Source organism: Ostrea edulis, chromosome 5 (genome assembly GCF_947568905.1).
Source record: "Ostrea edulis chromosome 5, xbOstEdul1.1, whole genome shotgun sequence".
In the NCBI taxonomy this organism is placed as follows: domain Eukaryota; kingdom Metazoa; phylum Mollusca; class Bivalvia; order Ostreida; family Ostreidae; genus Ostrea; species Ostrea edulis.
The window spans coordinates 68,019,811-68,091,899 of NC_079168.1; the positions used below are offsets into that span (position 1 = coordinate 68,019,811).

Here is a 72,089-nt window from a genome sequence, read left to right on the forward strand (position 1 = left end):
AAAGGATCTCTGTTACCGGCGGAATAACCGTCCGACTGATGAAAGGTGAAGATAACGAATCAATACAGTTAGAATTAATCTCATGACTCCTATAAGCAATACAAAATAAATAGTTGGGCAAACACGGACCCCTGGACACACCAGAGGTGGGATCAGGTACCTAGGAGGAGTAAGCATCCCCTGTCGACCGGTCACACCCGCCGTGAACCCTATATCCTGATCAGGTAAACGGAGTTATCCGTAGTCAAAAGCAGTGTGCCAAGAACAGTGATACGTTGCACCAGGATTGGCTATACCACTGAGATGTCATCTTGGTCGGCGCATGCCTCTGGAGTGCGTTCAGGTACTTTGTCTTAAAAGATAACCAGAGTTAACCGCTGACCGCTACATATGTTATTATATTTAATTAACTGGTTTATCCTAGAGCATCTAATCATAAACTATAAAATGTTCGCCCCTATTCCTCCCAAGTCAATGATTAAAATAAACAGGACGCTATTGATTTTACATTCTTTGTCTGATGCTTCCTCCGGGTGCAATTTCGAGAAGCTGGCCATAAATCAATGGGCACTCAGTGAAAGTTATCCCACATGGTTAGACTGCTTAATCTCTCTGCATTATTTCTTACCTGGCGGTGTCGTTATGTAATCGGCACTCTTCGCGTAACCATCTGTTAATCTGGTCACGTGATACCGATAAAACGGGTATACCACCCGGTCTCAGAATTAACATAAAACCATCATATATATACACGCTGTCTGGAAATTTATTTCACTTTGACAAAAGAGAAATGCGTGTTTGTGAGACGATTTCCTTAGGATAGTTACTTGTGTTTCGTGACATAACGAAGATACATCGGCTACAAACTCTTATATAACACAATCTTTTGCCTGAACACTCGGAGTTTGTTTCGATACAGAGGATATAATTACGAGTAAACCATACTGGCTTTCGTCTTTACTCATTGTTGTGCAACATGCGTGTTGCTCTCTATTTAACGCAAGGCATATAATTGATTTCAGGTGAAACACCTGCGCGGTCCGTCCACCCAGGTTCGAGCTATCGATCCCCCTCCCATTCTCGTATCAATGAATCTTCTCTAAATTAAGTTCTGTTTTATTTGTATAGGACATTACGCTTGATACTTATAGACGGTCCTCAATGACCAGAACAAACTGTGTGTTTATCTTATTTATGGCAATAGACTTTAATTTTGTTTCTTGAGGCCAGTGAAATACCGATCTTGATTGACGGAGACCAAGATAATAGAATTCTCAATCACGGATTGTAAACAATAGGTTTGTGTTATGGAATATTAGCTACCGTCACCTCCCAGTGTAAGGAATGGAATATATTCAAAATATTTCAAAAGGTGTGTTAAGCTGTTTCGATTCTGCGTCACTGGATCTTTTTTCCTTTAATCAATAACTTTACGTTTTTGGTCCAATTCTGTAATCAAAGTAAAACAAAGAAGCGCTCGGCTGCAACTGGGAGAACGCTATATGTGTGTCAGTGAGGCGCAAGAAAGCGGCGCCAGGAGCCGAACTTAGTGTTTGTCGAGCACACGAAGAGTGGCCAGTCAACGGAGACTTGAAGCATTTACTTATTTCCCGGACAATGGATAGTACAAAACGCTGATTTCCTTCACAGGAACCGCCAAAGGATTTCGCACCTCTGCGTTTGTTTTCATCTACCTGTTTAAATGGAACGCATCCAATTTCAGCGGCTTTTGTGTGTGTCAAATACAAATATTTTATTGTGTTCAGATTTGTTGAGTAAAATTGGCTTTTTAATGCTTCGACATATGTCAGTTAGTATCCTTAATGGATGAATCGGTCCATTCATTAAATAAATATCGACTGTGGTTCCTGGTATAGACAAATAAAATTGTGTCAGTGATGTAAATGACAAAAGTAATTTTTACGAGTGGCGGATCGAATAATGATATTTTCTACACTGGACAAAAATACGTTTACTTCCTACCTACACAGTAACTGGTCATGCACCCAGCAACATGCCGAGCTTAATTAAAAAGCTGTCAAGAAGTGTACCCACCTTACCTAGGATCCCCGAACCGAGCGATTCCAGCGAGGATGACGCCATTCTTCAGAGGCTGGGTCCGGACCGAAACAGAATCGCTTGGTCTGGGGAAAACACCTTTAGTGCAATATCACCCCCGCAGAACGGAACATCGGAGAGTGATGGTGATATGCGTCCAAAGTCACCACCCAGGGGCATACTGCGCGGTCCAGCGACCAGGGACCAGGGTAGTGTAGAGAATAGGACAGTGAATGGGGGAGTTATTTCTAGAATTGGACAGTCTTCTACTCCCACTAGGCCACGATATAACAGAACACCAGTTCGAATGACCGTTGCAGGAGAGTGGGCGCTGAAAGAATGCGAAGTAAGTGAAATGACATTAAAATAATAAAAATTAGTCTAATGGGGGGGGGGGGGGGGATATAAACTTTGAAACATTTTCAGTCATTTAAAAAAAATCGACCGAATTACTGAAACAATAAGGCAAAGGGTGTGCCACTTTCTTTTGTTTTACATGTCATTTGTATGCTAATCAGATCAAAGAACGATACTCATTCCCCTGTGGGTCCGCATACCTATCACATAATATACTAAATTAGGTCATAACAATGTTAACAATGTTGGCGGGTGTCTAAGCTGTGTCCTGTTTACCGTTACGAGACCATTACATGATGGATATAAAAATAAAAACTTGAGGGATTGGAGGAATTTGTAAATTCTTACTAACTATTGATGCCAGCTAGGGGATTTAAAATATATGTATTCGTCAGAGAGTTACATAGCATTCATTGCTTTGATAGAGGTGACAAAACTAATTTTATTCCAGTTGATAAAGCGAGGTGAAAAAAGTATCAGATCAATAAAGGTGATGTGTGTTAGAGGCACCAAATACATAATATCAGTCGTTTAATATCCCAAGTCCTGAAACATTGGGTCATTTTCCAAAAGGCCGTACGAGTCGGGGGACGAGCCCCCCCCCCTCCCCAACCCCCAGACTTGTTATCAAACGATGTTTCAAATGCATGCTATCGGGGTGTGTGTGATTGTGTTTTTTTTACATGTACTTTAACGCTTCACACATATGTGCTCACACATACGCACACACACACACTCGCACACACACACTCACACTCGCACACACACACTCGCACACACACACACACACACACACACACACACACACACACACACACACACACACAGAGGGAGAGAGGGAGGGAGCTTTGATTGTCCTATTTCCTAAGAGATTCGGGAAGTGGGGTGGGAGTTACCACATCAGGGAGCTGCACTGTACTTGTTCGGGACCTTTTAGGTGGTTTCAGAGCCATTGGTAGGCACGCCCCTAACTCATTGTAGAAGTCACTACATATACGATCATCAAAAAGGAGACAGAATCAGTTTAAAGTATGGATGGGCTCATTTCGAACAAGAAATAAAAACCTCGTTAAAACGAATCTCCTCATTATTAAATAGTATCTCGTTAAGAGTTATCATTTCAATACAACGAGTTAGTATCTTGTCGTTACGAGTTTATTATTTCGTAATAATCGGTTAGTATATCCTGATAACGATTAAGCATTTCGTTAGAGTGGATTATTATCTTGTTAAAATTAGTTTGTTATCTCGTTATAACGAATTATTGTAATCGCGTTATACCGAATTATTGTTATCTCGTTATAACGAATTATTGTTATCTCGTTATAACGAATTATTGTTATCGCGTTATACCGAATTATTGTTATCTCGTTATAACGAGTTATAGTTATCTCGTTATAACGAGTTATACATGTAGTTATCTCGTTATAAAGAATTATAGTTATCTCGTTATAACGATTGATTGATTGAATATTGTTAACGTCCCTCTTGAGAATATTTCACTCATATGGAGACGTCACCATTGCCGGCGAAGGACTGCAAAATTTAGGCCTTGCTCAGCACTTACGGCCTTTGAGCAGGGAGGGATCTTCATCGTGCCACACTTGCTGTGACATGGGGCCTCGGTTAATGCGGTCTCATCCGAAGGAACGCCCCATTTAGTCGCCTTTAACGACAAGCAAGGGGTATCAAGGACCTATTCTAACCCGGATCCCCATGGGGCTCGTTATAACGAAATATAGATATCTCGTTATAATGAATTATAGTTATCTCGTTATAACGAATTATTGTTATCTCGTTATAGTTATCTCGTTATAATGAGTTATTTATATTGTTATAACGATTAAGCATCTATGGAAACGTTAAAGTGTCTATTGTTTCAAATTCAAAATAACGATGAGAAATTATTCAATTCACCAAAAGTGGAACTTCAATATAGACGATTATTTTACGATGACTATTATGTAAAAATATTAGCCGTCATAAACATGACAAGAAAAGAAAGTTCATCAAATTAATAAGTAGCGATTTTTGTATTGAACAATACGACTGAATTTCTGGTGTCAAGAATTATGCAATTTTTATCTATAGTTATATGATAACTAGTCGAATTGAACATCAATGGTTTATCAAAGTATTATAGCTAAATCGATATCTGAGAGTAAAATTCAGCCAGCCTAGATGCAATCCACCTACAAATGATGTGATATTCCAGGTAGCAGGTATTCTCTTTAGAGAAGTCGAAAGGCACATATAGCCTTCGTCGATGAAGGCTAAATGCCTCTCGACTTCTGGCCCTGTCACACTACATCACGACCATCACGACCTCACTACGTTATATAATTTTTTTTAGATCGTGGTGAGATCGTAGTGCGAACGGCATGAATTTGTAATTTTGTCTGTCTTCACGATGTTACTGCGTCCTCACTACGCTCTTATCACGACTCCACTACGATTAAACTACGGCCTTGTTACGATTTCACCACGTTCTCACTTTCTTACTACGCTCCCACTACGTCCATCACGTTCTAACTACGCTCTCACCACGACTCCCACGACTGCAACACGAGTTTCCTACACTTCTGCCACGATTGTACCACGCACAGGGGCTAAGCCCGTTTTGACCCGAAACTCATTGTAACCATAAATATCTATATATATGGTTACAATGAGTTTCGGGTCAAAACGGACTTAGCCCCTGTGGTACCACGATCTTACTATGATTCTACCACGACCTTACTACGGTTCTACCACGTTTCCGCGCCGCTGTCGCCACGCTTTGCAGCAGCTGAATCAGATCCAGATTCAGTATAAATACAGCTCAGAACCTTCTTGTCATCCATTTGTACCAATACTTCCATTGTAAAAGCATGCCGCCAAGGTCGTACCCAGCAATATCTACGCTGCCTTACGATTCTCCTCCTCCTCCTTCGCCTAAGTAACAATATAGCAGCTTGGTCGTTAAGTGCCATATACTGAATATGCATCAACATCTCCATCAATATTTCTTGGTTTGGCCTTTCCATGATTCCAAAGTTCAGTTTTTATACCAGTGTCACTGTGTGGGGGAGAACAGAACGTGATTCGGTGGTGGCTTGCGCGCAGTGAAATCGTAGTGAGGACGTATTAAGGACGGGATGAGCTTGGTAGAAAACGTACTACAGTCTTCAACAACATAGTATGGACGTGCCGTGATCGTGTAGTGAAAACGGGATGGTCGTTTAGAGAGCGTAGTGGAATCGCAGTGCAGTCGTTTTCTTCTGCATCACGATCCCATTACGATGCTACTACGACCATGTCGATCTAAATACGACCTTAGTACGTCCTTACTACGCTTCCACTACGATCAAATTTGACCACGACCGCACTACGTTTGTCTTGAGCATGTTCAAAGTTGCTCCACGACCATCACGACCACAAAGACCTTACTACGTTCTTACTACAACCTTACTACGACGTACCCGATCGCACTACGATCATCAATTTTTACATGGTCGTAGTGTGATGGGGGTATAAAGAGAATAGGTAGCAGGCAGATATCTGTCTGTCACAGAAAATTATTTCTACAAGTACTTCATCAATTAACTGGAAATGTGGGCCGACCAATCTTACGTACAGCAGCTTGATTTTATGCATAAAAAGTTCCATTTTTTTTCCACTGATGACTTCTTGATTGTACCGTATAGCTACAACTTGTTTTAAACCTAATATTATATTACATGAACTAGAGAATGCCCAGAAACGATTCCGAGAGTTAAATCGAATCTCGTGGTAACCAGCGAATTATCTCGTTATCTAACGAGTTAACTAATTTTTATATCGCGTTAGAGTAAGCTAATTATCTCGTTTTAACGATTTAATATCCCATTATAACAAGCTAATTATCTCGTTTTAACGATTTAATATCCCGTTATAACAAGCTAATTATCTCGTTTTAACGATTTAATATCCCGTTATAACAAGCTAATTATCTCGTTTTAACGATTTAATATCCCGTTATAACAAGCTAATTATCTCGTTTTAACGATTTAATATCCCGTTATAACAAGCTAATTATACCGTTTTAACGATTTAATATTCATGATTTCCCCCAAAATTTTGTTTTTTAATTTTTAATGATCAAAATCTACTGTCTAATGTGTTTTGAAAGATTTCACATGAAAATTAAGGTGTTACATTATCACAGAAGCTCATTTTATAGAGTTTATCATTTGTTTTGTAAACAAAGATTGTGGTATGCAATTGTTTACGAAATTTTCAAAAGAAATGGATATCGATCTAAGTTTATTATATCTTTCACATTTCAAGCATTGTTGGGGTAAAATGTGTTATCTGAAAGTTAAAATTTGTGACTATGCAAAATTAAGATGTACTATATTACAAAATCAATATTTCACTTGTTTGTTTGTTTACATAAAAAGACTCGAATCTTTGTTTACATAACACAGATTTAAGGCTAAAATATTGCTTTTATTCTTGCATTCAGAAGGTCAAAATTTTGGCTGTCAACATAAAATGAGTTATATTTTTAATGTTTAACATCAAAAATGAAAAATATTTTTATCAAAAATCGTGAACCAGTCCCTTTAAGCGAAATTTAGATATTCGATGTACAGTATTTGAAACTGAATATTCTGCCCCACCCCCCTCCCCCGGAATCGAATGGACCAAGGATACTTTTTAGAATTTTTGTACTTTATGGGACTGTACAAGCATATATATACTGTTGGACTATTGAATTAATACATGTAGTTGGCATGAATTGGGAGTAAAATCGGAACTGTCGAGACCACTTTCTGATTTTATGTCTATTGGTAATTGTTCCGGTTAACAGGAGATTGGACGTACTGAAACTTACTCACTTCGGTAACTCAGCAACAACTAAATCTTTTTTTGAAGTACAGATTACAATTTATTTTTCTATATAGGTTACAGATAAGTCAATAGTCAGAAAAAGGATTTTACTGGATACGATCCTCGTATCAAAAGTTGATAAACTTGTGTAGGCTGTATTCGATACTCGGTGCTCGTCAACCAATCTATGGTGATTATTTATTTAAAAAACCAAACAGAAGTAAATATATGAGGTGCAGTTTTGGTATTTATTGCCATATATATAGTTATATCATCCCTTCAAATTTTTCATATCTATCGGTATCAAAAAATCAAGGAAGAGTAATATGAACAGGGACGGATCCAGGAATTGAGGTGGAGGGGGGGGGGGGGGGGGCGGCAACTTTATGAGGCAGGGGAAACGCCTGGATTTTAAAGGGCTTGAAATATGTCTCTTATGTAGTCATTTTTACTATTTTCTATCATTTTTGATAAGGTGAAATTAATAAAATGATGCAAATTTCAAGGAGTTTTGGACAAAATGTGTGCATTCCCAATAAAATTAATTCAATAAATGAAAGATTTGGTGATTTATTTTTTCGAGAGTGGAAGAAATTATTGCTTCTTTTATCGTTTACATTTATCTAAACAAGAGACCACGGTTTACCTTAAATTTGAAAATTTTAGGGGGTGGGGGCAGGCTCCGGCTCCCCCCCCCCTTTAAATCCGCCACTGATAAATATATGAGGTGCAGTTTTGGTATTTATTGCCATTTATTCAATTATATCATCTCAGTGATCAGATGGTGACATCATCTACATGTATACAAATTGAATATGGTAATATCTATGGAGTGCTAAATTATTGAAAATGTCTTTAGTTATTGAAAGATATCATCAATTCATTTGATGCATGCAACAAATCATTTAAAGATCTCTTCAAGTAATTAACGATATTTTTAAATCTAAATTATTTCGCATATTGATTGAATTGTTGATAGCATTAATTATTCTGCTGAATTGATGTACACTATAATTCACTTGAAGAGAGCAATATGATTCAATTAATGTGCACATCAATTCAATTAATGCACACATGCATATCTGAATTATTGTTATCTTTGATTGAATTTTTGCATGCATGAATTCAGTGTGCAATAACATTCAATTAATGGACACAAGGCTTCAGTTATTGTCCTCTTCAACTGAATTAATGATATTAATTCAATTGATGTGCACAATAATTCTTTTAGAGAGAATAAATATTTTTGAAAAAAGAGATGTCTTCTATTCGACATATCCACTATTGAATTAAAGCTCTCTTTTAATTGAATTGTTGCTGGCAGTGAATACCAAAATGGTTCCTCATAGAAATAGCATGTCTCACCAGGTGCTAGACTTTCGCAAGTCTTGTAAAGTACATTTACATCTGTATATGTAGTGTTGAGTTTCAATTTAGTTCAAATCTTGTCCCCTGGGGTTAACGGAGTTGATCAACAGAAATATGCTAAATTTTTACAAAGGAATATGAATGAAAAATGTTAAAGATTTTTTTCTGAAGACGACATATGTATGCATCCTGCTGTTGTGTTCTTACTTGAAGTTTGTCGCAGTTCATCAAATCATGCAATCACATTGGTAATGTCAGTGGTTGGTTTCTTATGTACCTTCAAATCAGTTCCCGGGGTCAGGGTGGGACTGTAAAAGATTACATTAGAACACCAAGCTATAGGTAAAAATCTAAACTGTATAGTCCCCGGGGTCAGGGTGGGACTGTAAAAGATTACATTAGAACACCAAGCTATAGGTAAAAAACTAAAATGTGTTTTTACAAGAATAAGACTGCAATTGTTTGCATACATATATGTGTGAACATCTAGAATTAAACTTTATCTGCATGGCTAAATGGTAGACCTTACAGTTGTTGCTTATAGAAGAGTATTTGAAGAATTTGAAACTATTGAAAAGTTATAGTCAAAATATGACTAATCTTTCACTGTGCATTTATGTATGGGAACATGGTATGAAGTCCATACAAAAATCCTTTGATGTATGTTCCTGATAAAGAAATATTTTTGTTTTAGTCAAAACAAAAGCAAACGATCGCACGCAACCTGTAATATTCCCATATACAACAGAATGCAGAAACAGAGACCAATTATTCCTCTCAAACACTAAAATCGCAAATTCTTTTGTCCACCAAAATCAATAAGAACATAAGATGTCTGTGCTATTTTAATATACTTTTAAGAAACATTCAGCGTTTTTTGTGTGGAACTGTGAATTTGAGATGCTTGCTTGTATTGCCTTGGTAGATGGAATGATTAGTCAGGCTTTGATTTGAGGCAACTCACTAATTCAGGGTAATTCCAGACAATAGTGGTGTTGTATTCAGGTCCCTGCTTATAAATCAGTATTCATTTAAGTATTGGAACATATCCACAGCTATTTAAATCTGTCAAGCCATTTACATTAGGGTATGGTAGTGTTTGCAGTGCCTGACTGATGGGTCGTGTGTAGACACGCCACATATTTAAATCCATAATCGGTACACAGGAACTGTCTTCACTACACAGAAAAAGCTGCCACAGTCCGCCTTTGTCAAAGATTACTGTGTGTAAAGGGAAAGTGACAGCCAAGAGTCGGGTGAAATTAGTTTGGAAATTTTAGTGATATACATGTCATATGTGGATTCATTAATGTTTGATAATTTGTTGAGACGGCGATAATATTAGGGCTTTAGAACATACTTGGGATTTATTCTGATATATAGGTAGGTGTACACGGCATTGTGTTGGAATATAATGTGCTGATTGTTAACATCATCCGCAGTTGTTATTTCATATTTTAACTGAAAATTCATACCTTTAAAATGTAAACAAGGGTATCACATTTGTTAAATGATGCAGTAAAGCATTCAAAACATTGAAATTAATCTAACATCTACTTGTAGATCAGAAAATTAGTTGCATGTATACTTCAAAGTTGTGAAATATACTTTCTTCAGAATGTAGTCATTATATATTATATATCATTTATAAATTTAAGAGGGGCGACTCTAGAGGATATTAAGTTAATTTTCTGGACTGTTTAGTTTTCAGTGACTACATCTGATAGCAATATAAGCCTTTGAAGTTTGAATAAAAGTGTACACAAAGAAAATCAATAGTGGAACATTGAAATTCATTTCACTTTTCTAATCAGATTTTCCAGTGTCTGAAGAATGTACACACCTGTTTGATAGAGTAGTAATAAAAAATTTTGTTATTGAGATGAAATTGAAGAAAGTGAATCAGAGGACAGGATAATGTAACAGGGGGAGGTGAAGAGAACTCTGATTTCAGTTAGATATCTCTATCCATTATCTTGATGGAAAATCTGATTGTACAAGGCGGAGGTAAATAATAAACCACACTGTAAAGTGACATGCTGGTGTAATATTGACAATGAGAATCGATGTATTGTACAGAATAATGTGACATCATTCAGACAAATAAAGATTTATGTCAATTTTATTATAATCATTCACACCGGTGGGGTTTTCAATAGGAATTAAAACTCTCTTGACTTTTGGTTGTTATTTCATTTTGAGTCCAAACAACATGTTGGAGTGATTATATCCTTGAATTGTGTTGGTAGAGTAAAGAATGCAGGTGTGTAAAAACTCTTAGTCTCTTCACTAAGACTCTCTTAAACTCTTTGATTTGTCGTTTAAACAAAATCTCTTTGATATTACAAATAGATCTAAAAATGGAAAAACAACTATAAACCAAACCAACACATGATTTTTGGATTGCACTGGAAAATGTCCACTCTAACAGAATTCAACAAAGCGTGTATTGTATGTTAATAAACTCACTGCAAGCAGATAATGTTCTGTCTCCATGTTTATCCCAGTTTGGGGTTTTAGCCAAAAAACTTTATATCATGGAGAGAATTATTACTTAGGGCTGTTCCAGTAAAACATACATGGGACGGGGAGGGGGGGGGGGTGTTCACACTTGAAAATTAGGATGACCACCCATTGAAGTGATTTTGGTACACTCCAATCTACCCAATTAGAGGCAAATAATGAAGCTTTATAGGCGGCACCTATAGAAGCAAATTGATTTATTCGGAAAGTAGAATTTAATTTGAAATATTCCAAAATCAGATTTTCTCATCATACAGCACAAATAACTTTTTGATCTTGATATCAACTTTATTTCAGTATTCAATATATGCAGTTCTCTTTCAAGCATAATTTACAGAACGTCAAGATTGCCTCTGTCAATCGTATGTTCCTCTGATTATTTTCTCACACTCACAGATTATATGTTTTGGTAAAATAACCATGCATCCATATAGAAGCAATTTTTGTGCAAAAACCACCCACCATAGAATCAATATCTCACCAGTGTGAACCACCCATAGATTTGTTAAAAACTGCCTTCCCTGGGTACCCCATATGTTTCAATGGAACGACCCCTAGGATCCAGGGTACAGTGTCATGATCTTGAACCATTAAGGACGGTCAAGAATCACTCAAGACCAAAGGGATTGGGTCAATAAAATTCATGCCCTTGTGGTAGTTTTGTAATATAGGGGTTGCTCATACTTGACATAAAAGGGTGCTTTTAACGAGAAAGTGTGTCTTGACTCAGACTCAAGGTTATGTGTGAAGGTCACAGAGAGTGGCAGACCTTGATCTAGGTTGGCTATTCCTTTTCCACAAATAAAATGGGCACTCTCAGATTTTAACACATCGTCACAAACCACGCCCTATTGTCTCTGTTCTCGGTACAGGGCAGGTACTCCGGGGCTCGGTAAGGAAGGATTGTAGTGACACTGATTTTGACATTTCTTTCCACTTATTTTTTCATTACAAGGACTGTACATGTATGAGTATTTAAAAGTCTTTTAAAAAAAATTAATTTTCAAGACAGAAAGAATGAAAATTTGTGTGTAAAACGTTAACTTCAGAAGTTCAGATATGCAGCAATATATATTTTAGGTATGCTACATTTTGAGAGTCCTTAAATCCAGATGGGACCTTTTTAAACATTTTATTGTGCATTGATGCCCATATTTATAAATCATTAATGCCCTACATCTAAACTCAATAGAAGAACTCTGACAATTTTCTTAGATAAAAGGCTTGGTAGCACTAATAGTTCATCTATTATCTGGAAAACAGTCAATCTTCTCACTACAAAGAAGCTTTATCTTAATAGTATTTGAACTACAGTTATATATATTTTATGCAATGAATATTTATGTTGTAGACTCTGACAACATGGTTAAATAATATTCTGAAGGATTTGGGTTCTGAACCTGTGGTGGATCTAAGAAAATGTGTAGGGGATGGTGTCACACTAGTGAAACTAGCTGAAAAAACCTGTAAGTATAGCTGCATGGTACTCTTTTATTTTAACAAATGCAAATCTTTCAATTTTATTTTTATCTCTGACATTTTGTATGATATTTTATAGGTTTAGAGTTAATTTGTTTACAAATTAAATAGATATTTCGTTGGATGCTTTTCAGAAGTATAACAGTAAATTCTACAACAGTCTGTCATTATAAAATTTCCAATAAACCCCATGACATCACTAAACTATTGTTGTGTCAAAGAGTTTATTGGAGAATTTATACCTTGACATCATGTGGAATGACTGTACATCTCCTGAAAAGTAACTGTACTTCGTACTTGTTACAAACATCATTTTTATTAGCTCACCTGAGCCAAAGGCTCAAGTGAGCTTTTCACATTTCCATCTTCTTCTCCAGAACCACTGGGTTAATTTCAACCAAACTTGGCACAAAGCATCCTTGGGTGAAGGACTTTTAAGTTTGTTCAAATGAAGGGCCATATACCCCCTTCAAATGGGAGATAATCACAAAAATGCAAAATTAGGGTGGGTCATTTAAAAATATTCTTCTCAAGAACCACCAAGCCAGAGGAGCTGACATTTACATGAAAGCTTCCTGACATAGTGCAGATTCAAGTTTGTAAAAATCATGGCCTCCAGGGGTAGGTTGGGGCCACAATATGGACCAAGGTTTTACATGTAAATATATATGGAAAGTCTTCAGATATGGGCTAGAGTGACTCAGGTGAGCAATGTGGCCCATGGGCCTCTTGTTTGTCTAAGAATAGAAACAATCACTTTGTTGTCAGAATTGTTGAAGAATGAACGAATGACCCCACCCCCATTATTATTGGAAAATCTCTTGACCTCTAGGGGTTATTCTCCAACAAGTTTCTTGTATGCATCATACTGTTTCATATGGTTCCTCCCCTTCCCTGCTAACAATTTATTTAAGACATCAGTTCAATACATGAGTTCAAATTGCTTTTATGATAATAAGCAGTATCTGTAGTGTAACAGCACTAAAAGTTTGCTAAGTGTCTGACTGAGTGCCACCCAAGCTGTTCTGTGATAGATAACCCTGCATGGGTCTAGGCCTAAGGTTACTGGGAAAGTCTCTGTTAACTAATCTGCCAATTAGAACATTTTCTGGGAGTTTGAACCAAGCAAAAAAACACCCCTGAAATTTCCAAAAAAGGAGGCATTTACTTCAATTATTAGACATTTTGAAATTTAAAATTGAAAGGCAATTTGAACTCCGTGCTTGATAAATATCAGTAACCGATCTAGATAGATTGTATCGAGAAATATGATATATTGGGTTCGTGACAGGCTTCTGTCTTTTATGAAACATTTAAGTTTCTTGTAAGTGTTGACTCCCACAATGTTGCGTTTAGAGTGGCTGTAACCTTGTGAATGATTAACCTTTTCACCCTGTGGTCTCATGGATCAGGGAATTTTGGGGGGAAATGAAAAAACCTCCAGGTAGCTGGTGTATGAGGTGACACACGGTTCTTCTTTATCCTCATCCAAACCACGGAGACCTTGTTCTCTGATAAACACACCTGTGTAAGACAAAAGCAGGAACAAACTGCTTACAACAACAACAAAAAATCACAGGTGTTCCAAGTATTCTGTATTGATAATTAATTAATGATGCCTGGTCAGCAAAATTTAATTACTAGCAATATCTACTGAAGGGAAAAATAATAACTGCATGGAGCAGACTTGGGTAATTCCCAGCTAGACTATAAATTAGTAATGACAAGTTGTTGTATTAAATGAGACAGTTGATAGATGTAGAGAATGGATATATGCCTCGGTCAGACAGGAGAGTTATAAGACGTGGAGACACCAAGTAATGAAAGTATTAATCAAGGTTATATGTTGTGCACTGTGGTAATTTAAGTGATTGCTGCAAACTTTAAAAGTGTCTCTGTGGACTGGATATTTGTCGACTTTTAATTGAAATTGATCATGGTACTTACCCATGGAATGCTTTTTATTTTATATTGATATTTTGTTTAAAATGTAGAATACTGCATAGAAAAATTAGCCTTGGGCTGATAAAAAATTTGAATGAAATTCCATCATACATTAGATTGAGAAATTGTATCATTCCAATATTTGATTATTAAATATTTTCTTTTAAAATTTTATCTGCTGGGATAAGAAATGAGACATTTATTGAGAAGAGGGAAATAATTTCATGAGATATATTAATTTGTGGCTGTTTAGAGTTAAATTATCCATCACTGTAACATTTTTTAACATTGAAGTTTTGTGCATACATTTAATTTCAAAAGTCAACAAAGCTGGCTGTAATCGCAGCATTTAGAGTGCAGTGTTTGCTGACTGTTTGTCAGTTTATCGGTTGTTTGTAGTAGAGTATTTTCAAATCATTTCTATATTTTGATAATGTATGGGCCCATGGTGTAAAAGCATTTACAGTGTTATGTCAATATAATGACAATTTCAGCCATATTCATTGTGTAGGGATCCAGGATTTTATTGTTGAAGATATTCACTATTTTTAGTCTTGTACATTGTAAAATCAGACAGCCCTGATAATCACACCTGGGGCATGCAGGAGGCTTTTGTTCTAGGGAATGGTAGTCTTACTTAAATTCAGGTGACTTTTAAACATTGCTGTTTTGATTTCAGAAGGATTATCTCTATTGATCATTGATCTTAACCTGTGTGCCAAAATTTAAGGAAAACGTCTTTGTTTTCGAAGCTCACCTAGTTCAGTTGTTGCTTTCAGGTGGCAAATTCTCAGAGGAGGTTGACACAGACATAAACTCGAGGCAGGACCGAGTCGACAACTTACAAGTCTGCCTGAGTCACCTCAAGTCATCTGGAGTCGACCTTACTGCCATTGATGCTGAAGGTAAATACATTGCATATAGATATTTTTATCAGGTTCTTTTAGTCTAAGACCGTAAATTAATCTGTTACTAATACATGTGCATATACATGTAATAGATTTATTATGTTCTTTCCCTTGATGCTTTAAAATATTGAACAAAAATTTGTTGGAATGTAATTTACTTAGTAACATTTACATAAATTATGTGATTTTAAAGCCTTTTGTATATTGATGAATGTTAATACATGTATAAGCACATGTACTTATAAAGATAAAATGGATAGATTCTTCTGTTCTGGTTCACTAGCTAAAGTGTAACGAACATATTGTGGCATTTAAAATGACATTTTCCAATAACAAATTATCAGTATTTTGTAAATGCTTGCCAAATATTTGTGTTCTGTAAAATTCTATGTGTCAAACTGATGTCAATGTTGCTTCAGTGACTCAGCTATGGGTTCAGTAACATTGGTTGCACATGAATAAAATGTACTAAATATTTACTTTGATATTTATATTTCAGATATTGCTGATGGAAATTTGAAGTCTACTCTGCTCCTCATTGGAAATATCAAGAGAAAAGTTGAGGTAATTGTATTTGGTTGCTTAGAAACGGTCACTCTACTGGCAGATGATGCCAGATACAAATTGGCCGATTTGGATGAACAGGTTTATTGACTGAAGGGAAGCTAATTATATACACAAATTTTTAATAAAAAATGCAACTGCTATTAAGCATTTTTTTTAAAAAGTTTTTAAAAATGCATGATTTGGAGGCTGTATTATTGGGATAAAATGTTGAATGATTTTTGTCAAAGATAGCTCACTGATTGTATTGAGATGGGGCAATTATCTATGTAACATTATATCCTTTGTATACCTGTATTGATTTTCGTTCTTCCGAGGCATGCATCCTTTTGGGTGTAATAATGTTGAGGGTTTTTCATTTTTAGTCGGACAAGGAAAGCAAAACGAAGACAAGTACAGTGTCAAGGGGAAGTAAAAATGTAGCAGCCCCCAAAATGCCAGGGGCAATAACTCTTCCAGGTGGAATGAGGGAGCCCCCTCTGGGAGTCAGTGGTAAGATATTTTACAGAGAAGATTAATGCTATCTTATGTCAAAGAATTCTTCTGCTTATGCATTCCTCACAAATCGTGAACAAAGTAAAAAATGCAAAAGTTTAAATGTCTTTCCTGATCTTGTTTTTGAGGATGAAGTAGATTTTGTTCTATTGACAAGGCCATGGCTGTTGTTCTTGTTCACAGATTACCCAATGACTTCTCAGAGGAGAACCTCTACCCATCCATCTGATGACCTCATCCCAGGAATCCTCAGGAAGGAGGAAACAGTTCCACGTCCTCAGTCTGTTCCTCCCCAGCCATTAATTGTGAGTTATCCCCCATAGATGGAGACTTTCCATTTATTAGCCGAGTTGCAATGAAGTTGAACTCGGGTATTGGTTTGGTGATGCGGGCGGGTTGGCGGGTGGGTGGTTTGGCGTCAACAATTGGTTTCCGGATGATAACTAAAAAAGTTTACAATCTAATCAAATGAAACTTTGATATATTGTTGGGTACCAGGTAAGAAAGACCCCTATTGATTTTGGAGAAAAAGGTCAAAGTTCAAGGTCACAGTGACCGAATATAGAATGAAAATTTCAGAAAAATTTGGTTTCCGGATGATAACTCAGAAAGTTTAAATCCGAATCAAATGAAACTCTGATATATTGTTGGGTACCAGGTAAGGAAGACCCTTATTGATTTTGGAGAAAAAAGGTCAAAGGTCAAGGTCACAGTGACCGAATATAGAATGAAAATTTCAGAAAAATTTGGTTTCCGGATGATAATTCAGAAAGTTTAAATCCGAATTAAATCATACTTAAAGATATTGTTATGTACCAGGTAAAGAAGACCCCTATTGATTTTGGAGAAAACAGGTCAAAGGTCAAATTCCATACCTGTACATTCTCAGTCCAACTCGTATATTGTAAGTAGATACTGCACACTCGAGGAGAATTCTAAGTAAATTAGTGGATATATTGTTGGATACCAGGAAAGCAAGGCCCATATTGATTTTGGAGAAAAAAGGTCAAGGTCACAGTGACCGAATATAGAATGAAAATTTCAGAAATATTTGGTTTTCGGATGATAATTCAGAAAGTTTAAATCCGAATTAAATCATACTTAAAGATATTGTTATGTACCAGGTAAAGAAGACCCCTATAAATTTTGGAGAAAATAGGTCAAAGGTCAAGGTCACAGTGACCGAAAATAAATTTAAAAATCCCCAAAATTTTGGTTTCCGGAGGATAACTCGAAATTTTTTAATTTGAATCAAATGAAACTTGGATATATTGTTGGATACCAGCAAAGCAAGGCCCATATTGATTTTGGAGAAAAAAGAAAAAAGGTCAAGGTCACAGTGACCGAAAATAGATTGAAAACTTCAGACAAATATGGTTTCTGGACGTAACTCGAAAAGTTTAAAACTGAAATTAGTTCTTCACAATTATAAATATTCCACATCATTCCTGACTTTACAATGTATCCCATGCAACTCGGCTCATGCACCCCTGGGTGCATACATTGATTTTTATAAATGTTTTAAATTTTAAATTGTAAGATTAATGAAAGACAGAATGATCATTTTCTGTTTTGGTAACAGTCGATGACTGAGCTGAGTTCTGCCGGAGTTTTCCAGCGTGGAGCTGAAGAGAGGAGACAGTTGTACTCTCATAATAACTACAGTGCTCAGTTGTCACGGGGAGCAGGCCCTCGGCAGCAGACGACAGTCAAACCTAGTGTTCCCACCAGTAAACCTCTGTCCAATGCCTGGTCCAACGAATCACAAAAACCACAGGTAGGTACACCAGACACAAGAAAACAGAGAATGGAATTGTAAGTTACAGTTAAATTCATAATTCCAGTAAATATACTGCATTCTGATGTAAATGTTTCATAAGGACTAGATTTATATAATAAAAACATGCAATACTACATTGAGATATTTTCATTCACATAAAATGTGTACCGTGTAATATTAATGCACAATACCCACAAAACTTTGCACCTTTGAATTGATTGTTTGTGATCAGTTAGTGAGTATTTTGTCTGCCTGGTTTGTAGCCGGGACCATCCGTTGTAACGTCTGTGGAGGAACGATTGAGATCATTGATCTCGAGCCCTCCCTCTGAGCGGGAGAACCCAGTAAGTCCGTGTGCCAGCCATAGACTATATACCTGCTTGCTGTGATTCACATCTTAAATATTCTCTTAAAATAAGTGGACTAATCTATATTTCTCTTTGGGTTTTAATTTTCATTCTAAGTATTGTCAGTTAAACTATCGTTTGAAGTTTTTGGTGTATATTTAAGCTGTATGGTTTTTTCCCTACTCTTTCTAAGTGTTCATCTATTTGGGGGGAAATATTTATTATTTTTTCTAGCAAAGATATTCTATCCAAGTGCACCGCACATGCTATCTAACTTGGCTAAATGTACCCTGATAATGCACATTTATAAACTTTCCATTTCTTTTGCACAAATGCACATTTGATATAACACATTTTTTAATTATCTTAATCGTATACCCTCACCTGTTTACACATAGATAAACTGGACGTTGCCTCCAGTAGAAGTGGTAAGTAAGGTACGGACATGTTAATACTTGTAAAACGTAGACAGCTAGAATTGTTGTGCGTGTCATTTCAAACATTTTCTATCCCACCAAAAATCAGTTGCAACTTGAATCAAAATTAATGTGAAATATAAATTAAAAAGACACCCTAATTACAAAGTTGACATTTACTTTCCTTCAAAGTACCTGCAGCATAACTTGCTGGGTGCTGATCTGCTATGATCATACAGTTTGGATGAATTAACATTGATATAATTGCAATACTCCTGGAATAAAAGGCTGGTCAATATGTTAATTGTCACTCAGGAAGTCCACCTAGGGAAGTGTTTGTAAAATCCTATACAAAACTGTCTGTAATCCAGCAAATAAACAGACAAAATGTGTTCAAGAATGATAACTCTTAACATTACGGTGTAAGTCTTCTGTGGTAGAGGTAAAATACTTGAAATGAAGAGTGAAAACAATTGTGTTTGTGAATTTTAGGCTGTACAGCTAGATTAATACAAATATATTATTACTAACAGACAGGCATGCAAACCATACATTAGCCTGTTTTATGTATTCACAAACACATCCAGCCATACACTGTAACAGTACCTCCATTAAACTACTCCATACATACCTTGATCCTTTGGTATGCTTTATCTGAATGCTTACAAACTAACAATTATACAAATTCTGGCAAATTAAATCATATATATACCTAATAAAATGAAAAGCATTGGCAATGATCCAGCAGTGCTAACTTGTTGATTTGGTTTGTCTATATAGGCTTCCAGGAGTTTTGATGATGGAGAATTGATCGTACCGTTTCCTCCCCAGCCTCGTAATGCTCTGCCAGGGGGAGGTAACTCCATCCACCAGAAATACCCGTCCATACCTGTACATTCTCAGTCCAACTCGTATATTGTAAGTAGATACTGCACACTTTAGGAGAATTCTAAGTAAATTTACTGTTCTATAACAGTACTGGATATGTAGTGTGTAATCACCTGTTGTATAAGGTCAAAATGTAACATTTTTCCAGCCGTCCAGACCAAATGATAGGGCACATCATGGTTCCCGAGCTGAGGCAATACTCAACCAACCAAATTCTTCATCAGACTATCCTGAATCATCCCAAGTCCATTCTTCATACAAACCAGGCCAGGCTCACAACTTGGCCAACTATTACGATCCATCCTACACTCATCTCAGCACCCATCCCATCACCATACCCCCAGGGACTGCAAACCAGGGCTACGGGGACAAAACCAGGAGTAAAGGTGTCACCCCTAGTGTTGACCCCGGGGAATGGGGTCATCAAAGGGGGCAGGATAATCTGGGATTTAGTAGGGATTCTTCTCCAATCAGAGAAAGAGTTCTTAACAGAGATGAGTAAGTATTGTAGGGACTACACAATAATTTGAATACATTCATTCTTGTATAAGTATGTTATTCTAAATATCATTGTGTGTAAGTGAGCTAATTTAGATGTTTTACTTTACTAGCATATTATACTAATAAATTGTACCATAAGATCACTTTTTCTTCAAAGGGGTCAAACTTTTTTATGGTTTAATGAAAAAATCAGTGTTTTCGGGTGGTGAATATGTAGTTGAATTCTTGTGAATGTTAATTTTCTTTTGTGGGTAGGTCATAATAATTCTTGTGTTTATGGAATATATGAATTTGGGAGCATGCTGATTCTTTGGACGGAAATGAATCCCCTTTAATCTGGAGGATTTGAAAGTATTTTTAAACAGCAACATGCATATTATTTGACAGATTTTATACACCTGTAATTAGACGGGATGTATCATGTTATGGCGTTGTCAGTGCGTCTGTCCGGCTGCATATTATTTGACAGTGTTATATTTTGCAGAAGCGTGTCCTCTAGGGGCCGAGGAGCAGATGGAATGAGGGACGCCTGGAATAAGTTGTATGGAGGAAGACCTTCAGTTCTAGGTGATCCGAGGCCACAGCAATCTCAGCATCACCAGGTAAATAGCTTCAGTAGCTTAGTGGTAGAGGATTAGGAGGTCGTGAGTTCGAGCCCCGCTCATGCCTTGAAAGTTCATTGTATTAGGATTAAATGTTTAGGATATTTGTATTTTAGGGCCACTAAAACAATGGATTGTACAAAAAATACTTCAATTGTTTGGCACAAACAACTTTAAAGGCATATATTTTCTTATACATGTATATATATTTTTCAATTTGATAGGTTGAAACCGCATAGGATTATTACAAACAAATGTAAATATTCATAGAATTCTTACAAACAAATGTAATTATTCATAGAATTATTACAAACAAATGTGAATATTCATAGGATGATTACAAACAAATGTGAATATTCATAGGATGATTACAAACAAATGTGAATATTCATAGGATTATTACAAACAAATGTAAATATTCATAGGATTATTACAAACAACTGTAAATTTTCAGTTTTTGGACACTTGTTATGTAGGTTTTGTTTTTGTGTAATACATCTTGTAATGATTTATATGCCTAATTTGTGATTAAATTTGCCTAAAGTAATAATGTGTGAAAAACTTAATTTCAAATTTGCAGAATACTGGTAATTACATGGATATGGCTGCTAAAGACTCACGAACTAATGCAACTCCCCCATCCACACTGAGATCAAGTCCAATGGGTCAAAGTGCACAGGGTCACGGGTCAAGTCCCAGTCAACTCAGTTCTTCTCAAGCTTCTCCAAGCAGTGTCTCGTTTCCAGGACTCAACAAACCTTCCACTGAAAACCCCTCCGGTTCTCAACACACTATAGGACCTTCATCAAAATACCCTGATTACTCCAATCGGCCATTGGCAGGCAAGGAGTCAGAACTAATGGAAAAGCGCAACGATGCATTTAAAGACCCGAGAGGACTTCCTCCAAAACCATTCCCTCATGCTAACAGTGAAAGCACCCTTCACGAACCCGAAGCTAGTATTTTTGATTATCGTAATTCATTTAGTGAGGCTTCGTCTCGTTCTGTGACTCCTCCTCTTCCTCCTTTGTCAAACACAGACTCGGATTCTTCTGTGGGAAGTCCACCTCTCCCTCGAGCGTCGAGTTCGACGGCCCTGTCCTCCCAAAAGAACCCTGATGTTGTCACTTCCACTACACATGTGTCCAGTGAGGACAAAAAAAAACGAACTCTGAACTCACAAATTCCAAGCAGGAGTGATAAAAAGCATTCTTTTAAGTCATTCTCTCAATCAAAGTTTCCACCATTTCATAATAATGAGAAGATGCAGGACTCGGGCGTGTTGAGTGATGTCCGGGAACTCGGCACAGACAGTGATCTTCCCTTTGATATTGAAGATACCATTTTAACTGTGGACTCCATTGATACAGAAATGCAGACAATTCATGATGGGATTCAGAAGATGCATCTTCACGGAGATGAAAATTTTGGTGGGATGAGGGAGAGACTGGATAATTTGGAGGGGTTGTATTCAGAGGTTGTTCGTGTTTTGGGAAACAATCCTTCAAATACCAGGAGGAGATGGAGTCTTGCCAGCTCTGACACGAGTTCACTTCGGCGACCGGTGAGAAAATTCAAAGCTTCAGCAGGAAACCCCACCTCCCACAGCAGAAGTCATCACCATCATCATCACAAAGACATCAAGTAAGTCATCACCATCACAAAGACATCAAGTAAGTCATCACCATCATGAAGACATCAAGTAAGTCATCACCATCACAAAGACATCAAGTAAGTCATCACCATCACAAAGACATCAAGTAAGTCATCACCATCATGAAGACATCAAGCAAGTCATCACCATCATCATCACAAAGACATCAAGTAAGTCATCACCATCACAAAGACATCAAGTAAGTCATCACCATCACAAAGACATCAAGTAAGTCATCACCATCATCATCACAAAGACATCAAGTAAGTCATCACCATCACAAAGACATCAAGTAAGTCATCACCATCACAAAGACATCAAGTAAGTCATCACCATCACAAAGACATCAAGCAAGTCATCACCATCATGAAGACATCAAGTAAGTCATCACCATCACAAAGACATCAAGTAAGTCATCACCATCACAAAGACATCAAGTAAGTCATCACCATCATGAAGACATCAAGTAAGTCATCACCATCACAAAGACATCAAGTAAGTCATCACCATCACAAAGACATCAAGTAAGTCATCACCATCATGAAGACATCAAGTAAGTCATCACCATCACAAAGACATCAAGTAAGTCATCACCATCACAAAGACATCAAGTAAGTCATCACCATCATGAAGACATCAAGCAAGTCATCACCATCATCATCACAAAGACATCAAGTAAGTCATCACCATCACAAAGACATCAAGTAAGTCATCACCATCACAAAGACATCAAGTAAGTCATCACCATCACAAAGACATCAAGTAAGTCATCACCATCATGAAGACATCAAGTAAGTCATCACCATCACAAAGACATCAAGTAAGTCATCACCATCACAAAGACATCAAGTAAGTCATCACCATCACAAAGACATCAAGTAAGTCATCACCATCATGAAGACATCAAGCAAGTCATCACCATCATCATCACAAAGACATCAAGTAAGTCATCACCATCACAAAGACATCAAGTAAGTCATCACCATCACAAAGACATCAAGTAAGTCATCACCATCATCATCACAAAGACATCAAGTAAGTCATCACCATCACAAAGACATCAAGTAAGTCATCACCATCACAAAGACATCAAGTAAGTCATCACCATCATGAAGACATCAAGTAAGTCATCATCATCACAAAGACATCAAGTAAGTCATCACCATCATGAAGACATCAAGTAAGTCATCACCATCACAAAGACATCAAGTAAGTCATCACCATCATCATCACAAAGACATCAAGTAAGTCATCACCATCACAAAGACATCAAGTAAGTCATCACCATCACAAAGACATCAAGTAAGTCATCACCATCACAAAAGCGTCAAGTAAGTCATCACCATCACAAAGACATCAAGTAAGTCATCACCATCATGAAGACATCAAGTAAGTCATCATCATCACAAAGACATCAAGTAAGTCATCACCATCACAAAAGCGTCAAGTAAGTCATCACCATCACAAAGACATCAAGTAAGTCATCACCATCACAAAAGCGTCAAGTAAGTCATCACCATCACAAAAGCGTCAAGTATCGCGACTGGAACATCCTCTTCACCCTTGAATGATTTTTATCTTGTTAATACTTTCTTAATTTGTCTATCCTGAGGCACATGTTATCAGCAATGTTGCTTCTATCATCATGTTGGGCTGACTTTATGACTACTGGGAGTTCAGATCTCAATATCTTATTGTGTATATGTGTGTTAATAGTGTAAATTATTGAAGATAATCGGCTATACTTATGCTATCAAATGGTGCCTTGATTTTATTTCTGATATGAATTTTAGGTCCTTTTGAAAATACCAGTGATAATTCCTTCAAATAAATTTTCATGATTCATTTTCTACAACATTAAAATAATCAATGTGCACTTTTACAGAGCCATTAATCGACGGTTCCAGCGCTTAGAGTCTCACGTAGTTACTCTAGCTAGAAGTGTCGCCCACTTATCATCAGAACTCCGTTCCCACAATTCCATGGTCAATGAGCTGGAATCATTACGCAAAGAAGTTCGGGACATGAAGGAGCACCAGTTCATATTGTCCCATCAGACTGGTGCAAATGGCCACAGTTCGCTAGAACACAACAAGGGATGGGGACCCTCCCTGACTAACCCCAAGAGGATCAATAAATTAACTCAGTAAGACCTAGCATTGAACATAAAAGAAGTCATTATAAACTGATGTATCTATCATCTCTAGGTCATAATACATGTGAAATACAAATTTTGAGTTAGGTCTTTTTAATTCAAGAATTTCAGAAAATTCCACATAACTAGTGATATACATGTATCCATGCTAAAATTACTGTATTAGACTAAATGTATTGTGTCATTTTCCTTAGGTTTTTCGGACAAGAACCACCATTGATGGAATGGTTCTTGAAGAATTTAGGATATGAGGTAAGAAATCAGCTTTTTTTTCATTTTTTATTCCAGACAAGTGCTTGATATATGAAAATGGGCGACTTAATGTTGATTAGAATCATTTTGCTCCCAAATACATGTATTTCATACTACCAGTATAATTCTAAAATGGAAAAGTAATAAATCGTTATCATCTTTAAAAACAGTTAAACCTCAGAATTCGTCACTATGATATAGCCCTGACTTTAATAGTTTCATTAAAAATGGAGAGGTTTTTACATCACTAAATTATGTACCGATATCGACAAATCTGAAAACTGAGGAACCATACATGTAGCTTCAAACTACATTAACTTTAAGAACCTCCCAATATGAAATTTATATTTTTTCCTTCTAGAAATTTGTATCAAACTTTGATGCTGAACACATAGGAATGTTGGAGTTGCCATATATGAATGAAGAGAGGTTGGAGAAAATTGGAATTCCCATGGGACCAAGACTGCGAATTCTACAGGAAGCTCAAAACTGTTTCCAACATGAAAATCTCAACATATACATCGTCTGATGTCACATTATGTGACGTACGTCTTCTGCAGTATATACCATGTGACTATATGTTGATTACACACTGATCTAAACTCGGAGAACAGGAGAGGTGGCAAATGAGTTTTCATTTAATAAGAGGTGGCAAATGAGATTTCATTTATTAAGAGGTGGCAAAAGATATCCCATTTATTAAGAGGTGGCAAAAGATTTTTCATTTACCAAGAGGTGGCAAATGAGTTTTCATTTATTTGGGAATGTTAGTATTTTTATAATGTTGCATAATCAAAAGAATATCAATAATACTTTATAAATCTACTTATCTATTTTTCAAAGACACAATTCTCTTAACTTTACTTACTAGAAAGATTTTGACAAATCCCAAACAGGATAAATTGGAATAAGTGTTCAAACTGTACTGTAACACAAATATGGTGACCATTGATGATTCAGGGAGGGTTTTTAGCAATATCTCCTATAGTGCTGTTGTTATTTATGACCATTATACAGTGTCTGTGTGCAGGTTTTATATATATGCTATTTATGATTGTGTTCATTATCAGTTGAAGCAATATCCTAATTTGTTTCTGCAGCTATCCATTTGTTATTTATATATGCCTGGTTCTGTGATAATAAAACCATTTTGATACCCATTTCTAGTGGCTTACCTTAATATTTATTCCAAGAGTTTGTCCCATGATGCCTTAGACATGATAAGGCAATTCAATGTTTGTTTAATACTACACTGTGCATGTACTAATATAAGCAGGATTTAATTTTGGCATTATTAGCGAGAGTGATGAAATCGCTAAAATTGAATATCGCTAACAATTTGTTCCATATCGGAGGTAATAGTTATCTTTCCTGGAATTATAAAGTTGCTAAAAATTAGCTCTTTGTTAAATATATACCCATCTTCAGGGAAAAATCGTTAAATTTGTGTCTCGCAAAAAATTCCACTTATACAGTATTTATTTAAGAAATATTATTACGTATACTGGAACAGACAAAAATTTCAGAGCATGCACATAATAAGAGTTGTCAACAGACACTGTAGCTGGCAGGGAACTATGACTACTTGTCTTAACTGCCTTGGTTTCAAAAGTTTTGAAAAGTACATCATTGTTTAAGGTCCCAAGTCTTGGTACCAAATGAAAGTCTTGGGTCATGAGGATTTATATGTTAAATATCAAAGCCCTATCCCCCGATATATAGGTTTTTATATTTCATGATAAAGCACACACAAAAAATTATTTTTCACTGAAATTTAGAAGTTGGCTCCAAGACATTGTCCTACTGGATTTCTATTAGTCCTAGCTAGCTACAATCTACTTAAAATGGGATCCTAAGATACACTCACAATCGTTTCGCAGAGTATATGGCGCGGATCTAAGAGGTCTTTAATTTTAATGAAGATTGAGCTAGCTACAGAATGAATTTCAATCATGACCATATGGGTTCAAGTGCAAGTTCATTTATTTCACTCAAATCATTTACAAGTGGTATTTGAATATGTGATATTACAATTATACAGTTGCACTCCAGGCATTATACACACATTTTTCCATTACAAACTAATCCAATCCAAGATTTTCTACTTTCCTGTTACAAACAAATAGTTGTGCTTAAGGGCCATCTGTATATAAATCTGAAAAGCTATTCAAATAACTAGAAAAATTTATCCTTTGAAGTATAAATAACAATTTGCTTTGCATAAAATACCATATTACAAACTTGGAATTGTGCAATTCTCTTTATATTAAAAGTAAAAACCTTTATATGAATAAAACAGCAAATTTTTTATACTGATGTTGCATTGTATTAAAATAAACCAATGAAAAAGCAAGTAACTAAATAACAAATTTCAAAAATAAGTTTGAAAGAGAGCACAATCCAAGGACATATAACTCTCAATAAAGAAAAGAGCACAATTAATTTTTCTAGGAAATCTTTCAGTAAAGCACAATTGAGTTATTTCTGGAGTTAGCTTATATAATGAAAAAGTACATTCAAATTCCTTGATGTGAAGTGTACAAAGATTTACAGAACATGGTTAACTACCTGTAGGGAGTTCAGCAACCGATGCCTCTATAAGTTGATACAATATAGAAAATGGCTACTGCAGAATACCACATACACTATATTCTAGTCACCACTCACCTACCTCACAATTTACACACACTGGTCAGGCAAGCTAGTGGAGGTTACATTTTCACAATTCCCCTGCCCCAAAAAAGATTCGTGTATACCTGCCATGAATTATACGTTTACATATTGTTTTGTAAAAAAAAAAATCAATAACAACTCCACGCTACTTCAAGATGAAATTCTACAAGCATCAATGAAAACTTTGTAAAGTTGTGTAAACTGAGTTAGATGATTGTTTCTATTTCACGTCCCATCGAGGATTTTTCACTAATATTGAGAGGTGAAGTACTACAAATTTAGACCTATGCTTGGCGCTCAGGGCAGTAGCAGTAAGGGTTCTTTATCATGCCAATACCTGCCGCGACACGGGACATGCATTTTTAAAATGCAAAGAATGACAATCATAAGAAATTTTAAATAATGATATGAAAACCATTTTAAAGTTATGTTCCCGATATGAAAATGACTTTGTGGGAAAAAAGACCATTTCATTTTGACAAAATGCCTACTCCATGAGAAATGTATAGAATGTACTGTATATATCTAATATGAATAGGCTTATTTCAAGTGAACATTTTCATCTCCATGATTTCCTGTTCCCTTTACAAACACCAGCATATATAATAATGTGCTGCAGTTTATGCTTTTATTATGAAATAAAATATTTAATATTATCATATTCAGCATTAATAAACTCAAACATTCTCAAATATGTTCTACATATCAATTCAAAACCTGTAAGCATATAAAATTCTAAAACACAACATACACAGACAATGATATGACAGGAAGAAACAGCTTCAGTTACACTAGTTAAACTTTCTAAACATGTTCCACATTTACAAAACAATGAGCACAGGTAATTACAGGTGAAGCACTGGTATTTCTCTACTTTGGTACAACACTCGCTGGTTAAATGAACACTCACAGGTTAAATCAGAATATTCTACAGAAAGTGAAAAGGTAGTTTGTTTTTGGCTGTTGATATAAAATCAGCACTTTAATTTGATTTATTGCTTGGCTAAAGCAATATCAATATGCTCCGTTTTAGAATTTTTGTGCACTGTTAGCTGCACAGTTTGTAATTTTCGGATTTGTCTGAACGCTTCCTTTATGTGAGACTCTTGGTGTTCGGAGATTAATTTCGTGCACGGCGTGGACCAAGTCTTCAAATCACTGACCAAGGTCAGAAGATGACCTCGCTCCCGCTCTGCCTCTCGTAACTGAGTGTCATGTCTCTCCGTTATCATAACCAAGTCATCTAACTGATTGTTAATGCTGAGAATTTCATTCTCCTTCTGAAGTTTCTCTGCCGCACTGCTCTTGGTACTTCTCATGTATTCTTGGTAGAGTATGATGAAAGCGATTGTGAAAATTAAAATATCATTCATCATGTCTGAGGCTAGCGTTAAAGCTGCCTCGTCACTCAGAGGATTCACTTTTACTTTGTGGCCTTGGTTATACAGCAGCATCAATTTCAGGTTGGATTCTGATCTGTGGTAAGCTGTAATATAATAATTTACCATTAATTAATTAACAAGATGTGTTTGTGAAACACAAATGCCCACAATAATGGCCAATTCCAAAGATGGCAAAAGTCACAAGGACAACCATCTTGGTACCAGTAGAATGATCTTGTCATAAGAAATGCTCATGTGCAATATGAAAGCTCCAATATTTACCATTTAGAAGTTATGACCAATGTCAATTTTTTTTTAAGTAGGTCAAATGTCAAGGTCAAAAGGTTTAGTACCCATGGAAAGGTCTTGTCACAAGGATTACTCATGTCAAATATCAAAAAAATATCTAGTACTTATTGTTAAAAATTTATTAGCAAGGTTAAAGTTTCAGACAAGATGATAAAATTACAGGTTTTCATGGATATATATAGCCCCTAATGAAAAAGTTAAAGTCGGGTTTCACAAAATATAAATATCTAACATTATAGTTATTAGTATTTTTTTACAGCGAGTGGCCCAAATCATGTAGAAAGCTTTAAAGATTAGGACGGAGAAGACTCAAGTCAACACATACATCCCATGAATTTTTAACGTAGAAAATACTCCTATAATCCCAACGACCATCCTTTCTGATCCTGCAAAATCTCATCTTGTTGAACTGGGATTACGAACTTACATGTATGTATAACTAAGACCTCCGGAACGCCTGTTTTAAAATTGTACTTTCTACTTATACATATTTACGTATAAGACATATTGGTCCTCACCAAAACAAAACCCATACATGTAATAGGTTTGTTACTGACTGTCTACTTTGTCAGATTGTTAAAGTCCAAAGAAGACTCGGCTTCACCTCGCATTCTATAGACTTTAACAACTCGACAAATTTCTGTAGACAGTCAGTAAGTAATACTGGAACACCTACCTAAGCATGGGTTAGTTTGTTTAACTTTGTAATACTGGAACGCCTACCTAAGCATGGGTTAGTTTGTTTAACTTTGTAATACTGGAACGCCTACCTAAGCATGGGTTAGTTTGTTTAACTTTGTAATACTGGAACACCTACCTAAGCATGGGTTAGTTTGTTTAACTTTGTAATACTGGAACGCCTACCTAAGCATGGGTTAGTTTGTTTAACTTTGTAATACTGGAACACCTAGCTAAGCATGGGTTAGTTTGTTTAACTTTGTAATACTGGAACACCTAGCTAAGCATGGGTTAGTTTGTTTAACTTTGTAATACTGGAACACCTAGCTAAGCATGGGTTAGTTTGTTTAACTTTGTAATACTGGAACACCTACCTAAGCATGGGTTAGTTTGTTTAACTTTGTAATACTGGAATGCCTACCTAAGCATGGGTTAGTTTGTTTAACTTTGTAATACTGGAACACCTACCTAAGCATGGGTTAGTTTGTTTAACTTGTAATCCGGGGGCTCCAGAAGTCTCTGTTCAGGTGGAGGTTTATTTAGAGTCTTAGTGATTCTGTCTCATCAAAAGGGAAGGGTGTAGAATTAATAAACTGGATATAGGCCTGGATAGCTCAGTGGTTAAAAGCACCTGACTAGTAATACTGAGGTCTCATCAAAAGGAGAGGGTGTAGGAGAATTGACAAACCAGATATCGGCCTGGATACCTGTGTCCTGGTAGCGCAGAGGTAGCGCTCTCTCTTCTCACCGCTGCGACCCAAGTTTGATCCCCGTGATCAGTAGTGGTTGTATGTGAGAGGGTATGGCAGTCGCCCGCTCGGACACGTGGGTTTCCTCCAGGTACTCTGGTTTCCTCCCACATAAATGACCCCCAAGCAAACATCTGTACATCAAAGGACCTCAGAAATAAGCTTTTGAGCTTTCATGGGTTATCCTTGGTATTTATGTATGTATGTATATATATACCGAATAAACATTTATTTATTTATTTACCTGACTAGTAATACTGAGGTCTCATCAAAAGGAAGGGTGTAGGAGAATTGATAAACTGGACATTGATCAGGATAGCTCAGTGGTTAAAGCACCAGAATAGTAATACTGAGGTCCCAAGTTTGATACCTGGTACAGCCATATATTTTCTCCTTTCCTTTTAAGTACTACACTGTTAAAGGGTAACTCCAGTCAATTTTTATACCCCCCGCAACAAGTTGTGGGGGGGGGTATACTGGAATCGGGTTCTCCGTCTGTCTGTCCGTCCGTAGACGCAATGGTTTCCGGGCTCTAAAGCATTATCCTTTCCACCTACCGTCACCATATCATATATATGGACTACCCATGGGATGAAGATGTTCCCTATTGATTTTGGGGTCAAAAGGTCAAAGGTCAGGGGCACTGGACATCAAAGTAGCAATATGATTTCCGGGCTCTAAAGCATTATCCTTTCCACCTACAGTCACCATATCATACATATGGACTACCCATGGGATGAAGATGTTCCCTATCGATTTTGGGGTCAAAAGGTCAAAAGTCAAGCGCACTGGACATCGAAGTAGCAATATGGTTTCCGGGCTCTAAAGCGTTATCCTTTCCACCTACAGTCACCATATCATACATATGGACTACCCATGGGATGAAGATGTTCCCTATCGATTTTGGGGTCAAAAGGTCAAAGGTCACGTGCACTGGACATCAAAGTAGCAATATCGTTTTCATTTAAATTCTTTAACGGGTTTTTTCATCGCATGGAGATGCTGTGTTCCTAGATACCTTTTGGATCATAATACTGAAGTTTTACCTATTACCAACACCCTTTGGGAGATTGGGGTAAGCGGGGGGTATTCTTGGTGAGCATTGCTCACAGTACCTCTTGTTTTTTTTATCAATCAATGGAATTGAACTATCTAACAATACTCGAAAAATCTGTTTGTTATTTTAATCTAACCTGGGACTCTCTAGCTTTTGCCTCTGCATAATTATTAAGCTTGTCTCCTTATCAATGTTAAGAGTTAATTGACTCGCATCCTGTCCATGGGAACGTTGTGAATTTGCATTATATAGAGCAAGGAAAAATTTAGTCAATCTTCCAATATCTTTTCAATGCTACAATGTACACTCATGGAATAAATTGATGCGAAATCATTTAGATTGTTTAAATTTTTGAGTGAAACATTTTGGTGACAGCAAATTAGGATTTACTTCAAATTTTGGTAAAACTGCTTAATATTCAGAAAACTGTGGATTGATAATTTGAATATTTTGATGGATACATGTACCATGACCGAAGGCGATAGGCAACGGGAGGACTCAATTGCTGTAAATAAACCCAGGAGGGCAGCAGTTCAAAAACTTATAGAATTTACAGAAGATAAAGAACATATGGAAGAAGAGAATATACAAGAAAATGTTTTCAAACAACCACGAAATCCAACTGTATGAAGGAAAACAACAAAAGAGGATGCTACATTGGAATTGAATTGGAACGAAAAAATAGTTTCATAGAGAGAAAAAAATCAAATTGGAGATTGAAAAATTGGCTTTAGAAAAACTTCAAATGCAAGCAATAGAAATCCAACAGCTTCAGAGACAGTACCATTCAAATCTAGAGATTGTTTTTATGAAAAACAAATGTTTCCCAAGTTCCCTAAATTGGAAGTGCTCCACAGGAAACCTCCTCATCTTAATGTACTGCATGGTATGGAGGAGAAAGCATGAGCAGGAACATAGACATTATGAACTCCAATAAACCACATAGCAGAAGTGTTCATTTTACACACTCCACCCCTCAGATCTACCATAACTTTAAGGATAACAAATGGATCCTCCTTTCCCTACAATATGCACATCTACAAATGGCATTGAAGTATTGTACAACATTTCAAGTCTATCGGATAAGCCATATGATGTAAGAAGAGAAGCGTTCATAAGCTATTTTACATCCTCCACTCCTCTTGGATCCACTATAACTTTTAAGAAAATAATTGGATCCTCCTGTCCCACCAATATGCACATCTACAAATGGCAATGAAGCATTGTACAAAGTTTCAAGTCTATCTGATAAGCTATATAGGAGGAGAGGCATTCACAAGATTTTGTGACAGACAGACGGATGGACAGAAAGTACAAAAACAATATGTCTCCCCCTGAAAGAGGAGACATAATTAAATTACAACCCTTTAACCCAAAATATGACGACATTTTAACATTTCTTTCAGAATTTGAGGCCATTAGCGAACAAGCAGAATGGTCTGAGAGCATTAAAAAGTTTTACAATTATGAAGCCAGGATAAATGAGGCATACATCAGCACAAGCTTCAACTTCCTATGAGGACCTGAGGAAAGCCCTAACCCAAAGGTATGAAAAATGACAGCATGAATACTTTGCTGATCTCTTATCTGTAAAACGTCAAAATAATGAAACATACAGAGGTCTAATATGTAGGATAAATCTATACTTAAAGAGGAGCATTGAAGACAAAAACCCCATTGGAATTTTGCATTATGAATTCTTCCTCAAAGCATTACCACCAACACAATCCTAATGGGTCAGACAAAACAAAGAATCATCTTCTGTTGTTGAGGCCACCGAGGTATGTGAGGACTACATACCGCCAAAAGAACCAAGGGAATTCGGGCCAGCTCAGGGAGTTACTGAGATTGGAAAAGGAAGCAAACCTGAAAGTGGCAATGGATATCACAGGAAGGATGTGATATGTTACAAGTGCAATGGAAAACATCGTCGCCAACCACGGTTTTAAGTCCATGTGTGCACGCTTCCTTTGAGTGAGAGAGGACTTCATGAATACATGTGTATGTATTTTGGAAGGACAGACAACCACACTTTACATTGCAACTGAGCAACCGTTTGAAGCAAAACAGTTGTAAAACTTGAAACTCCGTACTACCAGGGATATGCACTGGTTGGACTAGTTCCCTCCCTTGTAGCAGATGTGCTGCTAGGAAATGATGTAATTAGCTGGGAAAGTGCTAAATAATGTTGTTACCTGAGCATTGGCTCACAAAGAAGCAGATGCAGAAAGTCAGGATCAGCAAAAGATGGAGAAGTCAGATATAAGTCCAAAAACGATTGACTCTATAAATGAATCTGTTAGTGAAACTATTGTAACTGGGACTGTGAATTGTGAAGACTTCAATGGGATTAACGCTGAAAAATTAAGTAAGCTTCAAAAGGATGATCCAAATCAAAGGCAGTTAATGCTGAGTCACCTTGTGGCATGTCCCTTGCGTTTTATTGGGAGAATGGAATCTTGAAAAGGATGTGGAAAGCCAAGATGGAAAGCGACAGGGAGACAAAATTGTACTTTCACAAAACAATCATTGAGCTTGCACATGACTAACCATTGGCAGGGTACCTCGGCACAGAAAAAACAAATTCTACGTTCTTTTTACTAGCCGGGATTTTTCTGAGAAGTAAATGAATAAACCCTTGTTCAGATTCTATAACAAAATATCGTATGAATTTTTGTTTATATATTTGGTATAATTTTCATATACATGTATCATGATTGAATATAGAGGCAAGTTGACATCAATTTTGCATTTGCACACAGGAAATGAAGGAGGAAGAATGCATGACCTTCATAGTCAACGTGGTGATCAGCTAACAAATCCACATCATCATGGACTAGCTTTTGACTTTCACTCCACTCCACTCAGCTTTTTATCCCAAGCCCCATTTATGTTAGAGCATCACTGCAGATCATAAATCTGACGGCAGTGTACCTTCTGTTTACAGCAGAGCCTCATAACAAAATTTTCTCCCATGGGAGTATTTTTTTGTGTACAATGTGTTGTAAGGAGTACAAGGATGAAATATTTTCACTCATTAAAATTCTATGTTTATGCTTTTCGAAATTGATTTGATAAAAGATTTGAAATTTTGCTAAATCAAGCTATTTCAAATAGCTAGTTACACACACACACACATATTATATATATATATATGAAAGCGCTAAAGCTTTACTAAACGTCTTCGTGTATCTTTTTAATTTTTTTTTACATATATATATATATATATACCGTATATAGGTAAAAATAAAAAAGATACACAATTAGTAAATATATATATTAGTATATATATATATATATATTAATATTAATATATATATATTAATATATATTATTATATATATATTTACACACTCATACACTGGGCCTTGTTGTTTCAAATTAAGATAAAATGTCACATATCAAAATATTTCAATACAATTCAGTCAGAGTTCACATTTTTAGATAGTGTAATCTGTCGATATTGCGTTATCCTCTACCTTCCTTTCTTATTTTCATTTTGAAATAACTGTACTTAAGCTTACCTTGCGCCAATGGAATCATTAAGTATCTCCGTATGAATTCCTTTTCTTTCATATAGTTTGTTATTCTAGCCGCTACAGGTTTACTAACTTGCTTAGCAAATAAATAAACCAGTTTTATAAGTGGGAAAGGCATGACTTCACCTCTCAAGGAAATTCGAACTATGTTGTATTACACAGTTTACACAGTAAGTTGTACGTAAATGTGTCGTATATATTCTTATTTGATAAAACTCTTATTTTGTGTATATACTGTGTTCATTTGCATGAGCTTATAAAAATCTTATGAACTTTAATATCTTGTCAAAATATATTTGATGGTAGGCAGGCTACGTCTACTACTTAGGCTTGTGCAGTTGACATTTTCCCGCCAAAACGTTACAAGATTTACTTTACGAAGGGATTAGGTAAACATGTCCGTATGTGTATACAGTATAGTATTGATTCTTTTCTGACATTTGAAGAGAACAATTGCATCAATAGAAAATATTGAAACACAATGATAAACAAATCTTTTTGTTTCTTTTCGGAATTACGATTTACTGATAAGTCGGACTATAGCAAAGTTGGACCATAACAAACTCGGACTACAAAAAGTCGGACCATAACAAACTCGGACCATAACAAACTCGAACTATACTTATAATTGTGAATGTAAATCGAAGTTAACAAATTAACTCATTTAATTTTTCTTTTCTTTTACATTTGGGCGATATTATGAACCTGAAAGTGACAGATTTACCTGTAGGTGTGATATTTACAGGATCCAGCGAGGTGAAGGGGGGGGGGGGTTGAAATTTCACAGTTTTTCTGTTTGGGGACTTGTAAGTTTACTCTACTTGGAATTTATTTTGCCAAAGTTAAGCAGAAAAAAGCAACGGTTTCAATATAGAACTCTGAACACAATTTTAGCTTCAAACTCATACTTATTCTAAATCAAAATTATGTACATTCTGCCAGAAACAATTGAACATTTATTTTGGGGGTGTGCTAGTGTTCAGCATTTCTTCAGAGAATTTGAAGGTTATTCAAATATCAATAACAAAAAATAATTTTATGAAATTCAGAAACATATACATATTGCATATAAAAATGATGAAAAGGATATATACATATATACCTTCAGTAGCTTGTTATAAACATTTTGTACAAGTTTCTTTGCAGAATGTATTTACTGTGTTTATATATAAAAAAAGAAATGAATAAAAAGAAGAAAAGGTTTTCTGTTAGAATCTATACACTTGCACCCCCACAGTGTGAGACCCCCCCCCCCCCTCCATTGGAAAATTAACCTGGATTCGCCCTTGTGATTGATTGTTTATACGATTGATGAAAAAATAGATTATTATATGCCTAATCTAATATTTACTAGATTACTATATGCGTAAATGATGTTTTAGAATGAGAAATGGCCAACATATGTTTTCAAAATAAATATTTTATTTTCCATGGTATAAAGAACAGTGTGACATTATACAAGACAGTCATAGAGATAAAAAGATATCAGGTTTTCAATCAAGCACATCACAGTATTATACACAAAGTTCAGAGAGTAACACAATGAAATTGGCATATCACACACACGGACACATTCATGGAGTGTATTACTCTATACTGTTACTTCAATAACTTGTGTAGCAAACCAAAGATAAGCAATTATTAGCGTAAATCGGTAGAAAAAGTAAGTTGTAGGTAAAAGTATCTATTAGGAAGATTACATCAAATCTTATAACATGATTTGTCTATATCAACTATGATACATAATGATAAATCTCTGCAATATTTAATGCACTTAATGTTCTTGTGAACAAAATAGCATTAGAACTGGCTACTACATAATCAAAATTTTGATGAATCAACTTCTTTCATACAAACTTGTTTTCTATGTATGAAATTTATCCCTCTTTCAAAACCTAGCGCTTCTAAAGACCTATGTATTAATTATTTGTAATTTGATTATAAACATGTGATGATATACATGTGCAAATAACTTATTTGATATTAAAAATTTATACACTCACCGGTATCGCATATTCTGTGTTGCCAGCAATCGTTTTTCCGGACCAAGGTTGTGTTCTTTTAGGATCAAACACTTTTGCGGATAATTATCTGTTCATTATTAAATTGACCGAGTTATATTCTATTTATCGGTAGTCCGACTTTGTAATAGTCCGACTTTGTTTTGGTCCGACTTTGTTATAGTCCGACTTTGTTTTGGTCCGACTTTGCTATAGTCCGACTTTGTTTTGGTCCGACTTATCCGGTGCCTGGAATCTGTGCAATACCCCCAAAAAAGTGCTATACCCAGAAAAAAGTACACTATACCCAATACTGCGATAATATACACAGGATATCCTCTTAGATGGGTTGAGAAATGGTTATCTGGAAAAAATGGTACACTGAATTGGTACCGTTACCGTTATACAGCCAATTCATAGAAAAATCCAATACATCCGGTGCCATTTGCCGGCGCCATTGCTTGTGACGTATTATAAGGTATACCACGCCCGATCAAATTAAAGACGATGATGTAGTTTAAATGATGGTGGGTTTTTCTAAGTTTATAAATTCAAATATATGTATAATTTTTTATTTTTTAATGTAAGATGATGCCCCATCACCTGTCATTTTGTCACCAAAATGAATTCAATGGATTTTTAATTTTTTTAAAATTAAATATCATGAATTTAACACCAGTATTTAATTATTTCAAACACTTAACACTTTTTAATCTTAAAAGCAGGCATGAGTATGTAATTTAAGTGATTAAATAATTTTTTTGCAAGACAAAATTTCTTCCTTACAAATTGTTTACACTATAAGCTATGTATATTGCTTATTTAGCGGGGGGGGGGGGGGGGGGGGGGGGGGGGGGGGGGGGGGGGGGGGGGGGGGGGGGGGGGGGGGGGGGGGGGGGGGGGGGGGGAGAATGCACCACAGGTTAAACAAGCAATTAATTATAACAATGAAAATAAATTTCAATCATTCGGAGGTACTGATACGAGCAAAGTTAACACTTCTGCACTGCACACATCTATAATTACATTTATACATGAAATACTAATTGTAGACAGGATTTAAATTAACAACCTGATATATTAGATAAGTTAACCCAACTGTTTCAAAGACAGCTGAAAATTATATTGTTGCTTGAATACATATAAAACTGCAATCAAATCAGTATAATTTTAGTTTAGTAAGTACAGTATGCAAGTATAAAAAAATATGCACATGCAGCTCCTTTAACGTAGTATTTGTTTTCTCTTTTTTAATTGTTTTATTAGTACATACCTATTCCATTTAGAAATTCAATGAGAATTTTTAAAAGAAATGGCAGGCCCGTAAATTAACCTTCAATTTGGAGGAGGCAGGAAATTAGGCCGCCCAGGCCCCCAGACGCTGAGCACATTTTGTGCACACTGAACACGTTTCGTGCAAAATCCTTGATTCTAGGGCCTTCTAAGATGTTACTTGACTAACTCATTCTAAAAGAAAGATTTGGAATGCTTTTTAAGGGAGGTATCATGTTCTTAGTTATTGGAAACAACATAAATTCTAATGAACTTTAAATTTTAATTTTTTTTGGCTCAAAAGTTGGAGGAGACAGCTGCCTCCTCCGCCTCCATGTAATTTACGGCCCTGAATGGTTGCCATAACTGGAAATTAACATATATTTATCCGTTGATATGTAACCATAGTATACAGTACTAGGTCATAAGTAAGTTCCCAAAGAAAATGTTCACTATATATTTAATACAAAACCATATACTTTTAAACAATTTTTCTGACCGCATTTCTTCATCAATTTTGATGAAATAAAAAGCACTGATCTCAGAAGTATTCAAAGTAGCATATAATAATTTAAGAATAAGTATATGATAATATATTGTAAAGATATGACGATTTTAACACGAATCTTAATTTGAGAGTATATACTATTTATATAAGTATGTGTAATTTGGGGGGGGGGGGGGGTTGTAAGAGAAGATTTTGAAAAAAAGATAGATTTGCATTAAATATATAGAGAAAATTCTCTTTGTGAACTTACTTATGGCCAACTACTGTAGTAAGGAATACCGTTATGTACAGAAATGAAACGTACGTTACAAGCCAGAGCAGGTATTTTATATTTCATTATCAGTGGTATATAAAAGGTACGCATAACAACAGATTTTTTGATGAAGTTCGATAGCATGAATGAGTTAAAAAATGATAAGTTCTATTGTGTGTTTTTCAAATTGGTAAATCGCAGAGCTCAGATAAGGTGCGTATCAGCGTAAATACTCATTAAATTTTACCAAATACGCATTTAAGTTGAAAATCATGCGTATAATTACTCATTAGCGAATGTAAATACGCTTTACACTCCCAAAGTAATGCTTATTAGTCCGCGTATTTGTGATACATGTAGTATGATATAAATATGAAATATCAGTTGTAAATGATGGTTTTCCTATTAGATATGATGTTTCAATGTGGTCCTATCAAATCCTTTACAAATACGACATATAGCTTGAGAATTGTGAATAAAGACGATAGAGCATTTATATAAAAAATTATCCACCATTTTTTCTGCTTGTCAAGATGTTTTGAGAAGCCAATAAACTTTCAATTTGTGATTCCGACCTTCTTCCTTTGAAAAACGATGATACCCCCTGGTCAACGGATATTTATTATTAAGGCAATACTAGTTATACTTGATGATTATGATAGCCCCATATAGACAATTTCATCTCTATTCATATTTGCAGAAAATGTCACTCAACAGAGCGGAAAGTCGACACATACACACACACACACACACATATACCAAAATTAAGTATGGAAAATGAGTTTTGCAAACGTGAAATGTACGTTATGTGTGCGTTATCCGTTTTGGAACCCCATGAGTGCAGAATGTGTATGATTTCCTTTATGTCTGAGTTTATAATGTTTGACAACAATATCTTAACACGGTTTCCATTGATGTTTTCAATATTCTGGCAGCATAATTTCGTATCAGACATTACATGTATTGATAGAGACACTAATGCAATATCACCTTTCAAAAATGAATACATGGTCTCAGCGAAGCGTACATTGTGTTAATTTACTTGGTATTGAGGGAGCTTATGTTTGACATTGTGTAAAAAATGAAACGCATTATAATTACATGCATATAATTATATTTGTCTTGTCTTTTCTGCAAACATTTAGCAATATGAATAAGTATAGAAGGACAGTTTTGGAATTCTTTAATTGTTTTTTCAGAATAAAGATTTGTGTACATTAACTGAGAATTTATCTATCTATCTATCTATCTATCTATCTATCTATATATATATATATATATATATATATATATATATATATATATATATATATATCAGCATAAAAAGAATTCTGAGTTTTAGCTAAACACTATGTATTATATATATATATATATATATATATATATATATATATATATATATATATATATAATTTTGCTTTATCCAACGATGAGAATTTCATGCCATTTCATGAAGGCCATAATGCTGATCCCTTTATTTGTGTATGGATCAGTCATTAACACCTTTTTTTCTTTAAGCATGAGATGGTTGAACTGTAAGATGCGAATTGTAAGTGACTGCTCAAAGAAAAAATATATGCATCAAAGTATAAAATTCCGCTAAAAATATGTATAATGTTATTTAGATTACGGACAGAAAGTCACAAAATCCGTAGAACAAAAAGTCACAGGACAAAAAGTCACAATGATGACTTTTGATTAGATAGGACAGATAGGATAAAAAGTCACAATATATTGACAAAGTCACAATTGTGACAATGTAATCAAAGTCACAATTTATTGTGACTTACACTTACAGTTACTAAGTGTAACTCTAAGCTACTGTAATGCTTACACTTACAGATTTATTGACAAAGTCACAATTGTGACAATGTAATCAAAGTCACAATTTATTGATTAGATAGGACAGATAGGATAAAAAGTCACAATGATGACTTTTGATTAGATGGGATAAAAAGTCACGGGACAAAACCTCACTGGACTAAAAGTCACAAAAATGCTCACTAAACCTGTTGTTCAGACACCAGACAAGAAACAAGCCAGCTTTGTGATATCACAGTTGTTTTCAATGAATTATATAGTTAAATTTAATGCTGAGAAGTGATTGATTTCATTTATCATATTTTTGATCCCAATAAAGGCCATTAATTATTGAAAGTAAATGATACAACTTGACTCTTTGAAGACACCCTATTGTGTATACACAGCTACCAACACATGACCCCCATATCCTGTTACTGTAGCCTGTTTAACACCCCTTTGTGTATACACAACTACTGACAGAAGACCCTGTTTATTGAAACCCTATATAAACCTCCAATGACACCTCAGGCATTTGGTATTTTGCTATTTGTATACATGAAATATGTATGATTTGATGAGAAATATAAATTTCTTTGTGCTATATGGAATATAGTCAAATGTATATTAATGAGGGGGAAAAAAGAAATAATGATACATAAATAAGTCAGTGATTTCAATGCATTGCTCTATAATAAAATGGTTTTTTAATAAGCAAACAATTTACCACTTTGTAACCACCATCATATTTATACAAATCAGGACGTTAGCCATAAGAAAAATATGAATTTTTGAATCATTCATAGTTTCCATATGTTTCCAGCTCTAGCCACGTGAAGGCCTCCTTTCTGTAGAGACATAATTTCTGTTTTTGAAATGAAAAATTTATAGCCAAAGGACCAAAACCATGAAGAGTAGAACATACAAAAAAAATATATCAAAAATAAATAAATTTTGTGATACTAACATTAATCAATTTCAGTTGTTGATAATTTGTTTTTCTACTGTGTGAAATAAAATTAGTGAAGCGTAATAACCAAAACCATAAAGAATGTAGTGGACAACAATGTAAATTACACAAAAAAAAATCTATGGTATTTCATTAACATAATACAATTTTTCTGTTTGTAAAAAAGAAAGTATTAAAGTCAAAGGACCAAAGCCATAAAAATGCACTAGATAAAAAAATGTAAATACTATATTTGTACAATAACATTATTATAGAATTACAAACATTTAATGAAACAAACTGAATTTCTTCCTAACCTACACAAGATCAAGCTGTATTCACTGGACACACCCGTCTGTCGGGGGAGGAATAAGCCTGAAAGTAACCCTACTCTAAGTTCTAACCTACACAAGATCAAGCTGTATTCACTGGACACACCCGTCTGTCGGGGGAGGAATAAGCCTGAAAGTAACCCTACTCTAAGTTCTAACCTACATATTCATTTTTTTAAATTATAATGTAGTAAATTTTGAGAACTTAGAGCAGGGTTACTTTCAGGCTTATTCCTACCCCGCCAGACGGGTGTGTCCAGTGAATACAGCTTGATCTTGTGTAGGTTAGAACTTTGAGTAGGGTTACTTTCAGGCTTATTACTCACCCATTCCATTTGCATTTTGTTAATTTTAATGTTCATATGTTCTGCCCTTTAGCTGCATAACTTTTTTTATGCTAATATAATGTTACAAATGTTTTTGTTTTTTTTCAATTATGAATCTCATATGGACATGGTCTTTTAAAATTTTCTAAATATTTATTTTTTTGTTTTGTTGTAATGGTTTTTGTTGGCATCCTCTTTTTCCCAAACAAGGATATCGTAATGAAATATATAATCTTAATGATTTTTATATGAAACGGATTGTTTTATTTTGAAAAAAAATTATAATTATGTAATATTGAAATATTTTTTATGGTATTAAGTGTTTATATTCCTATCTCTTTTCATCTATTGATCTGTTCTTTTTATGGTCAAGGTCCTAAAATATTTCATTGCTTCATTTAAAAAACAAACTAAAGATGTTTCGTGTATTTTTAATTTTTGTCTCTCGTATTTATAGTTTTGGTCCTTTGGTTTCGATATTTTTATCTAACATGAGCAGAAAATGACATGCCAATGAAATTCTTGTTTGTAAATGTAAAACTAAAGATGTTTTAAATTTTTGTCTCTTATATTTTTGATAGTTTGGTTTCCTTTGGTTTCAATATTTTTTATTTAACATAAGCAAAAAATAAATTATAAATGTAAATTTACAGATGTTTTATGTGTTTTAAATTTTTGTATTTTGTGTTCTTCATGATTTTGGTCCTTTGGCTTTAAATTTTTCATTTCAAAAAAAAAAAGAAATTATGGCTCTACAGAAAGGAGGCCTCCACGTGGCTAGAGCTGGGAACATATGGAAACTATGTATGTTTAAATAAATTTCAAATTCATGTTTTCCTTATGGCTAACTTCTTTATTTATATTAGTGTGTATTTGTGTGTATTTGTCTTGCAAGAAAATTATTTAATCACTTAAATTACATACTCATGCCTGCCTTTGAGATTAAAACGTGTTTGAAATAATTAAATACTGGTATTAAATTCATGATATTTAATTTAAAAAAAAATTAAAAATCCATTGAATTCATTTTGGTGACAAAATGACAGGTGATGGGGCATCAACTCATATTAAAAAATAAAAAAAAATATACATATATTTGAATTTATAAACTTAGAAAAACCCACCATCATTTAAACTACATCATCGTCTTTAATTTGATCGGGCGTGGTATACCTTATAATACGTCACAAGCAATGGCGCCGGCAAATGGCACCGGATGTATTGGATTTTTCTATGAATTGGCTGTATAACGGTAACGGTACCAATTCAGTGTACCATTTTTTCCAGATAACCATTTCTCAACCCATCTAAGAGGATATCCTGTGTATATTATCGCAGTATTGGGTATAGTGTACTTTTTTCTGGGTATAGCACTTTTTTGGGGGTATTGCACAGATTCCAGTAACCCCCCGACTTATCTGACAGCGGGAATTACATTTGTCGTTTTTGGGTTTGAATTTTAGACTTCTTCCCTATGTTTAAAAACTAGAGAAGATGACAGACCTCACGCCAGAGTTGGGGTTAGATGTGATTGATGAATGGTTCAAGATAGGAAAGAAATCGGTGCAGAAGAATCTGAAAACTGTACCACGAAGTGTGACAGGAGGGAGATATTTTGATACCACAACTCAAAGGCCACGTGTTGCAGAAACTGAAAACACCTTCCATCCTCAACGGTATTCCTTCGTAGTAGCTTATCAAAGCAGTCCAATATTACAACAGTCTTACAGACTAATATTAAAGGAGAAACGTAGTCACATGGATAAAAAGATATATTTAATAGATGGATTTCATTATGAAATTAGATATGGAACCCTTATCAGTGTTTTCGAACTTTTTGGAGTTCGAAGGGTCTTAATCATCAATGACCCTCTGACTGAATTCTGGGAGTCAAAAGTTTTTTTGAGGGTCACATCTTTTTTTAAAAATATTAATTTAAAGCATGTAATATTGATCTACACTGTATAGTACACTACTTCTTGAAATGAATAAATATTGGTTTAACAGGTTGGGAACACTTCCCCTATAGCGAGATATTCTCGTTAAAACGCGATTATCCCTCTCTAGCGAGAATAAATATATCCCGTACAACCGAGAAAAACACCCGCGGAGTACATCTTTTCATGATTCATGTGAAAAGAAGAAAAAGTGCTAAAATGTCTGATACTTCTGCAAATATATGAATCAAAACAAAAACACTCACGATGTGTATTGGATTTCAGACTGCTTCCCTCTTACGCAGCAACTTTGATATGCAATTTCATGACTATGTTGTCAATTTCATAGAAACAATTCGCATCATGTTGAGTGCGTGTCACACTTATTCAGCGTTGCACGGGATTTGCCATTATTTTCAATAAAGACGCCAAAACACCTGTTTATGGTAATGTTTATTTCTCGCTAAAGAGGGATAATCGCGTTTTAGCAAGAATATCTCGCTATAGGGGAAGTGTTACCAACCTGTTTAATGCTTATGACGTGAATACCTTATTAATATGTACTTTGAAGTTTCTATAGGTTACTTGTTATCATATCATCACATGTCTCTATGTCACCTTTTAGCACATTTCGTGCAACCGTTATGATTTACGTCGAATCACAGGAGTCAGCAGTTTTATCTGTTAAGGTCTACGATTCCTGTGATTTGAGACCGTGTGCATCCTTGAGATTGTTTTCTTGAATTGTTAGTCAGCATTTTATTTGATTTATTAAATTTAGAATTGAACAATGCTGCCATGTTGAAACACAACTTAAAAACTGGTTCTCTGAGATTAATCTCTGCCTTTATTTCTTTTTTACTTCCTGGAATGAACATTGAACCCAATTACAAAGCGTGGACGTCATCTTTTTTTCCTGCTTCATGGTGACCCTTTGGGTGATGATTTGGGGGGTAAAAAATATCTTTTATGCATAGATTACGCAGAAATTTGTGTTAACGGAAACACTGCTTGTACTAGTGGCCATAATGTTAAACAGGTCCAGCACTATCTCTTGATTTAGCGATATAACTTTATAAAGCTATTTGAAATAGCTAGTTTAGATTGAATTTCTTTAGTGCAGTGGTATAGTCCAAAAAGTTGCATGATAATTTTTTAATGTGTTTATACAGTATAATCTGTCTAAACCGGCTATGTGTGGTTCCAAAGAAATTGGCCGGTTTGCACAGAGTCCGGAGTTCAGAATGTTGACAATAATGAGAGTTGCTTCCCTTGTATTCACTATCTATGCATACGTGTGTAATGATTGCTAACGTTTTAATATATCACAAAAGAATTCAAAATGTAAAAATAAAAATGTCAGTGTTTTATTGTCGTGCTCATTTGAAAAAGTTTCAATTTTTATTAAACAGTTTAAAATCTGGGAATTATTCGCGCAATTTTCTGTTGGTAAATTGTCAATTTTGTCTACACCATCGCCGTTATCAAGTGCTACATTATGTACGTTCGTCAAGTTTGTGTTGTGTTCGTTTAAAATTTGTCTTTCCCAGCTTTCATTGTAAATGTATCGCTTTCAACTGTCTCAATTTGTGAAACGGAAACTAATGCAATGCCGAGTGATCGACCGGACATGGCGAGTTGTGCTAACTAACTGCATATCATCATTGTCTGACTCGCCGTAGAGCTCCAAGAAGTCCATGAGGGGAAACCCTGCTTTTGGAAAACATAACGGGATTGTTGCCGATTTTGTTTCATTCCAAGAATGTATCGAATTCATCGATTAATTGAACTTTGTCTTTTAATGTCAGTTCTCGTCTCTGTCGTTAGGGGGAGCGCCATTACCTCGTGCGTGGTGCTGTCATAATTGAAAAGTGCACCCCCTAAAAATCAGGTTTTATTTTAAACTGATCGCGATTCCTCGCCAGTTGCACTCTTTTATTTACCTGTGGCTTCCCTTGAGACACCCTTTGTGTACACCGCGTGTGATCAACCGAATACCGACAGGTTGGTCATCGTGGGGTGGCTGGTTTAAATGCGATAATTAGAGCTAATTACGAGCAGTTGGGACCTTGTGTACACCGAATACAATTGACCGCAACAATTAGGGTGGTGTATCATTGAGGGGCCGGTTTACACAGGATAATTAAAGTTAATTGATAGCAGTCGGGACTGTGTAAGCCGGCCGATATACAGAATACGCAGTATCTGGAGTACAGAGAATTATTAATAAAGGATTTGTTAAAGAAATGTTAGTGACTATATTTTGTGGCCGGAATTGACAGAGCGCCGGAGTACTCAGGGGCCGGTTTGGACAAATTATACTGTACTTTGAACTAACCACAACATTATTCTAATTAGAGTTCATAATAGTTTTAATACCATGTCGTCTTTCTAAGATTTTTCATGAAAAGAGAATTTCTTTTGTGTTGTTAACTGTCCACTCCCCTGTGTGCATTGTAGGGGTGGGACGATACCCTTTCTAGCCAATACACGTCGCGATACTTGACAAACGATACAATACATATCGCGATACTTTGCATATCAATAAAAAGTAGAAAAAGGGATTTCAAATTTATTTATTTATAACAGAAAAAAATATCACTCAGTTTAGCTAGCTACTTGAGTAGTCTAGAACAAAATGAATATCACAATGCTCCGCAAAACTTGCAAATATCTTGTCTTTAATATCGATGCTTCTTGCACCGTTTTCCCTTTCGTAAACTAGCAAGCCAAACCTCTCACATACCCCCGACTTGTTTCCAGTCCGTTTTGTTAACCAGGGCTCGAAATTAGCGAGAAATACTCGCAAAATGCGAGTACATTTGAGAAATAGCGAGTAAAAATAATGGACACTTGAAAATCTTAGCGAGTGGTGATTTACAAACTATGATCGTATCGTATCCGTTTTATACGGTGATGCGCTATTCGCTTCTCTCAAACTTGCACTCTGAATCATACAAACGCTTACATGAATGACTGATTTCAATAACCGTTTTTATCCGGATTTTTCTTCTATGATTTTTTAAGAAACTCGGAGTCAAACAAATGCTTTAGAGATCGGACATCGCATATCGACATGTGCCACGAGTCCTGTTCACCTATAAGGGTGATTAAATTGAATAATTCCAAGTATGATGTTTTTGTTATTCATTTATCTACAAAAAATATCGGAATCTATGTTTTACCAAGTCTTCCGTTAGTTATTTTTATCAGAATCATGAGAATGTCATTTCTAAATTTATTGTCATATTGAGGTCAGTTTGTAGTGACGTGCATTTCTCACTGCGTCGACGATTATCAAAAAAGTCATAGGACTCGTGATCGTGCTGCTTATAAAACCATGAGTCCTGTATTCGCTTTAAAAAATCACTAGTGACAACCCTGATGTGGCATGAAATTGGAATACTGGATCTAGACATGCGGTAAACAAGTCGTGGATTAGACTGTTAGAGGTGCGATAATCAAGAGACCTAGACACTGCACCATATGACTTACGTAACTTAGTGTCTTGTCCAAACGCTGCCTGTTGACCCACTAGGCTCAGTAATGATGGGGAAAATCATTGATTGAAAAAAAATATATATAAAAAGAGCACTGCTTCATTATTTTCATTTTAGCTTGTAGGTTTTCATTTTAGCCTGTGGATTTTTTACCCACAGGCTAAAATTAGCCTGTGGTAGAAAAAGTTAATTTCGACCCCTGTTAACGTTATGTAGTCCGCCATCAATGGCCATCTTTTTTGTTCTACTTTTATTTTCTGTTAGACGGACTAATAATACCCGACTTGTGAGATTCAGATATTTTTGGAAAACGCTATGACGGTTATTGTCATTTAATAGACATGTGTATCATTCATATATCGCCAAGTTGAATATCATGATGCATCGATGGATCGTCCCACCGCTAGTGTGTTGAAGCATAGAATAGTATGATGGCATATGTAACCTGATTGCCATTATTTTGTTGATTCTCACTCACTTTTATTCTCTTCTGATGATGGGTAACTTTGCTCAACAACTTAATAATCTTAAACATTTGACAATTGTGAATCAAAATTATCAGATTAATCGAATATTTAATTAGCCAAATGGATATTTACATTTTTAAACTTTATACATCTCAATCTCTTCAACAGTACATTTAGGGTTTCACATTGCAATTCTTCACATCAGCATTACAACAAACTATATTACCAGTATTATTACATTTTATTCATAAGTATTTATTACTATTTTTCTGTCTGTATTGATTTGTTGTCATTTCGCTTACTTTTATTAGACTTTAGATCTATCCAATTGTGAATTTGTTCGCTTTACTGCAACCAGCTGTCATTGTGAACCGGATTTACAATGTTTAAAGATTGGAAGTTACAAAGCAGCCCTAGTTTTTACGGATTCAAATTGCCGTATGATAGAGGAAGTTAAAAAAAAAAAAATAGAGTTGTAGTTTATGATATTCTTTTAGTGTTTTGTTTTTTAAACATCAAACAATGCACATCACCACAGTTTCTACAATAACTAACCTATCTATCATAATTTTCATTCATACAATAACAAATACAATGCGCATAATTATGTAGGTGATTGATCCCTAGTTAGAGTCCATTACATGTCCCTAACATTTGGATAATTATCCAATGAAAATTAAGATTACGAAAGTTAAAGATTGTATTGATGCAGGAACTGCCAAATAAGACTTGTGTGTAAATAAACAACTAAATGAAGGTATGTAAATTATATATGAAATAAAACATAAATGATAAATAACAGGAAGGGAGAAAATGCAATGGAGCAGACCGGGATTCGAACCCTGGTCCCCTGAATCTCTAGTGTAGTGCTCTACCAACTGAGCTATCTGGCCACCGGCGATCGAACCCGGCTGACCGCTACATTCCTCCCTCCTTAAATTGTCTTCATCTTCGAAGACACATCCTAGATTCTTAAGTACTGGAAGTGGATAGAAATAAGCAGATTACCGATATTCAACCAAGCTCATGATCAGAGAGTGAGGGGTACAGTCCCTCTGTCTACCCACTCCCTTCTATCTGCGTGCCCGATGTAACCTCTACCAATGGAATTAAGATATTTGATTTTAAGGTGGATCGATCCTCATGTGACTTATCAATATTAATGGTTGAAAGTGGAAAAATTGTATTAATTTCAACTCAATATAGTTAGATATAATTAATAACCAAAGAAAATGTGTATGTTGCCACATTTTTAAAGATGTCGGACATTCAAAAATAGAAGCATGAATGTTAACTTAAGAATAACACACATTTTCGTTATTCAGAATAATTGAAATAGATAAAAATTTGCTGTAATGTCAAATTTTAAATGTCAACATACAGTTTTAAAAAACCTGCTAATTCATAAATATGTATAAATTAATTGTGGATATTAGGGAATCATGTATAACAGACATGCAGTAAAAGAAATACCAGCATAGGAGTTATTGCCCTTGACAACATTTTTAGAATTATAAATGATTATATATGAAAAATATAAACTTTTTCAGTATCAATAGTTTACCAAATTTCTTATTTTATTCACTCTCCGACCAACTTATATTAGTCATGGCGCTTTCACTGGCTTCTCTCGAAGCAACATTCAGGAAGACGATTTTTAAAAAGAAAGTTGAGAGTAAAAAGAGCTTTCAATTTAAAAAAGTGAGTTTTAGGCAGCGTGACAATCCTAATTTACGGTTTTAACTGATACTGACAGCAGTATGGTCTGTACCCTGTGTTAGAAATTCAGCGCTATCAGCAGTACTTTGTATCTCTTACCCGTAATACAATTTACAGAATCTATGCATATTTTTTACTGAGTTATTGTCTAAAAAGGAATGTTACACTTTTGAAATGTTTTCTAATTTTTAGCTCAAGTGAGCTATTCTGATCACCCGTATTCCGGCGTCCGTCCGTCTGTAAACTTTTAACATTTTTGACTTCTTCTCAAAAACCACTTGGCCAATTTCAACCAAAGTTGGCACAAAACATCCTTAGGTAAAGGGAATTCTAAATTGTTAAAATAAAGGGCCAGACCACCTTCCAAGGGGAGATAATCAAGAAAAGGTAAAATTGAGTAGGGTCATTAAAAAATCTTCTTCTCAAGAACCACTGGACCAGAAAAGATGAAACTTAGAGATAAGCTTTATTAGGTAGTGCAGATTCTAAATTGTTAAAATCATGGCCCCTGGGGGTTGGATGGGGCCACAATAGGGGATCAAAGTTTTACATACAAATGTATAGAAAAAATCTTTAAAAATCTTCTTCTCAAGAACCACTGAGCCAGAAAAGCTGAGATTTATATGAAAGCTTCCTGATATAGTGCAGATTCTAAATTGTTAAAATCATGGCCCCCGGGGATCGGATGGGGCCACAATAGGGGATCAAAGTTTTACATACAAATATATAAGGAAAATCTTTAAAAATCTTCTTCTCAAGAACCATTGGGCCAAAGAAGTTCACATTTACATGAAAGCTTTCTGACATAGTGTAGATTCAAGTTTGCAAAAACCATGGCCTCCAGGGGTAGGTTTGGGGCCATAATAGGGACTACGGTTTTACATGCAAATATATATGGCAAGTCTTCTGATATGGACCAAGGTGACTCAGGTGAGCGATGTGGCCCATGTTTATTGTTTATTTTAACCATATACATGTATTAACACATCACCACAAGTGTACATCCTTTGTCTGGTTTTTTTTGCGGTGAAAAGATATATTTCCTTACCTTGGCCTCTGTAATTTTCTTATCCATAACTTGACATTTAGGGCTTTTTGCCACTCAACTACAATAATGACCCAGGGTTAGGCAACCCAGGCTTTGTATATTTCACAGTTGTAACCTAGCTTTTACATTTGGTAGACAGGACTGCCCTATTCACGGATTGCGTTTGACCTCGTAGAAGGAGATAATTAAAATTACTGGTTGAAAGGTGTATCAGAGTAAAAATATTTCGGACAACAAAGTTTATCATTTTGACAATAGAAACTTCGAGTTTACTTGCCTGAATGACAAGTGAGATAAAAAGTTATTAATGTCTATCCCTGGTGGGTTCATTTTAAAATCTTGTTGAGAATTAACCATTAGGTTAGAAAAGTTGAAATTTACGTGAAAGATTCCTGACATAGTGCAGGCTAGCACCATGTTTTGCAACACCAGGCATGCAAAAGAGTTTAAATTGGAAACTTGAGTGGTTCCTGTGTTCAGATGTGGAAAAAAACCAGGTTTGCATTATCATTTCCACAAAACAATCTCCTATATAAGATCCGCTACGTCATATGTATGATGACATCAAAGTCTGTGTCGTCACATCTATCATCTTGCAATGATTAATATCACATTTTGTTATTCATGTGTAGCGGTCAGCTGGGTTTGTTCGCCAGTGGTGAGATAGCTCAGTTGGTAGAGCACCTGACTAGAGATTCAGGGGGTCCGGATATGAATCCTGGTCTGGTCTATTATATTTTCTTCCTTTCTGTTACATTTGGTGCCGTATACCAGCCCATGGAACTGACAGATGAAAATGTCTGCCAGGGGATAAAGATCCTGGGTTGATTTCAAGTGGGAAGACATTTAAGGAGGGATGAATGTAGCGGTCAGCCGGGTTCAATTGCCGATGGCCAGATAGCTTAGTTGGTAGAGCACCTGACTAGAGATTCAGGGGACCAGGGTTCGAATCCCGGTCTGGTCAAGGGCAAAGTGTGATGTGACCTTGCAAGTTAAAATGGGTGGTCATTAGGATTACGGGAGGTATTTTTTGGGGGGGTTAAAAATTCTTTGGATATATATGTAGCTGGAATTTTCTCTGTTCTAATCGTTAGAGCTTGCTGTGCTTCCTGATATATTCAGAATAATATAATTTATCACAGGTATACAGTTAACTTCAGTAGAACATGTCCTAACTTGAAACTTTGCTTATCATATTTTAAACAATGGTTTTTTTTTAAACAGAAGAACGCCAGCATTTTCCCGGACAGATTATGCAGAGAAATACAGACAACAACAGGAGCAGGAGTTAATGGGATACACACATCCACACGTAAACTATCCAATACACCTCCACATGTAAACTATCAAATACACACATCTACATGTAAACTATCAAATACACACATCCACATGTAAACTATCAAATACACACATCCATATGTAAACTATCCAATACACATCCATATGTAAACTATCAAATACACACATCCACATGTAAACTATCAAATACACCTCCACATGTAAACTATCAAATACACACATCCACATGTAAACTATCAAATACACACATCCACATGTGAACTATCAAATACACACATCCATATGTAAACTATCAAATACACCTCCACATGTAAACTATCAAACACACATCCACACGTAAACTATCAAACACACATCCACATGTAAACTATCAAATACACCTCCACACGTAAACTATCAAATACACCTCCACGTGTAAACTATCAAATACACCTCCACATGTAAACTATCAAATACACATCCACATGTAAACTATCAAATACACACATCCACATGTAAACTATCAAATACACACATCCACATGTGAACTATCAAATACACCTCCACATGTAAACTATCAAATACACACATCCACATGTGAACTATCAAATACACCACCACATGTAAACTATCAAACACACATCCACACGTAAACTATCAAACACACATCCACATGTAAACTATCAAATACACCTCCACATGTAAACTATCAAATACACCTCCACATGTAAACTATCAAACACACATCCACATGTAAACTATCAAATACACACATCCACATGTGAACTATCAAATACACATCCACATGTAAACTATCAAACACACATCCACACGTAAACTATCCAATACACCTCCACATGTAAACTATCAAATACACCTCCACATGTAAACTATCAAATACACACATCCACATGTAAACTATCAAATACACACATCCACATGTAAACTATCAAATACACCTCCACGTGTAAACTATCAAATACACCTCCACATGTAAAATAGACCTCCACATGTAAACTATCAAATACACCTCCACATGTAAACTATCAAATACACCTCCACATGTAAACTATCAAATACACCTCCACTTGTAAACTATCTAATACACCTCCACATGTAAACTATCAAATACACCTCCACATGTAAACTATCAAATACACATCCACACGTAAACTATCAAATACACCTCCACACGTAAACTATCAAATACACCTCCACTTGTAAACTATCAAATACACCTCCACATGTAAACTATCAAATACACCTCCACACGTAAACTATCAAATATAAACCTGAATAGACATAGAATACATTTACCTGTATAAACTAGGTGGATTGATTTCTGCAGCAAGAATGTAAACATATTTCTAATATTCAAGGAAAACTAGCCCAGTTTTCTCTAAATAATCTGCAAGCTTCCTTGTTTACTGTACACAGGTAAAAATTTGAATGATTTGGATAATGCCTAACATGTTAGCACAGAGACCCATGGGCCTCATGTTTTGTTTTTAATCAAATGTTGAAAGACAATACATGTACAATGATATAACTGTGGTAATTTTAAAAGGTGAAGTCTGATGTACTAGAGGATGGTTATGGGGAATGTTTTGACATAAACACATGTAGCAGGTCTGAGAATTCTATTTCTTGATTTTTTTTTTCAGCAACAGGCTCAGTTATCTGCTGTCACCAATGATTTGGAACACTTGGACTTGGACAGTATTGCCACATCTACGGTGGCAATACCACATGACCTGGTTCCCTCCAATGCCACGGATGTCTACAGGAATTACAATTTTGAGCACAGCTATGAGAACAATTTGCCCATTGCAGATCACAGAGATGAAGTAAGATTTTAGAAATAGACACATTTTAGAAACTTATGGACTTTTTAAGAAGAAAGTGTTCTCACATTTTTTGTGAAAGTGATATGAAAGAACTGATTGTGCCAAAAGCAAAAGGAGCACTTGCTTTGAGAAAGTCAAGAAAATTATGTAATTCCAAAACACAAAGAAGGGGTGATAATTCTGTCCAAACCATGTTACCTCTCCACTCCATTTAGAAATGGGGAAAATATAGGAATTCAGTCCAAACAGTCCCCACCCCACTCCATGAGGACATATATAGGAATTCAGTCCCAACCTTGCCTCCCCCCCCCCTTCCTCCACAGTTATGAAATAGGAATATATAGGAATTCTGTCCAAAATGCCTTCCCTCCTCAGTTTGGAAAAGTTTAGAACCAATGCAGTATAGGTGACCTAGAAAACAAGGCTATACAATTTCAGAAACTTCTATACAATAAGTGAAGTTCCCATCTCCCTCCCTTAGCCTACTGTAAAGAACCTTAGATTACTTTTGTAAAATCATTTTGGTACAGTTTGCCAGAATATGCAAGTATCCCGAGACGTATGGTGTACATGTAGTTGTCCATTGCTAATTATTTGACCACTCTTATGTGTTTCTATGTTTTATATCTCACCTTTGTATGAACAAAGTGTTTCAGGTGAGCACTGTGGCTCAGAGGCATTTTGTTCACTAATTGTTATATGAAGGGAAAATGGATAATTGATATAGCAGAATTAATTTTACTTTGAAATAATAGTTGACAGCATTCAGGACAATAAGAGCATCCCTTATTAACACTAACAATGACCTGTGTCAGATGCATTGTGATTGGCTGAAAGTGAGAGAGCCAATCAAAGTGAATGATGGAGAGAAAATAAAAGAATTTTCATAAAAAAGCTAAGAATGACAGCTTATGGACTATATAGATATATTTCTGTAAATACCATTATGCCAATACTACGATTTGAGTGATGTTATGAAGATACAAGAATGTATTGGGATATTACCCCAGCCATAGCATAAACTGTTTGTTATCAGAATTAGAAAGAAATTTCAATATCATGATGTGACATGTAAATTTTTTCCAGTAATGACAGATTTTGAATTCCATACTTTTCAAAAACCAGAAGAGGTGAAATTTACCTGAAAGCTTCCTGACATATTGCAGATTCAAGTTTGTTCAAATCATGGCCCCCGGGGGTAGGATGGGGCCACAAGGGGGGATCAAAGTTTTACATACAAATATATAGAGAAAAACTTTAAAAATCTTCTTCTCAAGAACCACTAAGCCAGAAAAGCTGAGATTTACATGAAAGCTTCCTGACATAATGCAGATTCAAGTTTGTTCAAATCATGGGCTCCGGGGGTTGGATGGGGCCACAATAGGGGATCAAAGTTTTACATACAAATATATAGGAAAAATCTTTAAAAATCTTCTTCTCAAGAACCACTGAGCCAGAAAAGCTGATTTTTACATGAAAACTTTCTGACATAATGCAGATTCATGTTTGTTCAAATCATGGCCCCTGGGGGTAGGATGGGGCCACAAGGGGGATCAAAGTTTTACATACAAATATATAGTTAAAATCTTCTTCTCAATAACCACCGAGTCAGAAAAGCTGATATTTGCAAGAAAACTTTCTGACATAGTGCAGATTCAATTTTGTTCAAATCATGGCCCCTGGGGGATAGGATGGAGCCACAAGTGGTGGGGGGGGGGGGGGGTCAAAGTTTTACATACAAATATAGGGAAAATCTTTAAAAATCTTCTTCTCAAGAACCATTGGGCCAAAGAAGTTGACATTTACATGAAAGCTTTCTGACATAGTGTAGATTCAAGTTTGTGGCATATAATTTTACATACAAATATATATGGAAAGTCTTCAGATATGGGCCAAAGTGACTCAGGTGAGTGATGTGGCCCATGGGCCTCTTGTCTATTTTACTATGTACCAAGTTAGGTTTAGTGAAATATGAGTTTGATTGGATACACTTTTTGATAAAACTGAAATGGTTTGCAACAGGTGGTTGGCATGATTGAGAGTAACCAGGTCACAGTTGTACAAGGAGCCACGGGATCAGGAAAGACAACTCAGGTACCCCAGTACATCCTGGACCATTATGCCAAATCGGGACGCTACTGTAACATCATAGTCACTCAGCCCAGAAGAATCGCAGCCATTAGCATTGCCAGGAGAGTGTGCTCGGAGAGAAAATGGCAGTTAGGAACTGTTTGTGGTTATCAGGTGAAATAGTCGTTAATGTCAAGTTCAGAACATACATGCATAATTCCAAAACGTTTGCTGTGAAGAGGGAATTTTTGTTTTTATGCCCCGCCCCCCCCCCCCCCCCCCCCCCCCCCCCCCCCCCCCCCCCCCTTCAAAGAAGAGGGGCATATTGGTTTGCATCGGTTGGTCGGTAGACCACATGTTGTCTGCTCAATATCTTGAGAACCATTCACTTGATGATAATGATATTTCATATGTGGGTTGGTTATGAGTAGAAGAGGACCCCTATTGTTTTTAAGGTCAAGGGTCAATCTACTCTGGACATAGGAATATAATGTCTGCTCAATATCTTGAAAACCCTTTGCTTGAAAGACATCAAACTTTGCACACTGGTACATCCTAAGGAGTAGATGACCCCTATTGATTTTGAGGTCATATGGTCAAAGTTCAAGGGTCAAACTGGGCATAGGAATATACTGACCATTCAATGTCTAGAGAACCCTTTGCTTGACAGACATCAAACTTGGTACACCAGTACATCTTCAGAAGAAGATGACCCCTATTGGTTTTGAGGTCACATGGTCAAAGGTCAAGGGTCACCCTGGACATAGGAATATACTGTCCGTTCAATATCTTGAGAACTCTTTGCTTGACAGACATCAAACTTGGTACACTAGTGTATATTCAAGAGAAGATGACTCCTATTGATTTTGAGGTCACATGGTCAAAGGTCAAGGGTCAAACTGGACATATGATATACTGTCCACCAATATCTTGATAACCCTTTTGCTTGACAGACATCAAATTTAGTACACTGGTACATCTTCAGGAGAAGATGACCTATATTTTGAGGTCAAAAGTCAATAGTTGAACTGGACATAGTTATATATTGTCTCCTATATTTTAAGAATTCTTTGCTTGATTGACACCAACCAAACTTGGTACAATGGTACAGCATAAGGAGTAGATGACCCCTATTGATTTTTAGGTCACATGCAGGGCTCAACATTAACTTTTTTTCCTACTTGTCCATTCGGACAAGGGACAAAGATATTTACTTGTCCGAACTTCAACTTCACTTGTCCGAAAATTTTTCAAAAAAGGATCTAATATTGTCAACTTTAAAACTGTATTTAATTTACTTAATATATAGTCTATTTTTATACCTGCTTGATTTATTTTTTTTTATATCTTATTCTCTTGATAAAAACAACAAATGCATAAAACAAAATTTTATCTAGACTTCCTGTCTTGAATCAATGACTTAGTAAGATCCATGGATGATTGAAAGTAGTACGCAATAAGTGAACACCAATCCCGATTGAGTTTGACTCAGCTAGTTGACATAGCGATTGATATCGGGATCGAAGTTCATTTTCCATGCATTACACATGTACTTCCGACTCTCAACTACCAATAAAATTTTTCACAAAATTGTTTAGAGACTTCTTTACATAAAAAAAGCACTTGTCCAATCGGACAAGTGCCCATCAATATTCACTTGTCCGAAATGTTTTTCCACTGGTACTGGACAAGCGGACAAACGTTAATGTTGACCCCTGACATGGTCAATTCACTCTTGACATAGGAAGATATTGTCTGCTCAATATTTTGAATTTATGATACTACTATCAATTAAATGATATGTGTGTATAACCCTTTTCAATTTTGCACCATGGGGGGCATATGTGTTTTACAAACATCTCTTGTTATTTTATTGTTGTCCATTTCACCCTTTATTGAATTTAAAACAGGTTGAATTTTCGATGTACTCTTGGCTTCGAATTAGCAAATAATGGCTGTGAGTGAAGGAGAAAATAACACGAGATGGGAATATTCCTGTAATGCAATAATGCAATTTCAAAAAAGTGGATAGAAAATCAGACTTGAGCACAAAATATTATGAGGAAGTCAATCTTTGCTGTTGATTGTTAGAGAATATGTATAATGATTTTATTATATTGGTAAGACAATTTGATTTGCTGAGCACACTGGAAAAAAAAATGTCTTGTATTTTGTATAACTTAACTTGGCATTGGAACAACCCCCCCCCCCCCCCCCCCCCCCCGACAATCCAAGATGGCACTACTCTTCTTGTAGGCTTAGTATGAAATAGAAAATCAATAGCATTAAACATTTAAACATGCACAATGAGATACTTCTTTGTTGGACAGATTTATTTTCCTCAAACAAGTCGTATTTGTACACAAAATACTGGTAAAAATTCACTTTGATATTTAAATTATAAAATGCATCACAATTTACTATATGACATCAGGTATCTGACCTGTGGATCGCAATCGCTTATATTTACTTTGTTGGATGTAACCAATGACAATGTTGCATGTAATGGTAAGTTTTGATGTAGTTTAAAACTTGCACAAAATCAAAAAACTGCAAATTATTGCATTGTCTGGTATTTAAAGACTTGTGTAAACATTTCCATGTACTTTCTATCGGAGCGACTTCAAAGTCGATCTTACAAGTGCTGTGTAGTAAACATTACATAGGTAGCTTACACATATTTTCTGTTATCAAAAATCGTTACAAACTCCACCTTCAATAACTACATCATTAAACTTCAAAAATAAATTACATGCTCCAGTTCTATGGAGAACTAACTTGGGTTATATCGTATAACTTACATGTAGATAGAGATGAGCTTCATTCCCTGAATAACATGAACTGTAGTGTGTAACTGATTTTCGGAGATCTTGTATTGAAGGTTGGAATGGACAAACAAGCTTCAGATGACACCCGTATTCTGTACGTCACCACGGGAGTCCTGCTCAGAAAACTAGTCGGCAAGAAGAACATGCTGGAATACACTCATGTTATTTTGGATGAGGTCAGTGATGAAAAAGCATACACACACTTCAATAAAAACAAAAAATATGACAGGTTTTATGGAAATCTCTGTTTGGTTTATCGTTGATTTGATGATTAGTCAATACTTGAATGAAAACACTGAACTCGTACCCAGATAAGTTATCTTCTGTTATATCAGGTCCACGAGCGAGACCAGGACACCGATTTTTCCTTGTTGATTGTCCGGAAGCTACTTCATACTAACTCCCGCCATGTGAAGGTGGTGCTGATGTCAGCCACATTTGACTGCGATTTATTTGCCCAGTATTTTGCCCTGCCAGTAAGAGATCGGTTAGAACCAGCCCCTGTCATCACAGTAGATGAAGCCCCACACACTGTTTCCGAATATTACATTGAGGATATTCAAGGGTTGGGTGAGGTAAGGATTTTTGTTATTTGTAATTCGATTTCTAGACAATGAGACAGGAGTGTGGGGAAGAAGTAGTTGGAGGATAATAAATATTTAAAAGGTTTTTTCATTTTGCTGTCGAGCATAGAAAAAAATATCACACTGTTGTTTTTTGTTCGAAGTAGTCACATGTGAATTATATGCAGTTTTGATATTGGTCTCTATTTACCCAATGACAACTAGAGAGAAAATGACAAATTAAAGTGGGAGCAATGATACAGGTGTCTCAAATTCACTAGTGTGGTAGATGTAGTAATCATTACGTGGATATTTGTGAACATTACAGTTCCTGCTGAACAAGCAATATATGTTGGAATCTAGTCTTTAAGTTTCCACGGGAGATGAAGTTTTGGCAATTGATTTAACAGATACCTGCATTAGAACCATATGATCCTATGATATCAAAAGAAGCATATGCTCTAGCTGTGAAGTTGATTGAAGAATTTGACAAAATGGAAGTTAAAGTTCAAGGGTATGTAGCTGTGAAAGTCTCCTCTTTATGTAATTAGCTATTTAATGTATATTCTGTTCTCTCAGATGAAATTTACGCATGTATGAATTGGATTGTTTCTTGAAAGAAAATGAAAAACTTTGCCATTTCTTGTTTGATTAATTTTTATACACCCATCTGAGATGGGACATACTATGGTATGGTTATCAAGTTTGTCAGTTAGCTTTTTCGTGTCTGTCTCATAACTAAAATACCATGAGACCTAAAATCATCAAACTTTTTTCAACTGATACATCTTGGGTTGAGGGTGGGTCACACTTTAAAGTTATGTCACTGTAACCCTTGATTATGAGAATAGGGCCAAATATGGCAAACCCCTCTCTGAATCGTAACTGGACAATTATTTGGTTTAGAATTGTCAACTTGGGTCAGTTAATGCATCTTAAATAGAAGATGAATTTTTTCTACATCAAAGTCAGTTTGACCTTTAATTGATATGATATGATTGTATATGTTTAACCCTTTTTAGGCTTATGTAGATATGAGAATCAACAAACTCTGTCAATTGGTGCATCTGTAGAAAAATGTAAATGGCAGCTTAAAATTAGGTTAACACTTAATATAAAAAGAAATATTTTAAGGGAGGTAATCCCTACATATGTCGGAGAGGAAGGCAGTAATGATTACATCAAGAAATATACAATTTTCACAAAATTTATCTATATAACAATATAAATAATTATTTTGTTTATAATTATAATGGTATAAATACAGTTAATTCTCGAATTATCGCCACTCAATTCATCGCCATTTTCGTTATAATGCCGCATTTTTCTAAGAACGTTTTTCCTGTTACTTAAAATTCTCGTTAAAACGCCAAATTCGCTATTGCCATTTGCCATGGTCTTTTTATTACAAAAATCTATATCAAAGTGTTAATTATCTCGATAAACCGCCATGGCTGCAGGTGATCAGTGATGCAGAAAATTGGTCATTATTGATCTCCAGCGTACACCTGTACCCAGTATTAAATAATCAAAATAATTACTTAAAATGAACCGTAGTCTTGTTGTTTTTACCTCATTGAAAAGTATTTCAGTTCGCTATGGTTTCACCTCGAAAGAGGTTTCTATTCAATTTCTAAGAAAATAAGCAAATTATTACATACCACGGTAACCATCCGTAATGTACACCACAGGAAATCTCCAATTATTCTACTGTTTTATGGGAAAAGTTCATAAAAAGGAAGACAGTGAGTGATATTTTGGCAGCAAAAAAATTGGCTTTGAAATATTTGTTGATCTTCGTCCAGTTAATGACAGCTCACCTACCAGGAAACAGCCTCGCGGCTCACCAAATACTGACACTGGACAAGGTTTACTTAAATAACTTAAAACATAATTTGTCTTGTTTGTGTGTTGTTTTGATATGAAGCCTTATTATTGATAAAACAATTTTAATCATATTTGGAAAAATAATTACGAGATGTTTTTACATTGCGTTTGTACAGAAAGGAAAGATAACTCTTACATATACAAGAAAGGTAACTCTTTCTCCCCAAGATGGTGAAAATTCAATTCATTGCCAAATTCGTTATAACGCCATAAATTCAAAAGAACAAAAGGTGGCGTTTATCAAGTGTTGACTGTATATGCAATATTGTATTACAAAATTTTCAAAGACTTAAAAGGCACATCACACAACAGATAGAGGAATTGTCTCGTGGGAATGATAATCTAAGTCATGGTGTTTCAGGAGTTCAGTTGGACATACAAAGGTCATTTTGATGAGAGACAAATTACATCTGTACAGTTAAAGAGATTCCAATACGGGACTTTCGAGATACGGATCCACTCTGACTTTTATTGCCCATCAAACGTAATTGTAGGGCATGTCACTTCCAGTTTACAATAACAACAAGTAAACAAGCATGGAATTCTTCAATTGCTTTCAAATTACAGTATTAAAATGCTATTTTTCAAAGAAAGGAATCACTACAACCATTTATAAGAAAATGCATTTGATTAAATTTTGTGAGTTGGCGAGGAAAACAAATCAAGTGAATATCTTGAGGATATCGGTAAAACATCACGCCTTCCATCCAAGGATTCGCGTCTAAATGCGCCTTTTTCCTTCCATTTAATTTACATCCAGGTACTATAAGCACCAATAGTGAATTGGATTGTCATTGTGGGACTGCGCATAGCTCTTTACGGACCGTCTGCTAGCGAAACCCCAGTTGTAATGATGTCAACTCTGCCCTACAATTGCTTACTATCATGTGACCATGGTGTATAAACATCAAGTCTAATTGATCGTTCCGGCACATCCCGAAAGTTTCGTATTGTCCCATGGGTCTAAGCAACAGTGTTTCACTTGGACAGGCAAAGATCATTTGAGAAGAGCCAAACTACATATGTCAATTAAAGATTAATTGATTGGTATAATGTAAGAAGACGACGGAAATGATTTGTCACTCCGTTAGTATGGGGCATTTCTTTGTACAACCTAAAATTGTTAATTAATTCATGCCATGCAAACGAAATCTAAATGCATGTAATAAAATGAAATATGAGCCGTACGTTCCTAGCAAAAAGGACTCTTACCGTATATACTCGCCTATAAGTCGGTCCGCCTATAAGTCGGTTGTATTTTTTAAGGTTATTTTGTAGGAATTTGTCATTGACCCGCTTATAAGTCGGTACAAATTTTTGTCAGAATAGGTTGACAATTTCAAGTCAATGCTCTAGTGTTTTTACCTATGTTTCAAAAAATATTTTGAGAAATCAATAATTATGAGGTGCTCAATATCCAAGCCATATCCATTTGGAGTTTAAATGCATCCCTTGATCTATTATGGACCATGATCCCTTGATTACCTAAGCAATTATGGTCTCCTAATGACCAGTACCTGACACCGTGTTTACTTAGTGGCACGCGCCTCGCGAAAATTGTCATTGTGGGATTCCGGTATAATTCATTGTATCAACAATAGAGTTTTTAAGAGTCAAGAATGATGATCTAAATTATCTGTTAACAATATTCAATCTTTTAAGAAATATATTTCAGCCGGTATACATATGAATATTTCAATATTAAATCGGGTTCGTAATTCAATTTTACCGATAAACGAATTGAAAGTATTAGTTACGGGTATGTAAATAATTTTTAACTAGATAAAAATATGTAAATACTTGTACTTTATACATGATTTTAAAATACATAAACAATACGTCTAGATATTTGTGAACAATAATCATTTGTGTGGTAGTCCATGATAATCGTCGGAGTTGTTTAAAAAATACTACATTACGCCGCCCAGAAAAATACCAATCTTCTTAGGACGCGCCTATAAGTCGGACATAGAGTTTTGGACAAAAAATTGACTCCCGAAAAACCGACTTATAGGCGAGTATATACGGTATCTTATCCAACAATGTTTTTGAAAAAACGTGACGTCGTTATTTGCATACTTACAAATGTATAAAGAAAAAGGTCACAATTACTAATCACAAATTAGTTGTTATCTTTGATTGACTGTAATATTTTAACTACAATCAACATTGCTCTAATATTTTGAGGGATTGTTCTCTTTTGTTCACACTTTAGCACTAAGATACCTATGGGCTAGGAACAGCTCATATGTTTTGAAATGTAGTTATTTGAACAATTAAAGATGTGTATTGACAAGTCAGTTGTTATACTAAGGTTGACAGGATTTTGTTCCATCATGCACACTCATCTGTTTATGATTAATAAACATCTGACGGAAGGTGGTTCATGTGCCATGTTGTTACACTTTACTGGAAAATATGCCATTTCTTGTTTCAATAATTTTTAAGTGGGCATTTCATTATTGACCATTGGAAGTCATGTCTAGGAATTGTACCAGTCATTACAAGATTGCTTCTTTATTACAGGAGGTTTGAAGACCGGAACTGTGCAAAGTATCGTGGAACAGTCTTGGTGTTTCTACCAGGTGAGTTTTTGATAAGACAGTAAACGCAGATCCTGAAACAGTGTGTGATGCATTTAGGTACTTTGATGTAATCATCATTTACTGTAGTAGATCTTCTGATTTCTCGTTACAAGGAATGGTGGAAATTGATGACGTGCATGATCACTTGATGGCTCTGGTCAAGAACAAGTGAGTGTAAAGTGAATTCTTGGACAATGAATTTCATGTGATGTGAAAGGGAATGACACTTGCGTGAACAATATATTTCACACAGGGGCTAAGCCCATTTTGGGCCTGAACTCTGGGGTATCATGAATATAGAAAGGGGTCTGACTCGTAACCCAGATAAAAACTACCCACTCGCTTCAAATGCCTAAAAAAAATCAGAAACTAGGTGCGATATGAGTAATATGCTTAATTTGCTGGTTTCCTTGAATAGATTAATGTTTTAACTATTTGCATGCCAAATTTCAAGCCACAGGTTCTTCAAATAACAGAGATATATGTCATCGTTCTTTCGATTTCACATGTTTATTTTTACTGGGACATTTACTGGTCCAGGTCACCGGGTGGTTGCTCGCCTATGACAGCAGCGAAATTCAGACTAGTGTGGAAAATTTTGGACTTATCAATTAAAATTTCACATCAAATATACGCTACTTACTTCCTCATACTGTAATAAAGTTCTCTATGTTCGCCATATCTGGGTCGCTTATTTTACAAAACATCAACTCCCAACTCTATCTGTCATTTTTATTCCTGTTTTTCAATCTTCAGTAATCTGAAGATTATTCCTCTGCATTCCACAATAACTGTTGAAGAACAGAGTAGAGTGTTTGATATACCAGACAACGGACAGAGAAAGGTTAGTGTATTTTTCACTGCATTATATTTTTTTCCCACATCTTTCAATATATTGATGGATTGCTTTTTGATCAAAATATAGATTAGTAAATCATTGACAAAGACTCACTATATCTACAGTCCCTGACACGTTCTACTTTACCATTTTTCCAGTTATTTAAGGAGAAAAAACCCACTGCTAACATCAGTAGATATTTAGCAGACGTTCATTGTGTAACATCAGTGGATATTTAGCAGACGTTCATTGTGTAACATCAGGGGATATTTAGCAGACGTTCATTGTGTCTAACATCAGTAGATATTTAGCAGACGTTCATTGTCTAACATCAGTAGATATTTAGCAGACGTTCATTTGGCAAATCTTTAATGTGTTAAAGGAAAGAAAATATTTTCATATAGCTAACAACCATATATACAGTGTATATTGCCCTAGCCCACAATTCAAGTGTTCTTCAATTATCAGTGAGAAAAATTGGATTGAAAATTTGAGTGCATTTTATAAATTTATTGAAAGAGAATAAAGTTGGCATATTTTACTCAGTTTGAAAAATTTGGAAATAATGAAGATTATGACATCAGAATAAAAAAGTCAATAAGAGTATAACAACATAACGAGACAGATAGTCAAATTGAATATGAATTCTATTGGTTGATGTTGAAGTTTTGTAAATTGGAAATTCATGATACTCTCTCTTTTTCATGCCTTTATTATTTCATTTTCAGGTCATTCTTTCTACAAATATTGCAGAAAGTTCAATAACAGTTCCGGATATCAGATACGGTGAGGAAACAAGACAAGTGCCTTGTGTGATATTATATGTTCATGACGCATAAAGACATTTAGATGTGTAAATTTTGATTGCAGTGATAGATTTCTGTCTAACAAAGAACCTGATCAGTGACCCAGATACAAATTACACCAGTCTTCAAGTGGAGTGGGCTTCCAAAGCCAACTGTATCCAGCGGAAAGGTACGTGTCGATGTGGATGAGTGGTGTCGAGGGAAATCTTACAAACCTGTTGTTTATTAATGTTTACTTGAAAATTCACTTCTATTGTCATTCATTTAGATTTCGACTGATTTTTAGTTCTCAGAAGATGTGTTTAATGCAAGATCAAATCAGAAATTAGTTATGACTTGTTCTTTTTAGCTCAGGTGAGCTAAATGTTTCTGTTGGAAGTTTGTCCATCTATCATTCACTGGTAACTTTTCACATTTTTGGCTTCTTCTCAAGAACCACTAAGCCAATTTCAACTGACTTTGTTGTGAAGTGTCCTTGGTACTGATTGATTGATTGTGGTTTTACTCCGTTTTGGCAATATTTCAGCCATGCTTGGGTACAGAAGATTCGAGATTGCAGTTTTACTCTGTTTTGGCAATATTTCAACCATGCTTGGGTACAGAAGATTCGAGATTGTTCAAATGAGAGGCCAAGCCTTCTTCCAAGGAGCTATTATTAGAAATTTACCATGAAATTTCTCTTCTAGAAAAGCCAAACCTTGTGTGAATGTTTCCTAATGTAATGAAGAATTAAGCTTATTCAAACCATGAACATGACTATGGTAGGGACACAACAGGGATTCAAATGGTTACATAGGAAAAGGGAAATACTGCACTTTTTAAAATCATCTTTAAAAAAAACCCAAGGTTACAATTTGTCACATTTAAGTACCAAGTCCCCTTGGATCAGGATGGAATCCAAGAATTGTTTGAAGTTTGACCAATGAATATTTAAGAAAAATATTTAGATTTCTTCTCAAGGATCAAGATATAGTTTAATATCAAATTAAATATGCAAGCATCTTTATTTAGTGGAAATTTGTTCATGCCCTTGGGATCATTGTGAAATTGCGATGGAGTTTTGAAGTTTTACATAGGAATATTCAAACATCCTCTTGTAGTATATATTCACATTTGTTCACACTGCTACCCCCTACCACCAGGACCAGGGTGGGACCCCCCCCCCCCCCCCCCCCACCACCACCACCAGGACCAAGTTAAGGGCTTTAAATTTACATGGAAAATACATTTGTTCTGGTGAGTGATGTGACTCATGATTCTCTTATTTTTTATTGGATTCTGTGCTTATTAATGAAGTTTGAATGCATTAAATGACAGGTCGAGCTGGACGTGTGTCAAATGGGCGTGTTTACCGCATGGTGACCAGGAATTTCTATGAATCAATCATTCCTAGTTACGGAATTCCAGAAATGCAGGTATGTTGAAGAAGATTGTGTAATTCTTCTGGCTTAAGACTTCTACAGTTGTGCGAAATATTTGGTAACAGGTACATGATACAGCATTATGAATTTTCCCCTGTGTCTGTAGAGATGTCCGCTGGAGAAACTCGTCCTGCAGACCAAAGTATTCAACATGGGGGAACCCAAGGCTTTGCTTGCCCTGGCTCTGGAGCCCCCTAATCTGGATGATATCGAGAAAACAATCTTACTTCTGAAAGAGGTCTGTATCCATTGTCTGTTGTAGCAAGAATAGAGGTGGAACGATGCATTTAGATATACCGATATTTCTTGTTAATTAGGGCCCCGCATGAAATGCATTACGTCTGTCCATCCGTCCGTCAACACTTTCTTTGTGACACGATAACTCAAACAGTTTTCATTGTACAGGTTTCAAATTTTGTACAGAAATAATATACAATAAGAGGAAGACAACTATAGGTTTTGGGGTCATGTCACTTTGTCTGTTTCTATGTCATCATCTTTCTTAAGACTATCTATTTATTCATGTTTAAGGGAGATAATTCAATTTGAATTATGATGTATTGATATAGAAAATTTACAAAAATTAACTCTACAACATTGTGTATATGTAATTTTTTTTTTAATGTGATTTAAAAAATATATATGCTTGATGTTACCTGTATATTAAATTAAACATTCCCAGTCAAGAACTTGAGATCGTGATCGAAATACAAAATTAAATTTCTGATATCCGGTTGCAAAGTGGAATTGCTTCATTGAATTTTGTACTAATTGCACGTTACACCTTAGAGAACTGTTCCTTTTGATAAAGAAAGTCACAAAATGAGTGTACCTTATTCATTACTGTTACCAAACTTTCGTCGGTGAAAATCTCGAAATGGCTGTTTCACTGCGCTTGTTGATGGTAAGGTTTACATTTTCTATGTGAGTATTTTAATAATTACTTATGAATATTTTTAGCGCATACATATGTCTCTACTAGGAATAAGGGAAACTGCCTCACCTATGTATGTGAAGACATATTCTATAGATTTCTATTTTTAAAAATGTAGAACACTTCTATCAGATGTGTTTGAAAACGCTTAGACCCCCGATGTCAGAATTTCCTTGTCCTAGACATCAATATGTCAAATTCATAATCCTTTTCGGATAGTATGTGCCACATTTTGTACCAGTTATCCAATATGAATCCCCTCACAATGGGATTTAGTTGCACTCTGTTGTGTTTGAGTGGATGGGTGTGTCCCTCACAATGGAATTTAGTGGCACTCTGTTGTGTTTGAGTGGATGGGTGTGTCCCTCACAATGGGATTTAGTGGCACTCTGTTGTGTTTGAGTGGATGGGTGTGTCCCTCACAATGGGATTTAGTTGCACTCTGTTGTGTTTGAGTGGATGGGTGTGTGCCCAACAAAAGTAGTTTACATTTTCATCAGTCTCTCATAAATATGCTTCATGATTCCTTTTACACAAATTTGCATTCTGATGTATCTTTGAATATTATAAATTCTAACATATATACCAGCCCCAAACACAATTGCTATATCAAATACAGATGTCACTTTCCTCTAATAACTCTCAGCGGGGCCCTTGCTGACCGTGTCAGTTTTCAAGTTAAAATTAGATCCTTTGGTCCTCTCATACTACTATTTCTAGTTAGATACGCTCTACAATACAGAAATTTTAACATCTGAAATGATGCACAAAAATTTTAAATTGAAAAATGAAAGTACTTACAATACAAGACGTATTATGATTGATGGATTGAATGTTGTCATTAATGTGGGCATGAGAAATGGCTACCAGTGCTAAAAATGGTCAACATGTGCTTGAGAATGCATTGTGTACATTTAATTCGGGGTTTGGGAACATTATCCAATTCAAAGCATGTTATTTGATTTTCATTATATTTTGTTGATTCTTAGATATTTTTGTTACAATGTTTTGATTTGATATATCAAGACACATATCGTAAGTTCTGTGTATCATCCCACTCCTAATCAATAATCCTGGCGGTAAACAAGCTGATATCTATTTTGTTACTTATGAACTGAAATAATGCAGACAGGAACTTTTCAACCAAATCCCTGCCCTTTATTTTCCCTTTATCACTTAGAAATATGATTTTGCCCTTAAGGAGCTTTCCCCAATACCCTCTCCCAGATCTCATTCCTAAAGATATATGAATTGGTCAGTGTTTTATCAGTGATAAACAAAACTAAATGATTTCCAACCCTTTCCCGGGTCTCATTCCTACAGATTTCAGTTTTATAGATAGCCATACGTGTCAACTTTTCCAGTCTCATGAAGAAAATCATATTTTCGAAATTTTATCTCCTGACTACCAGTATGCCCCTAAAATCTCACAAGGGTGGCTGCAGTTTTTTTCACACTTCTAATTTTCAGACCTCTTAAAGGGACATGGACATGATTTGAGCTAAAAGTTTTCAAATTTTTTCCATTTTTAATGTTTAAAATGCTTAGATATAGATTACTAGATATTTCTAATGTTCAGCAAAAATTTGAAAGTCAGTTGTCGAGGTATATTGGAGATACAGAGCTCACAATTCTTTGTTATTGTGTAAACAAGGTTCATGCCACGTTTTTGTTTAAATAGGTTAAATATACTAGTAAAAGTTCGTTTAAAGCAGATTTTTCAATTTACGAGTAAATTCTGAACACAATTAGATCATTTCTTGTGTTTAGAACAAATCATTTTGTTTTAAACCTGCTATTTTCTTTTAAGCAATCTATATGTAAACAAAACATGGCACGAGCCTTGTTTACACAAGAAAGAATTGTGAGTGCTATCTCTCACTTGTAACTCAAAAACTGATATTCAAATTTTAATTTACCTTTAGAAATACTTTAGTTAAGCATTTTAAACAATAAAAATGGAAAAATAAAATTTTCAGCTCATCCGTGTCCATGTCCTTTTAAATCCAATATTTAAATAGCTGTTTATCTCTTTGAATTTCACCAACAGTAGAGCGCAGTTATATTACAATAGTATTGTCGTGCAGCTGTTAGATTTATTATCTCCCACCCTCCCCTAGAGAATTCAGTTTTATAAAGTGGTCAATGCCTTATTAAAGGTAGACAAGTTGAAATACCCCTCTCCGTCCCCATTAATCTCATTCCTACAGATGTCAATTAATAAAACAGGTTAGTGCCTTGTTACCTTAACTACAGGAGAAAATAACCTCTCCATCCCCATTAATCTCATTCCTACAGATGTCAATTTATAAAACAGGTTGGTGCCTTGTCTACCTTAACTACCGGGGAAAATAACCGTCACGATGGTCAGCTGACATTTGTTGGCCATGTTTTGGCAGACCTTCCTGTGGACATTAAGATTGGGAAGTTGATCATCTATGGACACGTGTTTGGCGTGTTAGAGGAGTGCCTTATCATCGGTAATGCATGATCATATACAGTCGGACTTTGGTATCTCGAACACCGATATCTCGAACACTGATATCGAGAACACCGTCATCTCGAATACCACGAATATGTCAAAGTGATTCGGAAGTCCCAACTGCTCATTCTTTAAGTATTTTACCCTTTATATTTGGAATCCTCAGCTATCTCAAACAATTTTCTTGGTCCCATTGAGTTCCAGATAATGAGGTTTGACTGTATATTAGTCCATGGAAAAATAATTTGATATTGGTTGTAGCACACAATTCCATTGATTGGCTTTCATGATTCATCAAACCAATTTATATCTTATGAAGTAGTCATCTACTTTTGTGCACCATATGGTGACTGCAGATGACATCAAGATATCAAACTTCAGTATGCTGTTTATGCTAATTTTGAAGCACAGATGATGTATATTTTTTAGATTAACTGAGTGGAAAGCTGAAGTTAATGGTTTTCTCTAATCAAAATTTGTCTGTTATAGTTGTGATCTGGAGTCTGTCCTCTGTAAACTTTTCACATTTTTTTACTTTTTCGCAAGGACCTTTGGGCCAAACTTCAATCAAACTTACCACAAAACATCTGTTGGTGAAGAGGATTCAAATTTTTGTAAATGAAGTGCAAGTTTTAGGGTAAAAAGAAAGGGAAAAAAAGCAACTTGTAAGAAACATTCCTATACTGAAGATTTCAGTTTGTATAATAGTCCAAGGGTCAGGGCAGGGCCACAGTAGGCTTCAAAGTTTAACATTGATTGTGTATGCTAGTTGAAACAATAATAAGATCATCTTATAAACATTACAAGGATACAGATTGTCAAACTAATTTGCAAGCATCCTCATATAGTGTAGTTTTATATCACAACCTAATAAGGATGGGACTGCAATAAGAGGTCAAAAGTT

At 35.5% G+C, this 72,089-nt stretch overlaps 3 protein-coding genes across 7 annotated transcripts in view; 2 read left to right on the plus strand and 1 right to left on the minus strand.

The window, feature by feature from the left end:
• The first annotated feature begins 715 nt into the window (after positions 1-715).
• On the plus strand, positions 716-26,307 carry LOC130054720 (neuron navigator 3-like). Of its 4 annotated transcripts, XM_056165277.1 has the most exons (16): positions 727-2,404; positions 12,512-12,626; positions 15,363-15,488; positions 15,991-16,055; positions 16,421-16,547; positions 16,734-16,855; positions 18,133-18,327; positions 18,594-18,674; positions 19,076-19,105; positions 19,874-20,011; positions 20,130-20,479; positions 20,967-21,084; positions 21,665-22,728; positions 24,624-24,884; positions 25,088-25,145; positions 25,507-26,307. In XM_056165277.1, exons 1-16 carry the CDS (start codon positions 2,015-2,017, stop codon positions 25,672-25,674), a joined length of 3,408 nt encoding a protein of 1,135 aa, XP_056021252.1. In that variant the 5' UTR covers positions 727-2,014; the 3' UTR covers positions 25,675-26,307. The 4 variants fall into 4 exon arrangements, with proteins under 4 accessions (XP_056021251.1, XP_056021252.1, XP_056021248.1 ...); XM_056165273.1 differs by lacking the exon at positions 19,076-19,105 and having other exon boundaries at positions 728-2,404; XM_056165274.1 differs by lacking the exons at positions 18,594-18,674; positions 19,076-19,105 and having other exon boundaries at positions 728-2,404.
• Positions 26,308-27,110: 803 nt separating this feature from the next.
• LOC130054721 (optic atrophy 3 protein homolog) lies at positions 27,111-35,704 on the minus strand. The gene is made up of 2 exons (XM_056165278.1): positions 35,518-35,704; positions 27,111-29,304 (listed from the first exon to the last, which is right to left on the minus strand). Exons 1-2 carry the CDS (start codon positions 35,648-35,650, stop codon positions 28,811-28,813), a joined length of 627 nt encoding a protein of 208 aa, XP_056021253.1. The 5' UTR covers positions 35,651-35,704; the 3' UTR covers positions 27,111-28,810.
• A 6,562-nt stretch (positions 35,705-42,266) lies between these two features.
• LOC130054722 (ATP-dependent RNA helicase TDRD9-like) overlaps positions 42,267-72,089 on the plus strand; it is a 78,792-nt gene continuing 48,969 nt past the window's right edge. The window contains exons 1-15 of one of the 2 annotated variants that reach the window (XM_056165279.1): positions 42,267-44,648; positions 52,868-52,955; positions 54,589-54,771; positions 56,794-57,015; positions 59,723-59,845; positions 60,005-60,244; positions 60,643-60,746; positions 64,646-64,704; positions 64,818-64,872; positions 65,461-65,548; positions 66,271-66,328; positions 66,413-66,517; positions 67,666-67,763; positions 67,876-68,007; positions 71,021-71,183. In XM_056165279.1, coding sequence (XP_056021254.1) covers positions 44,467-44,648; positions 52,868-52,955; positions 54,589-54,771; positions 56,794-57,015; positions 59,723-59,845; positions 60,005-60,244; positions 60,643-60,746; positions 64,646-64,704; positions 64,818-64,872; positions 65,461-65,548; positions 66,271-66,328; positions 66,413-66,517; positions 67,666-67,763; positions 67,876-68,007; positions 71,021-71,183 — 1,900 coding nt within the window. In that variant the 5' untranslated portion in view covers positions 42,267-44,466. The remainder of the gene's footprint in view (positions 44,649-52,867; positions 52,956-54,588; positions 54,772-56,793; positions 57,016-59,722; positions 59,846-60,004; positions 60,245-60,642; positions 60,747-64,645; positions 64,705-64,817; positions 64,873-65,460; positions 65,549-66,270; positions 66,329-66,412; positions 66,518-67,665; positions 67,764-67,875; positions 68,008-71,020; positions 71,184-72,089) is intronic. The other variant, XM_056165280.1, reaches the window with a different exon arrangement.

Excerpts from the sequence above, each read along its gene's own strand:
- LOC130054720 (XM_056165277.1), top strand. The coding sequence starts at position 2,015 with ATGCCGAGCTTAATTAAAAAGCTGTCAAGAAGTGTACCCACCTTACCT. Across the intron at positions 2,405-12,511 it reads GGGCGCTGAAAGAATGCGAA|ACTCTGACAACATGGTTAAA; the intron begins GTAAGTGAAATG and ends TTTATGTTGTAG. Across the intron at positions 16,056-16,420 it reads ATATCAAGAGAAAAGTTGAG|TCGGACAAGGAAAGCAAAAC; the intron begins GTAATTGTATTT and ends TTTCATTTTTAG.
- LOC130054721 (XM_056165278.1), bottom strand. The coding sequence starts at position 35,650 with ATGCCTTTCCCACTTATAAAACTGGTTTATTTATTTGCTAAGCAAGTT. Across the intron at positions 29,305-35,517 it reads AATGATTCCATTGGCGCAAG|CTTACCACAGATCAGAATCC; the intron begins GTAAGCTTAAGT and ends ATTATATTACAG.